Source organism: Vicia villosa, linkage group LG5 (assembly GCF_029867415.1).
Source record: "Vicia villosa cultivar HV-30 ecotype Madison, WI linkage group LG5, Vvil1.0, whole genome shotgun sequence".
NCBI lineage: Eukaryota > Viridiplantae > Streptophyta > Magnoliopsida > Fabales > Fabaceae > Vicia > Vicia villosa.
Window position 1 is genome coordinate 90933674 of NC_081184.1, and position 72089 is coordinate 91005762.

The following is a 72089-nucleotide window of genomic DNA, read 5'->3' on the forward strand; positions in this document are numbered from 1 at the left end:
GTGCTTCTAGCGTGATACCATGAGAACTTTAGTGCTTCTGCTTCTGATCTCAAGTTCTTCTAATGCTTCAATAGACCATGTTCTGATTCTGCTTGACCATCTTCTGATGTCTTGCGAGAGCATGTTCTGATGTTGCATACTTGAACCTTCTGAGTCAGTGCTTCTTGCGCTAATTTTGTGCATACTCTTTATATATTTCGTGAAATGGAAATTGCATAGAATTAGAGTACCACATTATCTCAAGAAAAATTCATATACATTGTTATCATCAAAACTAAGAATATTAATCAGAACAAATCTTGTTCTAACAAAAATAACATCACTCTATATTAGATGGATGTTAAGAGTGCCTTTTTAAATGGTTATATAGATGAAGAAGTTTATGTTCACCAACCTCCTGGTTTTGAAGACTCTAAGTCTCCAGAACATGTTTTTAAACTAAAGAAAACATTATACGGTTTGAAGCAAGCTCCCAGAGCTTGGTATGAAAGATTAAGTTCTTTCCTTCTGGATAATGGTTTCAGAAGAGGAAAGTAGACACAACTCTCTTCTGTAAAACCTATAAAAAGGATATGCTAATTTGTCAAATTTATGTAGATGATATTATTTTTGGAACATCTAATGCTACACTTGGAAAGAAGTTTGCTAAGTCTATGCAGGCAGAATTTGAGATGAGCATGATGGGAAAACTCAAATATTTCCTAGGCATTCAGATCAATCAAACTTCTGAAGGAACATATGTTCATCAGACGGAGTATGTCAAAGAACTGCTGAAGAAGTTCAATCTATCTGAAAGCAAAGAAGCAAAAACTCTAATGCATCCAACTTGCGTTTTAGGTAAGGATGAGGTAAGCAAGAAGGTAGATCAGAAGATCTATAGAGGTATGATAGGATCTTTTCTCTATTTGACTTCTTCTAGACCTGATATTTTATTCAGTGTATTCTTGTGTGCTAGATTCCAATCAGATCCTAGAGAATCTCACTTAACTGCTGTTAAGAGAATTCTTAGGTATCTGAAAGGTACTACTAATGTTGGTTTAGTCTACAGAAGATCTGAAGAATACAACTTAGTAGGATATTATGATGCTGATTACGCTGGAGATAGAGTTGAAAGGAAAAGTACTTCTAGAAGCTGTCAGTTTCTGGGAAGTAACCTGATCTCCTGGTACAGAAAGAAGCAAGCAACTATTGCACTCTCTACAATAGAAGCAGAATATGTAGCTGTTGCTGGATGTAGTACACAGATGCTCTGGATGAAAAGTCAGCTAGAAGACTATCATATATATGAGAGTAACATTCCCATATTATGTGATAATACTTCTGCTATTTGTTTATCTAAGAATCCTATTTTACATTGTAAAGCTAAACATATAGAGATTAAACATCACTTTATTAGAGACTATGTTCAGAAGGGTGTTCTTTCTTTAAACTTTATAGATACAAACCATCAATGGGCTGATATCTTTACAAAACCCCTTGCTGAAGATAGGTTTAAGTTCATTCTGAAGAACATTAGTATGGATTTATGCCCAGAATGAAGGTGTTTAGATGATCTGATGTGTGGATTAGTTTGAAGAATATGCTTTATGATTTATCTATCAGATGTTCTATTTATGTATGCTCATATGGATACTCTGAATATGTTATCACTAACGTTTCATGTGTCTAAGTATGATACAGAACTTCTGTTAAAGCAAAACAGTTGTCACCAGCTATTCCAGATGATGACCACGTGTTCATTATGAAGGGACAAGCATGCGTGCAGTTGATGAGACGCCGCCCTAGGTAACTGTGCAAATCTTTTCAAATCTCACGCTATCTCCACTAACGACTCTCAACATTAAATGTGATTGATTCATATTCTATAACCGTTGCATTCAGAATCTCATTGCATTTATTTTTCAAGTCCGTGTCTATATAAACTCATTCCATATTCATTTTCTCTCTTTTCACCCCTTCATCATCTTCATAGTTTATGCATTTCTGTCTTCTCTTTTTCCTCTCTAGGACCGGCCGTGGGATGCCCGCTATATAACCATACTGGCGTAGACACCTCTCAGGCAAGTGTCTAGCCACATGGCTCTCCCATCTGACATAACCTAAGTATAAGGAGGATCGATCAAAAGGATGATGCTCGCAGTGACCTGTATATGGTGTCCAGATGACATGGGTGCCTCTCTTGGAAGGGTCTGTCTGGCCTTCCACCTCATCGCACAAAGGTCAGAAGTCGCACAACGAGAAGTCCTTCGCTTACAGACCCGAGGGAAGTGCTCGTAGATCCAACACTACATAAATAAAAATAATCAAGGCCATGTAAAATATAATAAAACACAAAAAACCTGTTAAGAATATATACCTGTAACAAGCTCAGATAACCAGCAAGTTGTTTGGTGTCAGGACGAGAAGCAGCATCAAGCGTCGTGTATAGCATCGTCAGAGCAGCCACTCCCTAAGCCTAACATGGGGTATCAAGGTCGCTGAAGAGAGTCATATACGGACATCTATATAATATGCATACTTGTCTGCAAAGAGAGTACATGCCACTAGATGTAGCATGTATGCCCAAGCGGCAGCCTCATACCCCCCGCATCGACCAGCTGCTGATAAATCTTCCTCAGAAAAGACATCCTGAGGTGAAAGCCCCAAGTGTCACCAAACTCCTTGAGCACAGCCAACTCATCAAACTCTAATGCATCCGTCACCATCTGCACAGCCGTCGTCTGGTCCCTATGAATTGGTGTAAAAAATGTACCAGCTATAGGAAGGTGAAACAGGGCATGCACATCATCCAGAGTCACCGTCATCTCCCCGAATGGGAGATGGAAGGATGATGTCTTCGTGTGCCATTTCTCCACAAAAGCTGATAAGAGAGGGGCGTCCAGCATTGTCAGGGAGCATACAACAAAGTTTAACAAATGGAAGTCCCGAACGATCCTCGCCACCTCCTCAGGCATCGGTTCCTCGGGGAAGTTCTTCAACTCCGACCCGTGAGAAGTGAGCTTCAGCACTGGACGCTCCTGTAACAAAAAAAATACAATTAAAAAATTACAATTAAAACACAACAGTATAATTCAAATTGCATAATAAAAATTAAGCAATATTACATACCTCGCCCTTCCATATCCTAAAAGCGACATGGTCAACATAGGCTGTCAAAATCCACCTGTCAGAGGGTCCTCATGGATAAGCCACGTCAGTGTGTACTGATGGCTCTATAGATCCACCCGTGGTGGTGTCCGTATCATGCACCACCACCTCCTCAACAACCACAGTCACCCGCTCCTCAACCACCACCTCATCAGCAACATGTACCTCCGGCTCAATTTTAGCCTGCTCCGACTCAAAACTAGCAACCACCGACTCAACCCTAGCAACATCATCCTGAACTGTAACACCCCATATCTTCCATTTATTAATTTAATTGAGATTTAAATTAATTGTTGAGATTAATTGGCTTTTATTTAATTAATGGAGAATTTTGGAAAATAGTGTTATTGGGCTTGGTGTAGTAGTTAGTAGAAGGGAGGTGTTAAGTTGAGTAGGCCTTCCTAACTAATGGTTCTATTTTTCATAAAATAAGAAAAGAAGAAAAACTGAAAAATAGAAAGCAAAAGAGCTAGAGAAGGAGAAGAGCAAGTACGTGAAATAGCAAAAGAGGAAGAATCTCAAAAATTTTGCTAAGATAAGGGGTGAATAATCCATTTACTATCTATTATAAATTTAATAGTGGTAGAATTGAATATGTAGGTTGTTTGAATCGATTGATAGTATGTTAGATTTGAGGTTTTTGGAAAAATGTAGAACAATTGTTTGATTGTGATGAAATTGGATGAACTGGAATGATACTTGATATTAATGGACCCCTAAATATGTTAGAAATATGTTAGGATGTTTGAATTGAGACGGTATTGGTGATTTAATGATGTTGGAACGATTTGGGTTGGAATTGGAATGGAGAAGTGCTGTCAAAAATTGATAATTTTGGTTCTGTGCACGCTGTAACCGGGTAGCAGCCCGGCTGTAACCGGTTACCACGTGGAAAAATGAACAATCTGGGAAATTTTGAGTATTGTAACCGATTACCTACCATGTTGTAACCGATTACAGGCGCGTTTTGAAAATAGCGAATACATTGACGTAAAGGCGAAACCGGGTAGCGCCCATGCTGTAACCGGTTACCCATGACACATTTTGAAAAATTATTTTTAAAATTCATATCTTTCAAACCGTATATCCGTTTTAAGCGCTGTTTTGAGCGTTGTGTCACTAATTAAATATTTTATATAATCAAATGGTGTTTTGGGCTGTAGCTCAATTTTATTTTTAAAACCCGATTTTATTTTATGGTGGTGAGTTGTATGTTACATGTTTAAGTGTTAAGTGTAACAATAAAGTGGAGTTGTGGCAATGTAATTGCTTTGTGGATGTTGTATTTGGATGTTGATTATGCATAATGTAATTTCTGAATGGTTTTGATATATAAATGCATTATTTTGGTGTTGCTTCAGCGAGTGGAAATATGATAATGCTTATTCATATTAATTGGTGTTGATGATTAGCATGCTTAAGGTGGTGCATGCATTCATAATCATATTTGTGGCTGTATCCTGGTGATGTTGGATCAGCGGTAGCTAATTCCCATTGTGTGAAATTAGTGAGTGGAAGTAGCCGTATCCTGTTGGTGTTGGATCGGTGAGATGGATTAATCCCATGATTGGTACCACATGCATAAGAGTCATTGCATTTGCATATATGTTGATATAACATGATTGAGGGTTGTCCAGTGTTATATCAGTTTGTTGTGATTTATGATTGAGCTGTGTGGATAACTCTTTATGAATGATATTTTTGAAATCTAATTGTACTGCAGTTGGGTGAATGATCTATTTATGACGTTTTATCAGTATGAGCTTATAATATAGTTTAAATATGATTTGTCTCACCCTTACTGTTGACCATTTTCAGATTAAGGAGTAACGGCTTGTGCTTGGTGAGGATAGCTCGTAGAGTTATTTCGTTTAGTTCGATTGGGTCAGTATCATGCTCTGATCTTGTAATACTGAGGAACGTTTACTTAGAGTTGTTGATGAACTATTATCTCTTTTGTTGGAATAATGTTTTGGTTGGTTTTGAGTCGGTGATTTCTTAGTGTTGAATACCGATGTTTTATGTTATTCAGATTATGAAGTAATTCCGTTGTGTTAACATGTTTGCTGAATAATATGGTTTGATGTTCCTCATAAGGCATGACATGATTAAATGTTTTAAATATTTGGAGTTGTAATGCCCTTATACATGTTTTACTCTGAATTTAACTAATATTCCGCGGGGGTTTAGAAGGGTTTTACAACAGCAACCTCCCGAACAACATCCCCAACCCTAGCAACATCCTCCTGAGCAACAACCTTAACCCTAGAAGCTTGACCAACCTCATCTTGCCCGTCCATAGCAGTGGAAGCTCTACCACCCCGGCGCCGAGGTGCATGGAACCCCCTACCCGCCTGCGCCTCCTCTGCCCAACGTTCCCAGTTAGAACTGGTCGGAGCTAGAGCTATCAAAATGGGCTAGCCCATATGGGCCGGCCCGTCAGGCCCGAAAAGTTATAGGGCTTTAGCCTTAAAATTAGAGCTCATATTTTTCAGGGCCTTTTTAGCCCAGTCCTAAAAAGTCCGCTACCCATTAGGGTTAGCCCATATGGGTCGTGGGTAGCTCATTAGATCCACATAATTATAAGATTTAAAAAATATATATTAATATTTATATTGTTTACTCCAAAATATCATAGTGATTTTTCTCTCATAACTATATTTTATCTCTATTCTATTCTATTCTATTCTATTCTATTCTATTCTATCTTTCATTTTTAAATATAAAAGATTAATATAATCAACATTCTTAGATTGTATTATATTAGTTTTTGCGTTATTTTAAATATTCAAGTATTGTTTTATACAATTTAGACATATATTGTATTTAAAAACACATTATAGTATTATAAGAGATAATATAGTACTTAAAAATGTATTATAGTTTAAAATACGATAATTTTTAATTTTAGTTATAATAAATATTATGGAGTTTTTATTGTAATTTTTTTAATTAAAATAGCTCGTTTAGGGCCGGGTAGCACGAAGCCTATCTAGGACCGGGCTCGGGTAGTAATTCTCAAGCCCATATTAAACCGGGCCTTTTTGGTCCAGCCATAAAAAGCCCAGGGCACGTCAGGGCCGACCTGTTTACGGTCGGGTGTTGCACCTCAAAATTTGCCATCTAATTTTATCCTAGCTGGCTTAGATTTTTGCATTCATGTACATTTCTCCATTAGGCCATCTAACATATCATTCATCATTAATCAGTGAATATGACATGAGATCAAGGATTTTAATTAGTTCAACTCTTAGAAGTGCATTTGAGATCAAGGATTTTAATTAGTTCAACTCTTAGAAGTGCATTTGATCCGACATTTCCTATTTGGTTCTTAACCTAGGGTTTATTTCCCTAGGTATATGGTGCTCATGGACCTCAAGGGATTAAAAATTTATTCTATATCATGAGTTTCAATTACATCTTGTTCATCATCCAAAGTGGGACTTATTCGGTTATTGGTTGGCAAGTTGTCACCTTTGGATGCTTTCGAAAAGATTTGGGCATACATGGTGTTATTAGCTTATTATTGCAAAGAAAAAATTATGTCAAACTTTGACTTTTAGTCAAAGTCAATCAAGGAAGATTGATTTTTGACCAAAGGCATTCTCAAGATATGATTCATTCAAGCTGCTAATTGGAAGTTTATTAATTCCGAAGGAAATAATATTAGAAGGAAAAAAGTAATTGTTGTGAAATTTTATGACATACTTATTCCGATACATTGCCAATAATTATGCACTAAGTCAGTGAATATCTATCCAAGAAGTACATACCCTCCAGTCACATGCTACACGAAGTCACACCTTTACAATTTACAAAAATATTCCAAACATTCAAAAAGCCACCAAAGTACAAGATCTAAATTTCAAAGTACAAATCTCATTACAAATCTTTGACATTAAAAATCCTGTACAGAATATAATCATCCTATATTTATTCCTGGATCTTCATTTTTCCGTATTGTTCTCCAAGCTTTGCTCACGACTTTTCCAACATTTATTATACCATTGCACCAGTTGACATACATGGCTGCAGCCCTGCAAAACCAATCCACGCACCTTACCATTTCATTCACACCATTCAGACATAAACCTATTAACAGTGACAAAACCATTTCACAAACCAGCAGCACCCCTGCAACATACAAATCACACATCAGTTCAGACTGTTGTAAACAAGTTTCCAGAGCATACATATTCAAGGCTTCAGCATCATACAAAAATCAAAGTAGCAGAATCCCTGTTTCAGATATAAGAATAGAACCAAGTCATCAGCAAAACCACAAAAAAACAGATTTATGGCCTACACAAAAAAACCGATACAACTCAAAATAATCATCACAAGGTCAATCAAAGATACATCAAAAAGCCAGCTCAAGAATTGAGACACTTCATATAATTGCATAACATTCTGACAGTTACCAACACTAATTCTTCAAGACCAGTTTCAACTGCATCAGTCCAGAAAACGAAAGGAGGAAATTCAGAAAATACCTACAGTTACAATCCAAATTCAGTAGCAGCCATATATAAGAACTTCTCAACAGAACTTCACTACAACTGTTTCATATTTTTATAACAGTCCCAACAGTTTTTTAACTAGTTTTCCTATAACAATTTCAAGCCTATTAACCTTCTGATTTTTCTAACAGCTAACTGACCTTTTATCAGTTTGTGACTAATTAACAGAATTCATTAACTGTAAACTAACTCTTCTAACTGCATATAACAAACTTTCAGAACTAAACATCTCTAACTGCCATGTAACTAACATCATAACTAACTTCTTCTAACCTCTAACTGTCACATAACAAACTTTTAACAGAATAACAGAATCCAACAGAATGTAACAGAAAATCAGAGATTGAACTAACCTGAGAAGATCTATATAACAGGCTTCTCCACCTTCATTCAAGCCTCCTCCACCATTTTCTTCACCCTTTCTCAATCTTCACATCTCATCTTCTTCAATCTTCATCTACTCCATCGTTCTGATACCTCTATCTCTTTCACCATCATTCTTCAGAAAAATCAACAATCTTCATCTACTCCATCGTTCTGATATCTCTATCTCTCTCGCCATCATTCTTCAGAAAAAATCAACAATCTTCAATCACGGTCCAATGCTTCAATCAACTGCAACATCCTCATTCTGCAACCAATCTTATCTCTCATCGTCTTCATCAATTCGCAGCAAATTTCGTTCAAGCTCTCAATAAACTCAGAGTACAGACCAAACGAGAAGCTGAGAATTCAGAAAAGAAGAAGCAAGACGAAGTGAAAGTAATTGAAAGCGCAAGATTATCAAAGAAGCTTACCTGAATCATCGACTCCCGCATCGTGGTCTCGCATTTATTTCGCGTAGTTCATCGCCTTCAGAAGCTTATTATCTCCCCTCCGGTTTTCCTCAACGCTTTTCCCCATCTTCGTCATCCAGGAAAGTCTTTGAATCGACTCCTCCTTCTTCATCTCTTTCTGCTTTCTTGAGTTTGTAGTGTAGTAGTAAGCTCCTTGAACATTTCCCCCATGATCTCAAGCCCTAATTCATCGCCATCTTTGTTTAATTGAACTTTCTGTTAGATCTAGGGTTTCCTTGTTAGTCTGATTAGAGAGGATTGAGAGGGAATCTGAGAAATTAAGGTTAAGAATTGAAGAGAAGACATAGAGAGGAGTCTGTTGGTGTGACCATTGTGTAGTTTGGGTGAGCTTCACCGCCTTCGGCACGGCGGAGCGATTTCCGGCGAAGCTCGAGAGGGAGGTCTGAAAACGAGAGAGAGAGAGAGAGAGAGAGAGAGAGGTTTCAGTTCACGTGAAAGTTGAAACGACACATGCTAAATCCCAATTCCCCTTTCTCTGTTTTATTTAATTTGTTTTTTAATTATTAGAATTAATGGATTAATTGATGATTAATTCTGATTAGAAGTCATAGTGTCTGAATTAATGTTGAAATCTCATAATTAAAATTTGATTGAAAATCTGAATGTGGATTATGGGTCAATCATTGGGCCTTGCCACGAATTCATTTCCTACACCTCCCTCTGAGACCCAAGCGCCATTTTTGGCATTTTACAAAGGAGAACACTCTGGGCAAAATTTGTTGGGCCCTGCGCCCAATTTACTCATTGCACCACTAATTCAATTCACACCCCCTGTTTCCATTCATTTTTAATTTAGGTTTAGTTAGATTTTTTACCATTTCTTTGAGTAAATAAAATGCTAATTTTTCCTATTCATTTTAGACTTTAATATAAATATTTTGACATAGAAAATAATCACAAAAATATTAGTTTTAGGCTAACTCCTTTTAATTCTTTTTGCTTAATTAGAATTCTTCTTCTCATGTAAAGTTCATAAAAATAATTAGTCCTTAATTCGATTTTTGCACTATATTTGGATCCTTTTATTCCATGCTTTTGTACTATAATTTTGACTTGTTATTTCATGCTTGTGTGTAATTTTGTATCATTGCTTACTTGTGATTTTTACTTGTAACTTCACTTGTATGTTCCCATAGATTTAGGACCTGTAATCTTCACATAACCCTTAGGTTAGTCTTTCCCCTTGAAAAACCTATAATTTTAGGTAGAATTTAATTTGACAATTTAGGACTTAGAATAATCTTTTAGTTCATATTAGATTAGGTTCCCTTTTCTTTTTCTTTTCAACTTTAAAACATCTAAAAAAAGGACGACGCGAATCATGCTAATACTATTTTTTCATAGTGGGAAAGAAATGATTGGGGCGTAGGCCCCGATGTATGTTCTTTTCTACTTAGTGGGAGAAATGACTGAGGCGTAGGCCTCGATGTATGTTCTTACCCGCTATTTAGAGAAATGATTGAGGCGTAGGCCCCGATGTATGTTCTTTTCTACTTAGTGGGAGAAATGACTGAGGCGTAGGCCTCGATGTATGTTCTTACCCGCTATTTAGAGAAATGATTGAGGCGTAGGCTTTGATGTATTTCTCTAATTCTCTAAACACTTAAACTTTTAAGGCATGATTCAAGTCACAAATTAATTTCCCTTAAAAGACACCCAACCAAAAACATTTCAAAACACTTAATAAAGGCTCAGACCTAAACAAAGTGAGGAAGTGATGCGAAGCCTTGTAGTGGGTTTTGTCCATCATGGAATTACACCTAAAAAACACAAACCAATCTTCTCTCTTCTCTCTCTTGCCTTCAGGGCTTTCTTTCCCTTTAATCGGACATGTTGCTTCCTTTCGATCGCAGACTGGTAACGCATAAGACTCCACTCAACGAGCTGCTATCATGACGCTAGATTGCGAATGTAACTCCGTCCACTAAAAAACACAAAAACAAACAAAAACATGTGAGCCAAACTACGACGCTCTGATTCCTGAAAAGGATAAGTAGGCATTAGGTCGCGGGGCCTAAGCGAGCACAACTATTTATAAACCTTATTTTCCCCGTGTTTCTTTTTCTTTTATTTGCATGCATTCCCTTAGCATTAAGCTTTAGATTTATACACCCTTAGAATAGAACAAACATAAGTGGATCCTGTGGAGTACCACAGACGTGAGGGGTGCTAATACCTTCCCCTTGCGTAACCAACTTCTTACCCGATCTTTGGTCGCAAGACCTTTTCTTATCCTTTCTTTGTTCTAGGTTTTCTGATATTCCTTTCCCTCGATGGGATAAATATATTAGTGGCACTCTATTCATATTTCGCGAGCGTGCGACACCGGGTAGCCCATTTTGACAGCTCTAGTCGGAGCAACGCGTCCAGCCCGTAAGACTGACGTACCAGCCTCATCGGCATCAACCCTAGCACGAGCCTCTGCTCTATCGGTTGCCCGACCCGCAACTGTACCATCCCTGCCTCTAGTCCTCAATGAAAAAAAAGAAAAGAAAATGTAATTTAAAAAAAAAATACAAAGTACCGGAAATTTCAAATATCTCAAAATTTCCGGTACTTGACAATATACTGGAATTTTTGAAATTTCTGGTACTTGACAATATATTGGAATTTTTGAAATTTCTGATAGTTTTCAAAATTTCATAAATATATCGAAAATTTTGAAATTTCCGGTACAAAATAAGGTAAATTTCAAAATTGCTGGTAAGAAATACCGGAAATTTCACAATTTCCGGTAGAAAGTATCAGAAATATTGAAAAAAATATCGAAAACTAGTTTTCTAGAATTTCCAGTACGCAGCTCAAATTTCCGATATCGCCCTAAAATTTGAAAAATCCAGTGCTCTCCGTAAATTTCAAAAAATTTGATAAATAATTTTGGTTGGATATATTATTCTTTTCAATATTTTTGGAGGGTGCCAGGGATAATTTGGGAGTTGGTAAGATGATTTCTCTTTAAAGAGCCACATGTTGGGAGAAACATCAATTGGTGATGCATGATATCGGCAAAGAGCAAATGATCAAGTAGTAAAGCTTGACCACATTGGATTTGAATACGAAATTCCAATAAAACGTGTAGATTTTTTTTACTTCTCCACTTTTACATTGTAAATTGAAAAGCATTTCCTTGAATAAATGGGTATTTGCAGCCCCCCGTGAGAATTTGCTACGTAACTTTGTAAAAATCTTGTAATGTAGAATTAACATAGCTTATATAAAATTGTCCTTGGTATCTTTGAAAAGCTTGGAAATGGAGAAGTTGCTATGTAGTACTGATGGTGAAACAATGAATGAGATGCTGCATATAATCCTTAGCCAAAAATCACATTATATTTGAATCAAAATTGAAATTAACTCCAAGTTCCAATTCAAAATTAGCAAAATCTCAATTTTAATAGCAAGATGTAATATCCCATGATCATAAAGTGATGCTAGTGATTGGGAAATTCAGTTTGGTTCCAATTATTTTGAAATAAAATGATATTAAGGATGGAATATTGACAAAAATTGAAAGAATCAGTGACATAGAATTTTCTGATCTGTCCTGTATGCATTGATCTGGAAATATTTATACAAAGAGGCTCATAAATCTCTCTCCTAAAATTAAGCTATACAAATTGATATTTTTGGAAATATCCTATGTTTACAGCAAAACCATAATGGAGAGCAATTATATGGTATTAATATGGGACAACTAGCACACTAACAGCTATTCATTTTCTTCTAAAAATATTGCTTTTGTAATAATTACATTACCCCCCCCCCCCCCCCCTCAAGTTAGAGCATGTAAATTACATATGCCCAACTTGCTTAACAAGGAAGTGAATTGAGTGGTCCCAATAGCCTTAGTAAGGACATCTGCTAGTTGTGTTTGAGTAGAAACATAAGTTGGTGCAATATTCCCAGTAAGATATTCGTCACGAATGTAGTGGCAGTCCACTTCAATGTGTTTAATTCGCTCTTGAAAAACCGGGTTCTTGACGATATGAAGCGCCGCTTGACTGTTACAGTGAATTTTCATAGATTGAGGATGTGAAATACCAAGAGTTAAAAGAAGACCTTTTAACCATTTCAGTTCTCCTGTTATAGCTGCCATAGAACGATACTCAGCCTCAACCGAGGAACGAGATACAGTTTGCTGTTTTTTAGTCTTCCAGGAAATTGGAGAAGAGCCAAGGAAAACAAACCATCCGGTAAGAGATCTACGAGTTAAAGGACAGCCGGCCCAATCGGAATCACACCAACCAGACAGTTGCATGTCACAGTCCCTTCATAATAAAACACCTTGACCTGGGTCCCCTTTCAAGTACCGAACTACTCTGAGAGCAGCCTCCCAATGATCTACTTTAGGTTCCTGCATAAATTGGGAGAGAACATGCACACAATATAAAAGCTCAGGTCTGGTAAAGCACAAGTAAATCAGGCGTCCTACTAATCGCCTATACTGTTCTGGATGAGGAAACGACACACTTGTAGTGAGTGCCAATCGATGATTTTGTTCAATTGGCACATTTGATGGCTTAGCTCCCATAAGCCCAATTTCGGCTATAATATCTAGAGTATATTTACGTTGACAAAGAAATATACCAGCTGAGGATCGTGCCACTTCAACGCCTAAAAAATATTTAAGGATCCCCAAGTCTTTCATATGAAAACAATCATGTAAGTAGGCTTTAAAATCAGTGATAGCATCATGATTATCACCTCCAATAATGAGATCATCAACATACACCAACACTACAATGTATACCCCAGGTTTTTGTAGGACAAAAAGTGAATAATCAGAGCGAGATTGCAGAAAACCATAGTGTTTCAGAGCAGCTGACAACTTTGCAAACCAACAACGAGGCGCTTGCTTAAGTCCGTATAGGGACTTATTAAGTTTACATACTGTGTCGGAACTTTGTGGACGAAATCCGGGGGGAGGCTTCATGTACACAACTTCTTCAAGGTCTCCATGTAAAAATGAATTATGCACATCCATTTGATGTAATTCCCAATCTCGTGAGGCTGCTACGGCTAACACTGTACGAACCGTAACAATTTTCACCACGGGTGCAAACGTCTCTGTATAATCAATCCCTTCCTTTTGATGGTTTCCAAGGATTACTAGTCGTGCTTTGAACCGTTCTACACTTCCATCTGATTTATGCTTTATTTTGTACACCGATTTGCAGCCGAGTGCTTTCTTCCCGGGTGGCAGTTCTGTTACTGTCCAAGTTCCATTGGTTTCAAGTGCATGTATTTCACTTTGCATAGCCTCCCTCCACCGATTATCTTTCATTGCTTCAGTGTAATTGATAGGCTCCTTTTCCTGTGAAATAGATGAAAGAAAAGCACGATGTGCAATGGAAAAACGGTCATAATTCACATAATTAGTTATGGGATAGGGTGCACCTGAGGTTGCCTTTGGAGAGAGTGAACAATTGGATGGGCTCAATCTTCTAGCAGTATTCGTCACATAGTGCTGTAAGCGAGTAGAAGGCTGTTTGATTTTGTGTCCTCTACCTAACATTGGCTCGGTTATTGACATAGATGTATCTGTTGTATTTTCCTTGTCCATGTTTTGCGGATCAGCATCTTGGTCATTAACCTTCTCATTTGCTGATGTGGTGCATGTAGTGGATGAGAGTATTGTTTCATCAATGTTTGTATACTGTGAAGTACCCGCTTCAATCCCCACATCCAACTCACTCCTTCTATTGTCCACTCCCATATCATTACTTCTTTGGATGCTAAGTGTGTGTTCTGTTTCATCTACATCATCAATTGCATCATGAATAGATTCTACAAAATTCCAATTATTAGGAAGAGCATCATTTCGTGAAGTGGCAGCTACGGCAAAAGGGAATTCTGTTTCAATGAATTCAACATCTCGGGACACAAAAATGTTTTCTGTTTCTAAATCAAATAGCTTCCATCCTTTCTTTCCATATGGGTATCCAATAAACACACACTTCTTACTTCTACTTGCAAATTTATCACCATTTCTTCTTTGATTGTGAGCATAACATAGGGAGCCTATTATTCTCAAATGTTCATATTCAGGTTGTTGTCCATGAAGCATTTCATAAGGGGTTTTTCCGTTCAGAATAGTGGAAGGAGTTCGGTTAATTAGATATCCTGCGGTTAGAATGCATTCTCCCCAAAACTTAATAGGGAGATTACCTTGAAACCGCAGTGCTCGTGCCACATTTAAAATATGTCTATGTTTTCGTTCTACTCTCCCATTTTGTTTGGGTGTTCCGGTACAAGATGTTTGAAAAATTATACCGTGATCAAGAAAATACTTTCTCATGCATGTGAATTCCGTCTCATTATCACTTCTAAATATTTTTACTTGTTTATTGAACTGCCTCTCAACTAAAGCCAAAAAATTGTGAAGCATTGTCGAGACTTCTCGTTTATCAGTCAACAAATATACCCATACAGCACGTGAATAATCATCGATTATTGTTAAAAAATAAAAAGCACCACAAGTAGAAGGAGTCCGATATGCTCCCCATAAATCACAGTGAATTAATTCAAATGCACTACTAGCTTTATTTTGACTCAAAGGAAACTTCTCTCTAGTTTGTTTTGCTCTAAAACAAACTTCACATGCTTTATTCACTATATTGCTATCTCTGTGTCTACTAACTTGAGGAATTAACTATGAAATTTTCAAGGAAGGATGTCCCAACCGTTTGTGCCAAAGATCCATTGGATGGAGTCCATCAGTCTTGCAAGCTCTCTCTCTTCGAACTCCTCTAAAAAAATAAAACCCATCTCTTCGTTCACCCGCTTCAATCAGCGTCCTCGAAGTACGGTCCTGCACAACACATAACTTATCAGTGAATTGAATGACACATTTTAATTCATCCATCATTTGTGAAACAGATATCAAGTTGCATTTCAATTTTGGCACAAAGGGAACATTAGCAAGTTTTAACCCTCCTTCCAACACTATACTTCCTTCTTTGATTGCAGAAGCATGTTCTCCATTAGGTAGGCCAACCGAACAACTTTGAATATCTCTTATCTCTCGCATATGATTCAAGTTTCCAGTCATGTGGTTAGAACAACCTGTGTCAATTATCCATGTATTCATATCACACTCACCTGTCATCTTGTCATTGGAGTTTTCTTTATGAGCATTCAGAAATCCTACCAACGATTGTAATTGTTCTGCACTGATTCCAGCCAAGCCAGAGTCATCTCCGTGTGAAACCCCAGTTTCTGCACTTGTTCCTCTTGTGTGTACAGCATTTGCAGTTGCACGCACAATTTCTCCTCTTCCTTGTCCAGTTCCTGCTAGCTGCAGTGACTTGCCTCGTCCACCACTTTTCCCTTCATTTTTTGGTTTGTCTCCCCACCACTCGGGATAACCAACAAGTTGAAAACAGCTTCCTGCGTCATGTCCTGCTCGATGACAATGTGTACAAGACATAAACTTGTCTTTTCCATCCCCTCTTCCTTTGACTGTACGTCTGTTTGTTTGAACGGCTAAGCTCATCACTTCTCTTCTTTCTTCTGTGGTTCTGGTCATCATTCTCACCCTTTCTTCTTGAATCATTGTTGAGTATACCCTATTGAGATTGGGCAGCGGATCTGTTTCCAGAAGATTGGATCGAACAGTCCCGTAAATGGCATCATCCAATCCCATAAGGAATTGATGGACTCTTTATTCCTCTCTTCTCTTTTCTATTTTTGATGATATATCACACTTGCATCCACCACAACTGCATGTCGGGATTTGATCGTAATTGGCCAACTCATCCCACAACAGTTTCAACTTTCCGTAGTATGTCGCAACTGACATACCGTCTTGTTTGCACCTTGCTAGATCGGATTTCAGCTGTTGAATTCTGGGACCATTCGCCGTAGAGAATCTTTCTTTGATGTCCATCCACAAATCTTTTGCATTTTCAGCATAAGACATGGTGGAACGAAGATCTGCTTCAACGGTATTTAGAATCCATGACACCAACATAGATTGAACAGTCCACCAATCTTCAATTTGATCAGAGTTTTCCTTTGGTGTTTCAATGGTGCCTTTTATAAAACCCCATTTTCTGCGAGCACGCAGCGATATTTTCACTGCACGCGCCCATTCTTCATAGTTCTCCCCTCGAAGTCGTACTTGAGTTATCAAGTTTCCTGGATTATCATTGGAATTCAAATCATACGGTGATGGAGTTTTCTTCACCGTTTTGTGGATCCTCTTTGTAGGAGAATTCCTTTCATGATCCATTATATCTTCATGAGATATATCTTCATGATCAGACATTGTCTCAGAATTTTGAGTGAAACCTGTCGTGCTCTGATACCATGAAAGAATCAGTGACAGAGAATTTTCTGATCTGTCCTGTATGCATTGGTCTGGAAATATTTATACAAAGAGGCTCATAAATCTCTCTCCTAAAATTAAGCTATATAAATTGATATTTTTGAAAATATCCTATGTTTACAGCTAGACCATAATGGAGAGCAATTATATGGTATTAATATGGGACAACTAGCACACTAACAGCTATTCATTTTCTTCTAAAAATATTGCTTCTGTAATAATTACATTAAAAATTAATTATGACCAACAAATCCAATGCTATGTCAAACTCAAATGATCTTGAATTAGTATAGTTTAAATCCATGATACAAAATAAGAGGACTAATCCAAGTTCTACTTAAGAGAGTGGCTTAATTGAAGATGATATGTCATGTGAATGTATGAAGAAAGAATATAATGAAATGCACAAGGGCAAAATGCCCTTGGACCAAATGACCGAATCAAAACACTGGCCTAAAAGGTATATCTATTTCAACTAATGAATACGAAAACTTTACCTAATACCCCTATTATTATTCTTTTATCCCTATATTTTTCTATAATATTTCAATTCTACCTTTTTAACTTATCAAATAATTATATTATTTAATATTTATCATTTCACGCCCCTACCAAATTGCACCAGTTTTTAGTTTGTAACAAATTCAGCATCAATCACCACTGAACCAACTAACGATTGGTAACTTGCCTTTTATTATTTCCTTTTATTATTTCAATAAATTAGTATTTAAAATCATAATGTTCAAAATTCGATAATAATGCTAATAAATAAAATATTTATTTAATCAATATTATATGATCTAATTAATAAAATAAAATCAATCATTACATATTTAATTATATGTGTATTATATAGATTTATTACATGTAAATGTTTTGTATATAGAATAACATGAATTACTAGAATATAATTTTATAATTGTGCTTTTGAAATTTTAATAGCTGCATATTTTTCAGTAAAATAGTGGAAAAAAAATTTCTCAAATTCAATATTTATAATATATTTACTTTATTTTTTGACAGAATTTATAGTATAATTACTATGAATATGAGATTATTGTTGACATAAACACATTTATTTTTTTTTTTGAACGCAAAACATAAACACATTTATTGTAATCCTAATATTTTGTTTTCTACTACATTACTATTGTTACTGTATATTCATTTTTACTAAAATTAATTTAAATTATAAATTAAATGTTAAACTAAATATAGTTCAAGTAGTAATATTTATATTCATGAAAGTAACTTAGTATTTTAATATATAAATAGAAGCATAATAGATCTTGTGTAGTTTAATTTCTAATAGTATAGAATAAAAATTTAAATAAGGATTTAATTAATAATTTAAATAAGGATTTAATGGAAATAAACCTAATTTATACCGTGTGAATTGAAGCTAAGGTTATTCTAGGTTTCGGCAATTGGAGCATAGCAGGTGCTCAATCTTTTGCAGGTTTTTCTTATTTTACTATTTTTTAACTATCGTAATTTCATGAATGGCAGACAACTCTCTCTTTGTAATTCTCCAAGTTAAAATATTATAATATTCATTGTTAGCAGCCGTTATCGCGAGGCAACAAGTTGCTGCAACAACTTGTGTTATCATAATACTCTAAATTTGTGTGGGCGGAGAATATGTAATTTGTTTTAGCTTATATTATAATCCACAACAACTTAGTGTTTTAATTTGTTTTATTACTTTATCTGTATGTATTAGTTTCACAAGCAATGGAACCATGCACAAAAGACTGTGTTAAATCCGAAGAAGATGTTACTCGTGAGGATAACTCCGTTTCTGTTATTATTTCCAACCCAAAAGTTCTCGATTGCTGCAACTGTTCTAAACCCTTAACTATTCCAGTCTTTCAGGTATGCTTTTTATTTTAAGATAATTTATTGTAAATGCAGTTTGTATGTTTCTTTTGATTAAAGGTAGATTCTAACACATTTTGGTGATTTTTTTTATGTTGCGATTCAGTGTGATAATGGTCATACTATTTGCTCTACCTGTTTTCCTGAACTTATGAACAAGTGTATCAAGTGTTCATTACCCATTTGCTCAAAACGATGCAAAGTCATAGAGAATATTCTGCAATCTATGGAAATGCCATGTCCAAATGAAGAATATGGTTGTAAGGAGACAATAAGTTATAGTGGAAAGAGAGAGCATGAAGAAAGATGCAGCTATGCACCATGTTACTGTCCCCTTTTAGGTTGTGACTTTGTTGCTTCATCCCGAGTGTTGTCCAACCATTTCAGCCACAAACACGGGGACTCTCTCATCAAATTTTCTTATAGTCAATCCTTCACTGTATCCTTGAAGTCCAATGTTGAAACCATTGTTCTTCTAGAAAAAAAATCTGGCAAATTATTTGTTCTCAATAATAGTGCTATGCTTTTGGGAAATTCAGTCAATATTAGCCGCATTGGCCCTAACTCTTTTGTGGCATGTTATGGTTATGATATATTGGCTAGGTCCAAGAAATGCAGTCTAAAATTGCATTCTTCGGCGGAGAATGTCCAGAAGGTTACTTTAGCAAGTAATTCATCGGAGTTCCTCGTGATTCCATCTTGTTATTTTGGCTCTTCTAAATCTGTCAAACTAGAAATTTGCATAACCCGCAAGGTATCTTCTATTTTTCTTTGCTATGGTTTTTTTTCTTTTCAATTTTGTTGTATTTTGTTATCAATTTTGTTGACAATTGTAATGCAGATGCAAATCTTTCTAAAAGATCTGACTGGAAAGACGATCACGCTGATTGTTGAGAGTTCCGACACCATAGCCAATGTGAAGGAGGTGATTTCTGATAAGGTTGGGGGGATCCCAGTCGACCAGCAACGCCTGATCTGTTATGGTAAACAACTAGATGACCTCCACACCATCGCAGATTACAACATCCAAGAGAATTCAACCCTCCACCTCCTACTCCGTCTCCTTGGAGGATCCTTACCTTGAAGAAAATCATCTTATAAGTAGAGAAATCATACTCTATTGATAATAAAAAGGCTTTGACTTCTGCTCTTTCTTATTTTATTTCTTTCTCAAATGTTCTATAATGATGTTTTGTTGGGCATAATTTTCTGAAATTGAAGAAATGGATTTAGTTCTCAATATTATCTGAATTTGTAGAGTAATTCTCACTTGGAATCACAATATAATTCCTGCCGTAGAATCAGATTTAAGCATTGTTTAAACATAGGTGGTTGTATGCATGTTTAAAATTTTCATTCATTAGTGCAGCAATACTAGAATGTAGCGTGTTTTTTGTAGTGCAACTACGTTTTTTTTTTGGAAAGCCAAATAATAGTATCATAGAATACTCTGAGGCATAAGCCATGCCTACAAAATTACAACACAGGTCCGCCAGAACGAATAACAGCTCCCATCCAAACCCATACATCAGCAGCAGAAAAAAACAAAAAAACTAAAAAACTAGCACAGCCCAGAAACAGAAGCACCCCATTACAACAGAAAAAAGATCCAATGCAGAATTATAAATACATCTAAGAGTATAAATACCGCAGTGGCTTTTGCTTAGCTGTACCATTGGCTGGCAGTGTAGCAAGGATAATTGAAGACAAAAGGTGTGGTATTTATTAGCTCCGTATCCAAAATAAGACCCGTATCATTCAATTAATATATTATTTTGAAACTGCTTTCATTGAATTACAAATTTCAAATTAATTTGTTACCGTTAAAAAAAAAACCGTTGCATCTCATTCAATTTTTTTTACAAGTTTTAATTTACTATAAAAAAGTAGTTTGGTCAATCTACCATAATTTTTCATTTAGATTTAATCAATCATTTCTTTCATCTTTTTTTTTAATTTTTCTTCTTCTACAATGAACCCCAACCACCATAATTCTTGGTCCAATTTCATGCAAAATTGTGGCATTCCACCAATTATCCCAAATCAACAAAATGCATCCAATAATCCAAACTCACATCATAACTCAAAATTTCAAAATCCTACTTTTATCCCAAATCAACAAAATTATCCACACTTTGGAAATTACCCATTTTATTATCAACACTTTCCATCTCAATCAAATAGTCCCACTATGTTTCATGGAGTTCAAATGGATAATAGTCATGTGGAAGCAAATGATCAAGAGCCTGAAACACCACAACTTTGTACTCAAGCTCAAGATGGGTTGGAAACAATCAACCTTGATGAAGAAGTCAAAACTACACCGGTTACGAATATGTTGAAAATAAGATTTCAACCAAAGGAGGATGAACTTCTCATTCAATCATGGCTCAATATTTCAAGGGATCCAATTGTTGGGATTGATCAAAAAGGAGATAGTTTCTGGAAGAGGATTGGTGAAGCTTATAACAACCACCGCCACAAGAATTGTCCAGAGAGGAATCCGATGGCACTAAAAGTTCGATGGCATAAAAAGATTAATCCTTGTGTACAAAAGTTTGTTGGGTGCTACAAACAAGCTGTCGCTGTAAAGAAAAGCGGTAGCTCTGAGAGTGACATCGTTTCGGCAGCATGCGATATTTATTATCAAGACGGTCATGAAAAGTTCACATTTCAGAGTGCATGGAAATTATTGAGAGATGAACCCAAATGGCTTGGAGGTTCATCAGAACCTTCTGCAAAAAGAACAAAGAGTTCGGATTCTGGAGCATATTCAACATCTTCTAACCCACCAACGCCAACAAGCGAATACAATCCACCATCGCCGACTTTGTTACATCGTCCAATCGGTAATAAGGCGGCCAAAAGGAAGCAAAAAGAAAAGTTTGTGGAAAAGCCTACTCCTAAATTTGATGCTATGAAAGAGGACTTAAAGAAAAAAATTGAATTAATGTCGGGGTTTGCACGTGATTATGCACGTATTGAGAGTGAAAAAATGGAGATAGAGAGGAAAAGGATTGATGCTGAGTTGCACGCGGCAAAGATTAATGATTTGCAAATACTCACGAAAGATACAACAAATATGACACAAAGACAACTACAAGATCATGAATTTTTGTGTGGCGTAATTAGAGATAGATATGGAATTAATTGATATTATTATGTAGTTTGGATTTAATTATTATGTATGTTGGATTTAATTATTATTTATGTTGGATTTAATTATTATGTATGTTGGATTTAATATCTATATATAAATTTAGTTTATGAAGACTAGTCGTTGTTCAAACTAACCGTTATTCAAACTAGCCGTTATTCAAACTCAATTTTAGTCAAACTAGCCGTTATTCAAACTCAAATTTAGTCAAACTAGCCGTTATTCAAACTCAAATTTAGTCAAACTAGCCTTTATTCAAACTCAATTTTAGTTAAACTAGCCGTTATCCATATCCCTATAAATATTATATGCATAACAAACTTCAAAAGCATTCCTAACTTCATGCCCTTAAAAAAATCAATCACAACTTCTCCCTTTTCATTCAATATCAAACTTCTCTTCACATGGATCCTTCCAATCCTTCCCATCTTGGAAAAATGTTCATGGATTTTATGAATGACGGCATGGACGAAGAACTTGTGAAGCTCTACTTTGAAAGCCATGCGCAAGAAGAATCTGAGAGCTCAAGTAGGCCTAGACGCCGAAGAAGGAATATAGAGAGGAATCGTGAAGAAGGACATGAGCGGCTATTCAATGATTATTTCTCAGAAACTCCAGTGTACACGGATGAGCAATTTCGTAGAAGGTATCGAATGCATAAACATGTATTCCTTCGCATCGTTGAAGCTCTTGGTCAACATAATGAGTATTTTCAATTGAAGACTGATGCAACTGGTAGATCAGGTCTTTCACCGCTACAAAAATGCACTGCTGTTATTCGTATGTTGGCATATGGAACATGTGCTGATAGTGTGGATGACTATTTGAGAATCGGTGAAACCACAACATTAAAATGTGTTGATAAGTTTACAAGGGGTGTGATTAGTTTATTTGGGCCACAATATTTACGAAAGCCAACAACCGAGGACATTGAACGCTTGCTACAGATGGGGGAGGCACGTGGCTTTCCAGGTATGTTAGGGAGTATTGATTGTATGCATTGGGAATGGAAAAATTGCCCAGTTGCATTGAAAGGGCAGTATGTTCGAGGTGATCATGGTAAACCAACGGTTATGCTTGAAGTCGTTGCTTCACAAGACTTATGGATTTGGCATGCTTTCTTTGGGGTAGCGGGTTCAAACAATGATATCAATGTGCTGAACCAATCTGATGTCTTCAACGATGTTATGCAAGGGAGAACTCCTGAGATCCATTATTCAGTCAATCGACATGAATACAACATGGGCTATTATCTATCAGATGGCATTTATCCTGAATGGGCTACATTTGTGAAAAGCATCCCAATGCCACAAGGGGATAAGAGAAAATTGTTTGCTCAACATCAAGAAGGTGCAAGAAAGGATATTGAACGAGCATTCGGAGTTCTCCAATCCCGTTTTGCGATCATACGTAACCCGGCTCGATCTTGGCACTTGGATGCACTGAAACGTATAATGAACACGTGCATCATATTGCACAACATGATTGTTGAAGATGAACGTGCAACATATGGTGGCAATTTTGATTATTCTTATGATCATTTGAGCAATGACCCAATTGCACCACCGGACGATTCTAATAATGATTTTCAAGAGTTCTTACGTAGAAGACATCATGTTCGCGATAAGCAAATTCATCGACACCTTCAACAGGACTTGATAGAACACATATGGGAACGTTTTGGACATGAGAATAATCAGGATTAGAAGTTATTTTAAACGTTTATTATTTTTTATGGTAATAGTTTATTTTAATATTTATGACTTTTTTTTTTATTTTGGTATAACTTATGTGTCATGTAGTATGTTACTTAATATATTTTCATATTTTTTTAATTTTTTATTATTTAATATAAAATATAAATTTGAAATATAATGTAAATTTTGTGGGACCCATATTAGAGTTTTAGGTGAGTAGTATGGATATTTAGAAAATATAGATAGATGGTTTAAATAATTGAGAAGTGTGAAGTAATATATTATATTAGATGGGACCCACTTATACCACCAACATAAGTAAGTATGAGGAAATGGAATTTTGGTCCATCATGGACCAGTAACAAGTAATTTTCTAATTAAATTAATTAAATAATATTTATATTTTTTTGGTACAATTATATAATTTTAATCAATGTTATTAAATATAATATAATTTTTTTTCTTTTTAATTCATGTTCATTAAAATTGTAAAGAGTGGTTATATTCTTATGCTATCATTTCACAATGAAGTGACCAACCATGAATTTGTTTTTTTTTAATAGACAATGATATCATTCAACAGAGAATAAGGGATACTCCACCCGAAACAACCGAAAATCCTCTACGTCCTAAAACAAAGGAGCGGTAGGATATTCCAAGTGTGGAAGTTACAAGAGTTTACAATCTTACATTTGAACCACTTCCAAAAATTAACAACTATTTCTGATATACAGTCATTAAAGCAAAACGGCTCGCCCTTACGCTTCAACCAAATACTCCAATAAGAATTTTTAGCTCTGGATTCACATATCTATTTTTTAAAATTCGACTCCACACCGCTTCCTTCTCCTTCAAAATCATCCATTTCCATTTATTTAGTAAGTTACATTCAAAATCTCCACATTCTTTATTCCAAGACCGCCTTTGTCACACGGTTTACAAACAATACCCAACTAACCCAATGAATTGTTCTTTTCCTCTTGCCATCGCACCAAAGAAAATTACTTTGAATACTGTGGATCTCATGAAGAACCTTTGAAGGCGCTCTGTAGAATGACAAAGAGTAAATCGAGATTGCATTTAACACCGAGTTGATCAACACCACTCGACCAGCTAAATTAAGGTTTTTACCTTTCTACACGGCCAACCTCCTTTTCAAATGATTAGTTAAGTCCCTCCACATAGATAGTTTCCGAGGACTATCTCCCACTTTGACACAAAGAAACTTAAAAGGAAGGCTATCAACTTTGCAAGAAAGAAAATTCGATGCCGCATCTAAGTACCAATCTCCCAAATTTATACCATATATCTTACTTTTATGATAGTTCATCTTCAAACTCAACATCATCTCCAAGCGCCTAAGAATAACTTTCATGCACCAAAGATTCTCACAATCCCCCCCCCCCCCCCGCCATGATAATTGTGTCATCCGCAAATTGGAACATGTTCATTTCCTCCTCTTCGCTTATCTTGAAACCACGGAACTCGCCTAACTCAATAGCCTTCCTAATTAGCTCCGTTAGAACCTCCATTACTAACACGAAACCCTTTTTTATTTCAAGCTTTATTTTCATGATTCAAATTCATAGTAGACAATTGAAGGGTAATTGCAATGTTTTTGCTTTGCCTTTGTTTGATGCTTATTCTAACTGTTTATCCTGATATGAATTTTTTTAAGCAAGTTATATATTGAAGAGAGAACTAAGGGTTCTCAAACCTGTTTACAAAACCACACGAGAGTGAATCTCGGCAAAAGAGAAATTACAAACCAAATGAACCTACGATAAATAAAACAAAGGGTCTTTGCAAAACTCGTAGAGATTTCATTTGGAATAGGTAATATCACCGTTAAAAGACCATTTCCAAATCGTAGTCTTAATATTCCAAACGATATCCAGAACATTTCACTTAGTGCCACCACATAAAACTCCCTTTTAATCCTTCACCTGAAAACTTCGAAAGGTCAATCCATTCCAACAACTCCATCCATTTCAACCTAACTACGCAACAATTTAATAAAATGTGATACAAAGATTCTTTAGTTCTCCTACACGTAACACAATTTTGGTAGGTGGGAGGGTTATTGTTGGAGTTTTGATCTTAGGTGGCGGAGACATTTTCTTTTTGTTTACGAGGAGGCTCTTTTTAGTGATATTTAATATGTGATTAGTGGTTTTAGACCATCGTTGGTGAGTGATGTGTGGAGGTGGCGTGTTTCGAGTGGTAGCGATTATTTTGTGTCTTCTGCTTACTCTAGTCTTCTCTCTCGTCAGTTGCCCTTGATAAAAAGGTCGCCCATGTTGACTTAGTCCTCCCGTCTATTTGATTTACCTGGTTTCCCTCTAAAGTTATTGTTTTCTCTTGGCAGTTTCTTAGGGATCATATCCCTGCCGGAGATAGCTTGATTAAGAGGGAAATCCAGTTGACCTCGGGGACTCTTACATGCCCCTTTTGTTCTTTATTTATTTAGTCATCCTCTTATTTCTTTGTGACTTGCGAGGTTTTGTCTTCTATTTGGTATATGATTTTTAGGTGGTTGGGTTGGTGTTTTGTTTTGCCTAGGGATATCATGACCATTTTCTAGTTGTTTTTTCCATTGAGTGGTAGGCATAGGACTAGAGGGGGTTGTTGATTATCTGGCATGTTGTGATCTGGTCCATTTGAAAATATAGGAATGATATCATTTTCTCTAGTTCTGAGGTGATAACAAAAGATGTGAAAGATATGAGTATTTTATTGGCGGTTAATTGGTAGGTCTCTTTGGAACTCTTTTCTTTTTCTGGCTTGAGAATCCTTTCTTGTATCTGAGCTAATAGTGGGGTGAGTGGCTTCAGCCTCCCTCTGGGTGCTTTCTTGTCTGTTTTTGTGGTTTTTGTTTTTGTAGGTTTTCTTGGTTAGAGAGATCTAGCTTTGTCTGAATTCTGTGTTAATGTTTTTTTTTCCGGAGTGGTCTTTCCCTAGTTTGGTGGGTGGTTAGACTTGTACTTGAGGTTTTTTCTTTTCAGTCTTATGTTGATTTTGTTGTTTTATCAATTTTTTTCTTTTTTGACACATACTGTTCTTTTTGTCGGTCTGACCGTTAATGCCTCTCTCTTTTTTTAAATATTATATTTGCCTTTCAAAACAAAAAAACAACTCATGCACACACATCACTAATCATGTCAAAATAAATCATAGAAATAGACATATTAACATATTAATTGAGTCATTTTACTAATATATGCAAACTACTCCTATAAAATTAATTTTATTTTATTGTCACATGTTTTTTTTAAAGAAAGTCTTATATATATTTATTTTATTCTACAAATTAATAAATGTCATGTTAACTTCTTTTTTAGATATATTTTCTTATTTTCACATTATCTTTTTGAATAATTCACTAAAAATCATTATACTACTTATTCCTTTTTATTGTCACTTATCATTTAATTAAATTTATATTTTTTAATATTTTAAAATAAATAATTTAAATATATTATATGAATTTAATTAATATAAATATATAAAGATAAAGTTTTGTGATTAAAAAATTACTTAAAGTATTTCTAGACAAAAAAGAATTATTTAAAGTTAGAATTTTTTAAATATCTTCAAGAAAATAAAAGATATTGGTTATGTCTCGAGGATGCTGCTTCTGCGATTATTGATGCCATACCGATTAGCAATATTATTGTTGATGGCAGTTGGGATTTTTCTTTATCCTCCACCGTCATTCCACCCTCTATTCAAGCCCGAATTACCTCTTGTCACATTCCTTGTGATGCTCGGCCAGATATTCGAATTTAGCACCATTCTATTAGAGGCGATTTATCTCTTAATTCGGCTTATGACTTTAAACGTCATAAAGGTACTACTTTGGATTCTTGGCGGTGTATTTGGAATTAAGTTCATTCCCCCGGCTAAGTTTTTCTTAGTTTGGCGGCTGATTCATAATAAGCTCCCGACTAATGACATTTTGAAAAAGCGCAATTTCTCTTTCCCTTTCAAATGTAACCTCTGTGGGTTAGATGAGGAATCGATTTCTCACATTTTTTTCGCGTGCCCTTTTGCCTCTAAGATTTGGTTATGGATTAAGGGCATGCTTAACACCAATCGTGTTTTTTTGGGCTAGGCCGGACCATAGTAAGGTAATCTCCAAAGTCGCCATCATTTTTACTTTCAACTCTATTTGGAAGGCTCGCAATTCGGTAAGATTTAATGATACCCCTTACTCTTTCTCTTCTTCTATTTCTTTTATTATGGCGGCGGTCTCCATTACCGGGAATGCTATTGCGATTGATTCGCATCTGTCTATGCATGATTTTGAGATTCTTAAAAGGTTTAAAATTATCATTCGTCCACCACGTGCTCCGAATATTTGGGAGGTGTTGTGGCAGCCCCCTCCGGGGACTTGGACTAATTTAAACTATGACGGTGCCTCCTTATCTTCGGGTGTCTCTGCTTGTGGGGTTATTTCTAAAGATAATCAAGGTTCGTTTTTGGGTGCTATTGCTTCTCCTTTAGTTCATTCTAACTCTCTCATTGTCGAACTCTCGGGTGCAATATTTGCCGTTGAGTTCGCTCATGAGAGGAATTGGAATTTTGTTTGGCTGGAATTGGACTCAAAGGCGGTTGTTAGAGCTTTCAGTCCTCCATATAGTGTGCCTTGGTTGATTAGAAACCGTTGGCTTGATTGCATCAACTTTGTGTCGAAGATGAATTTTTGTTGTTTCTCATATTTATAGAGAAAGGGATAGTTGTGCAGATGCCCTTGCTAACTTAGGTTTAGCTTTAATCAATACTACTCACTTTTCCTCTATACCTTTGTGTATTAGAGCAGATTTTGTAAAGAATAGGCTAGGTTTGTCTTTTTTTAGGTTCTCTTATTCTTGAGAGGGTTTTGGTATAGTCTCCCTCTTTTTTTGTACTCCATTTTCTTTTTATATATAATCTTATTAAAAAAAAAATACAACACAAACAATACTTTTTTGTACATTTTATTTTTATTCACATTATTTTTATTTTAAAACAAATCATTTTAAAATCTGTTGAAATGTACAATTCAACCCTAAAACAAATTCCTATCATTATTCAGTGATAGTTAATTAAATTTAAATTTTTTTATATCTTATAAATAAAAATTTAATATTTATAATATACTATCATTAGTCAGTATTAGTTAATTAAATTAACTTTTTTATATTTTATAAATAAAAATGAGATAAATATTGAAAATAATATAACATCAAGAAAAAAAATGTCACATAATTTATGACATAATCCTTTTTACATTATTTTTAAATTGTGACATTTATCCTATGTATGCACATTTAAGATATTGTACTACTCTAAAGTACATATTTTAGTTTACCACTCATTAATTAATTTAACATTATAAGCCGTCATTGAGCTATGTTTTTTTCTAATTAAAATTGAGTATATTTTACGCGCAGCTACGAACAATGATCTATCGAGTCGGAGACGATCACGATAATCAATAGAATGTTTCCTTAAAAAAATTTAACACTACTGTATACTTAAGATTGGGTTTGAACCAATAATCATTGATTAAACGGTAAAAGATCTCTTATTATCTCATTCAAGTGATCTTGAATATCGCTAGACTATATTAAATTTATTAAAACAAAATAAAAAAATTTATTATTGATTATTACAAAAGAGATAGAACAAATATTTATAACTAATAATTATAAAAATAATATATTTTATAAAAAATACGTGATAAATATATGCTCATTGATTATTATAAAAATATGACAAATAATTATAACTAATAATTATTAAAATAAATACTTAAAAAATATTTGTAACTAATATAAAAAAAAAAACACAAGACACGAGACATTTGTTTCCATTGATAAGTATAAAAAAAAAAAAAATTCTTGCCATTGACTATTATAAAAAAAAGTTTAAGTATCATTTTAGTCTATATCAAATCATCAAATTTTGTTTTTGGTTCCTATTAAAAAAATGACATGTTTTGGTCTCCCTAAAATTATTATGCATGTAGTATCTTATGTGAGAATATGAGAATGAATATATATATATATATATATATATATATATATATATATATATATATATATATATATATATATATATATATATATCAAGTGAGAACATTTTATAATAAGAAATGAGAGAAACAAATATCAGCCTCTGGATTCATCAAGAGAGAGAAATTAATAGCCACATTAATGTATTAACATTTTCTCTCTCGATTAATCCAATGATTAATATTTATTTCTCTCATCTTTCATTATAAAATGAGCATATCAAGTGAGAGCATTTTATAATGAGAGATGAGAGGAATAAATATCAATCATTGAATTCATCAAGAGAGAGCATGTTAATACATTAATGTGACTATTAATTTCTCTTGATATGCTCTCATCTCTCATTATAAATTGCTTTCACTTGATATGCTCCACATATATATATATATATATATATATATATATATATATATATATATATATATATATATATATATATATATATATATATATATATATATATATATATATATATATATAGGACGTATCAAGAATGATATTTTTATGTGAGAACATGAGAATGAATCTGAACCATCAGATTTTAAAATAAATGGTGAAGATTATCCGTCAATCTTTTTTCTCTCCTCCATCATTTTATATATATATATATATATATATATATATATATATATATATATATATATATATATATATATATATATATATATATATATGACGTATCATATAAGAATGACATTTTTATGTAAGAACATGAGAATGAATCTGAACCATCAGATTTTAAAATAAATGGTGAAGATTATCTGTCAATCTTTTTTTTCTCTTCTCCATCATTTATTTTAACAATGGAGGAGAGAGAGAAAAAAAAAGATTGACAGATAATCTCCACCATATAAGAACTTTTATGGTTCTAGAAAATACCAAAATGTCCTTGTTGCTTCCACATTATGCCACGTTTACATTATTCAAAATGTTTCAATTTCCAACTTTTACTTACTACTTATTTTTCTGACTCGTATTTATTTTCTATTTCTCTCTCTTGCACATCCTTCTTCCTTCTTTCTTTCTTCTTCATTCTTCCTCTTTTTCTTCTGTCTTCTACATCTTATTCCTCTTCTTCTTCTTCTTCACTCTTTCTCTTTTTCTTCTGTCTTCTACGACATTGTTTTTTGGTTTCAAAAACAAAATCTAAATTTGCTATTAACAATATCGCTAACGAAGCCCTAGTCGAAGCCAATAAAAGATATCGAAGTCTTACTACAGATGTCGGGTTGCTCTCATCGCATTTGTGAACCGACATCCACCATTTTGGGTCTGAATAATCCACACCTACTGATTCAATGGTAGGTTTGATAGTTATTGAGATTTTAATTTTAGGGTTTTCTTTCTTTTGGTATCTTTGTTGGAAAAATTCAATATTTTTTGGATTTTGAATCATGGGCTTTCTTTGTTTTGTTATATTCATATGAAAAATGTAATCTTTATGGGTATTGAATCTTGGGTTATTTGTAGGTTATTGCGGAGAGGCTGTCCAAGGAAGACATTGGTGGTTTGAAAGAGTAAGTTCCTCACTATGTTGGTGTTGGTTCGCGGCGGACGACGATTACTATTTCGAAACATATTCGGTTTCAATTTTATCTTTTTTTCTTTTGATATTGTTTATGTGTGCATATTTCAAACTTGGAGTGACATGTCCTTTTGATTGATATAGGTAATAGTTAGTTTGGAGTGACTTTGTAAGTTTTAATTTTAAACTATATTTGATTTTTATAGATGAACACATTATTGGATATGTACTGTTATTAAGAATTTATAAGATATGTAAATAGAACTCGCTATTTTTTTATGCGACATATCAATTAAATATGTGTTCCATATTCTGTTTCTTACAACGAACTGGTTGTAAATAGAACTCACTATTTTTTCATTGATGTGTTGCTTCAGCTGCTATTCAACGAATTGGTTGGAAATTCCATGTATGTGTGGAGGATTTCAAGTTGACGGAGAACATTGTTATGCGGGCGTGGTCGAATTGAGTGATGAGCTTGGGTGTAGACAATTAGCCTCGGAGATTCACTTGCGTGTAAATGATTATTTCCCATCGATGTAGCTAGATATTAAGATATTGAACGAATATGAGGTAATTTTCCATGTCGGCTGCTGAACTGATGCATTGGGTCCTTATCGGCTCAAACACTTTTTCATGATATTAATTATTTATTCAATTTATACCTTTTTCAGTATCTATAGACTACATATCAAAGAGGTTAAGCGATTTCGTGTTCGAAATCTACATCAATGAGCTGAAGCGATTCTGTTTTCAAAAGCTACATCAATGAGCTGAAGTGATTTCGTGTTCGACACTACACCAACTTAGATCGTTCATGTTTTTAATGCCAAATCTGTTTTATGAAAAGGTAGTATTCCAATACATGTTGCAATTGCATATGTTTCTGGTTTATATTTGATGCAGTACTTCATAAGTGTTCTTTTAAGACAATTGCATTTGACGCGTTACAATTTTAATATTACGTTAAACTAAATACGATTTACTAACTGAGGCTATGTTCTTATTGGATCATATTTGCATAGGCTTTGGGTTTGAAGGCACTGAGTAAGAATGATAATCTTGAGAGCAAGGTGAAGTTTCCAAATACGCTACACAACACATTTCGAAAATTTTAGGTTAGAGCTTTGGGTTTATCTTTTTTAATATTTTGAAGTTGAGCTACATCAAAATGTCGTGGTTTTCCCAGTTGAAGAGAAGTTGTTTTTGCTTGGTGGTGATTTTTTGCTTGATTTTGTAGTTTAATCTTTTTCCCTTTTATTGTAGAGGAAATCCTCTGAAATTGAAAAGGCATCATATTGGTTTAGTCATTGTTGCAGTTGGTTTTTTTGGAGTCATGTTCTTATCAATATTTTGGTTGGTCTGGTGCAGGTGAATGATTTGGAGCACAGAGTTGTTAACAGTAGTCACAGAGCATGTTCTTCACAAAGGTACCGATGTTACATTTGATTCCAAAAACAAAATTCTCAAAATCAATAAACATGTAGTAACAGTTAGTTTTGACTATGGAGTAAGAGTATAAGCTTTTCTTTTTTCAAAAGTCGGCCACAGTTTTGTATGATAACTTGAATGCCTATGATGGTGATCATATTGAGCTTTCTAAATAAGGTAGGTTTCTCTTAAAAAAAAAAAGCCATGCACAAAAAATGGAAGAAGGTCCAATGATCCTTTATATGACAGGACAACACTTCATATTGATCTAATGTCCAATCTCTCTCACTCTCTATGAACTATCCATTATATATAACTCTGCACATCAAACAAGAAACTATTGTCCTATAAATCTTGCCCATCCTGAATCAAATTGAACGTGCATGATTTGACGAACAAATATGTTGGAAAGATGAACCCGGTTTTTTAATTTAACTTAACATTCCTGATTCTATAATTTCTTACACGACTGTATTTTTTTGCATATGTAACAGTTTATTTTGTACAAGCTGTAATTTATGGATTAATGATTTATGCAATGATTGGTTTTGAATGGTCTGTGGTAAAAATTTTGTGGTACCTATTCTTCATGTATTTTACCTTCCTCTACTGCATTCTATTCTCTATGGAATCTCTTCTCAGGATTCATAGTCCCAAGACCAGAAAGTTTTCAATTTCCTCAAATTCTTAACACTTTTTTACTTTTTAGCATAGAGGAATATAGCTAGATTACTACATTCTTTTTTAATGGCTTGGACTAACAGAAAATTCAAGTGTGGTGGAGATGGCAGTGTTGGGTAAATTCAGTGGCTTGGAGCTTGTATGGATGGTTGGTATCACAATATGGTGATATAAAACACAAGAGTGAATCAAGTGATGGAGAAGTAACAACAGTGGAAGAGTTTTTTAGAGATTACGTTGGTTTCAAACATGATTTTCTAGGAGTTGTTGATGTTGTTAGTGTTGCATTTCCAATAGCTTTTTCTTTGACCTTTGCCATATCAATCAAGGTGTTTAATTTCCAAAAGCGTTAAAAACATACGAATTTCATCTAATGAATAAAAGATCCCACAACCATTATCGTATAGAAATTTCAATCTTTATGTTGTTTCTTTACTCTGTATCTTGTCATTTGGTTTTCTGTCAAAGAATATTATTCTAACATTAGTACTTCTGTAGAAAGTAGAATATATTATATAAATTTTGTTTCTTTGATTTTTTTATGGCACAATGATGCACTTAAGACAACATCTTTGTAAATGCTTTTGTTATGTCTTACTAACAAATCCTGCACATAGTTATCTTTTCATCACTTTGATGTTATACATGTTCAATCTAATATAAAATTTCGAGTTAGTTTTAATCTATGTTGCGTTTGATACTGAACAAGTTATGCAAGTTTTGTTTCTTTGATTTTTGGAAGTGCATAATTTTATCTTAATGTTGGACTATTACATAATTCTCATTCGTTGTAATATTTCTCATTCATTAAATTCGGGTTGTTAGTTCTCATAACAAAAATTACATGAAGAATGAGAAAGATAGTAAAATGAGATTTAAAAAAGAGAGAGGATAAAGAAATAGAAGAAAAAGATAATTACATAATTTAGTTGTATTAATTAACAACATACAACTAAAAATGAATTGACTATTGTAAATTTTTTAATAGATTCTTTGATTATGTGTGAGAAAATAAATTTGAAACACCTTTTCAACTATATTATAACTAAGAATAAAAATTAACTTACTTTTTGAATTGTATAAAAAAATTGAATATTTTTAGTTCCAGGCCAACAAATTGTCTTTCCTTTTTTTAGTTTATTTTATTAAAATTTATCAATATTAAACATTTCTGGTAACAATGTGTGTAACACATCACTAACCGTGTGAATGCACGGGTAACACACTAATATTGTGTGAACACACGGATAATCAGGCCAAATTTCATATAAACGCACGGGTATTACAAACTGGTGACATATCTGCGATCGAAACTGGAACTCGTGCGGACGCACAAGTAACCAGGCCAAAATCCATATGAACACACTGGTATTACACTAGTACAGTGTGAATCCACGGGAAACCATACCAAAATTCGTGTTAACGCATAGATAATCCATCGGTACCGTTCGAACGCACGAGTAGCCAGATCAAAATCTTTATGAATGCACGGGTTAATACATTTTTTGTACAATTAAATAAAATAAAAAATATATATTTAAAATAATGTATGAGTTCAAACACAATAAAAATGTGTTGTTTTTTAATTATTTAAGTATCTAATATTTTTATTTTGTAATTATTTTTAATTTAAAATATAGTTTTTTTAAAGATAATACATGAATAATTGAAATATATATTCTTGATGTTTTACTTAGAAATTAAAAAATTGATACAATTTTATTTTTATTTTAAGAATGACATTTTAATGTGAGAACATGAGAATGGATCGGAACCATCAGATTTTAAAATAAATGGTGAAGATTATATGTCAATTATTTTTCTCTATCCTCCATCCTTTATTTTAACAATGGAGGAGAGAGAAAAAAATACTAATAGAAAATCTCCACTATTTATTTTAAAATCTAATTGTTCAGATTTATTCTAATGTTTTCACATGAAAATGTTATTCTCATATGATACGTCATATATATATATATATATATATATATATATATATATATATATATATATATATATATATATATATATATATATATATATATATATATATATGGCATATCATATGAGAATGTATTTTTTATATGAGAATGTGAGAATGAATCTGAACCATTGAATTTTAAAATAAATGGTGGAGATTATGAGTGAATCTTTTTTTTCTCTCTCCTACATTTTGAAATAAATGATGTAGGAGAGAAAAAAAATTCACCCATAATCTCCACCATTTATTTTAAAATTCAATGGATCAGATTCATTCTCACATTCTCATATAAAAAATGCATTCTCATATGATATGCCATATATATATAACACAAATATTTATTTGTAATGAATATAAAGAAAAAATACCGAAAACATATTTGTTATCCATACATAAAATAATGTAACAAATATGGTTTAGATGATATGGACCAAAAAGAATTAATGGCTCAAATATGGTTTGGACCAAAAAAGACGATGGGAGCTTGAATTGCAAATGGACCTGCCTTTCTTGTTATATGCACCTTTATCTAATAAAACAAAAATAACAAAATAATTGATTCTAAATTTAGATTAAAGTTGTAAGATTGCAAAAGGTTAGAAAAAATGAACAAGAAACACATTAACTATAAAATTGAATAAAATATGTATAAAAACATAAATATGATTTTTTTTTTGATTATTTTGAATAAAATAAATATAAAAAATACCAAATGTAATTGATGCATATGAAAAGTCAGGGAAAATTTAGGGTGCAACAAAGTAAAACTTTCTTATTTAAAATTTTGTTTTAAAAATGTTTGGTTATGGCTAACGGAAACAATCCCGGATCGACAATCGTCTATCTCGAACCGTTATAAAAAAGATTAGGTATGCGTTAAACCTTATCGAATGTATACGTTAGATGAGAAACTACAATCAATATTTTTTAACACACACATTCGAATAAAATGATTCAATAGTAATCGATTTCCAATGAAATAACAAACAAAAATTGACTTAAGCAATTTGTCGAACACTTGGTGTGCAATATATTTTAATAAGATTTTTCTTTGATTTTAATGATATCAGAAATGTTGTACCCCAAAATTTTCCCTTCATATTTCAAGACAATTTGTTTCAAGAGGTCTCCTCATGCTCATAGGGTTCTCAATTGCTCAAGGGTACTCAAGGTTTCATCAGACAAAGCCTCCTCTTAAACAATGGACCTCTAACTAGGATTTTGATTTCTTCAAAGGAAATTGAACTTCCAAGGCCTCAAGCGGACTTCATGGTGTCTCATATGTCTCAAAGTATCTCCATGTTAGGTTTCAAGACTTACAGCTCAAGATTGTTCAGTCAATTGCTCAGATGATCAATAGTCGATTGTATTAGGTAAAAAGTCAACTATGGTCAACATACAGTCAAACTTCAAGATTTTTGGCCAACGTCAAGGTCTTGAAGTCACATTCATCATTTGATCAAGGGTTGATCATGATTCAAAGAAATCTCAAATTCATCAAAAGGCAAAAGTTACTAAATTTGGATTTTCTTAAGGAGAAGTCAACTGAACTTTGACTAATCATAACTTTCACATACCTCATCATAAATTCCTCAACCAAAGCTTATTTTGAAGAAAATTCAATTCTCTAAAACTTTTTTCTCTTATAGTTTTTTCGAAAAAAAGTGCTTCATTTAAGAGATATGAGCTCGTACATTACATGTCATTTTGAAAGTCAACAAAAACACACATTTTGTCAAAAATGTTTACAAAATGATAAAGGCTTCAAATAAAAGGATGACTAACAAGAAAGTATTAGGAGACATCTTGAGGTTTCCAAAAAGTCCAAGATCATCCTCATATGATAAAAATTGAGCAAGTTATGAGATGCACAAATTGGGCAATTTTGAGAAAATTCATGAAAGTCAAAATGACAAAACTTAAATGTTTGAATCAAGTGACCTATCTTTTAAGGTCTAAACATGATTTTGACCTAATCAAGAACCCCTAATTATATTCATATATTTTTGGTTATTTTATTTCTTTTTATTATGATTTTATTCAATTAAAATCAAAATAAATCAAATAAAATACCAATTAATATAGTTTAGGTATGTAGATATGATTTTCAAATAAAATCATGAGTCCAAAATCATATCTTTATGATGGAGAAATCATGTGACAATTGTTGGTACAAGATTGAGCAAATATGGAAGCTTTTCATACAAATTCCCAATCAAATTCCCAATCAAATCAAATCTCCAATCATCCAATCTCATGATTTCTTTGCAAACAAGTTTACCTAATTCAATCTACTATAAGTAGACAACAATTCCAGACCAGGAGAAGAGGAGGGGAGGACGAAAAATTCTTGCTTCAACAAGGGCGAATTCTAGCTCCATCAACATTATTCCAAATCGCAAAAAAAGCTTCAAAAACAGGACAGACCGGTTTCAATCTTGCAGCCATCTCCAAGCTTTCTTAAGGATCAAACAAGCATCCAAAAGTTGTTTTGAAGCTAATTCAATCATCACCAACATTCAAAACATCGTGAAGCACTTCTACCAAGTGCCACTGTTTGTTTATTTTTTTAATTCGATTACATTAATCACGCATCATAAACATGTTTTGATCATATATTATTGTTTGTATGAATGCATATAATGTTTATGAATTATTTGTTTTGAGAATTAGTGTAGGTGTCATGAATTACCATGGCTAGGGTTTGTTCTTCGTGAATTTGGGGAACCCTGGCTAAAAGTTTGATGGATGCGTAAAAGTCTTTCATCAAAATGAAGACGAACAATGTTTAGCGTGTGTTTAATTAGTTTGAATTTTTGTGGTTTTGTTTTATTATGTTATTTTTTATTTTTCATGTTTATGAACAGGTTTCCTATGAATTGAGTTTAAGTCATTCCTTAGCGCACCAATGTGATTGGCCAAGTGGATGAAGCTTTATCCTGTGACTTCAAGGGGGCGGGTTCAATTCCCACCCCACACAATTTTTTTGGCTTCTTATTTTTCTTTGCTTATTTCACATTCTTTTCTACTTTATTAACCAATAATTAACATAATCATAAACCTTCACTGACCATGAGTCATTTGTTAAAAACCTTAGTAATAAGGGTTTGGCCAAATAATTAGGGTTAGTCTTAATTTTAGGTTTAGGATGATTAATTTAAATTAGGTTTTCAACCAAATAATTAATTAATTTAATTTAGTTAATTAGATAATTAGGTTTTCTTGGCCAAATAATTTAATTAATTAACTTAGTTAATTAGGTTTAATAACTTTAGGATTTAGATTACTTTAGTTAATTAGGATTTATTAAAATTAATTTCAACTTAGGTTTTAATTAATTAGGTTTAATTTCAATTAATTAAAATTAAGTTTCTATTACCCCTAAAACTTTTTTCAAACATTGAACTTCTTTTTCCTGATTATTTATTTTCTTGCTATTTTTAACTGTGACTGTTACCAATGATAATAGCGTAGATTCAAATCCCGCATTCTTTATAATTATGTAACTGCTCACAGGTTGTAATAGCGTAGGAATTTTATTTTTTTCGCACTTTAAATTCCTGTAATATTAACTGTTAGTAACTAGGATTTGTATGACAAGACTAAAATGAATTCTAGAAAACCCTAATCCAAGATTAAATAAATGAAAGCAAACACTCCTCACACTTGCACCTCTAGGATAACCCTCTCTTCGTTGCCTTATAAATGGTCATGTTCTCGAACATAGGGGTATCTTAGCAAAAGACGCTTACAAGTAAATCATCATAGTCCCTTCGGTACAAAAGATCATAGTCCCTTGATGACCCTTCGAGTTGCCTTCGAAAAAGATGATCTTGTCCCTCTGTGACTCTACAAAAAATGATGATAGTCCCTTCAAAATTGCCAAGGTATCCTTACAAATGTTGCCTTCGATGACCATTTGATGACTCTACGCCTGTCCCTTCACATCCAAAAGAAAAGTCTACTTACCAACTAATGGTAAGGACAGTCCTATCCCAAAGGGAGAAGGAAAATAATAAGAACGACCTTGAGTGGGTGAGATAATCTTAAATGCTTGCTCACAAATCAATTACTTTTCACACCTTACTCCTTCACAATGTTTTCAAAAAATAAACACTTTGTATACATTCATACGAGAATTATTACAAAGTTAAACTTTTACGAAATATTTCTATACACACACCACTTTTCAAAAAGGCAAGTAAAGTGAGCTAAGCATTTAAGAGCTCGTGGATAATCATGGATACAAAGGGTGTTAATACATTCCTTTTGTATAACTTACCCCCCGAACTCAAAATCTATCAAGGTCTTTCCTATTCTTTTTAGCCTTTCCTTATTGGATAAAAGAAAAGTCGGTGGCGACTCTAGCTATCCGCACATTTGGATAAAAACCAAAAAAGTCAGTTCTCCCACCGTATTACAAGAAATCAATTACAATCACATAGATTGCAATTGACTCAACAAAAACAGTTTGAAGTATTAGACAAAGAAATTATCTCTATGTATCAATAGCACAATCAATGGTTTCATAATTCACAAGTAAACGTAAGAGAGAGTGTGAGAGAGAGATAGAAGGTTTTGTTTCGGCAGATCCCCAATCGGCCTTGTTGTGGGTACGTCTGCCCCAAAATCCAAAGGAATTGAGTTAATGAAAATTAACCTTTGCAAAGGTAGTTTACAATAGAAAAAGTAGCAATCCAACCCTCCAAACCCTATGTTTGATGTTGATCCTAGCTTATTATGTTCCCTTGATCTCGAGCTCGATCAAGTAACCCAAAACTTCCAATTTGATCCTCTAGTTATCACTACTCTTTTGATCGAACCCTTTTCTTCTAAGCTTTCACTTGGCTGAATCCAAATTGCGAACTATTGTGACCCAAGATTACCAAAATTATTTCCGGTTACTGCTACTCCTTTGATAGAAACATCTTTCTTCAAAGCTTTCACTCGGCTTAATCTAAATTGTGCAATCTCGTCCCAAGTCTTTCAATTGATCCTCAGTTTATTGTTACTCCTTCGACAGAAACCTGTTCTTCAAAGCTTTCACTCGGCTGAATCCAAATTGCAAAGACTTGTGCAAAACCCCCAAATCAATCCTTGACCTTGGAGGAGAACCCCAAATGGATTTATCTTGAAACTCCCAAAATATTTCCAACCAAATGGGTTACAACAAACTTACTTGGACCTTATCAAACTATCTCTTGTTCACATAACAAAAAAGATTATGTATAGTTGTTGTATATATGCAACGAAAGAGGATGAATATGACGAACGATTCTTTGTATATTTTTGGTTTCAATCACTTCGAAATGATGTATGAATGTGTGTGTGTGTGTGTATATATATATATATATATATATATATATATATATATATATATATATATATATATATATATATATATATATATATATATGCGTGTGTGTGTGTGTAGTGTTAGAAAGTAATAACATAAACAATTGGACAGACAAATTTATAAAATTGGACAATTTTAAGTCAAGGGAGTTGACCCATTCGAGTTAGGAGTCGACTCTAATAAGCTAGAAAAGATTTGATGAAAAAATGCATCAGTAGGAGTCGACACATTTAAAGAGGGAATCGTCTCCTAGGAGTGGGGACTCGACTCATGTTGTCTGGGAGTCGGCTCTAAATGGACATAAACAAAAGAATGAAAAATGCTACAGAGGGAGTCAACTCACAACTCGGGGGAGTTGACCCATTTGTATTGTGTGTCGACTCCTATAGTCTATGAGTGGACTCATACTTGGAAAAAAGTTTTGTTTCATTTTTTCTTCAGAGGGAGTCGACTCCAAACATGGATGTGTCAATTCCAAACATAGTTTTTCATTAAAAAATTCATATTTTTGACTTGATCAATTGCTTTTGACTTGTTTTATAAGTGTCTTAAGATGAAAATGCAACCTAGACATAGTAAGATAAGATCCAATGTACAAATACTACATATTCCTAGTTTTGACATCATTCAAAATATTTAAGAGAGGATATTGCACTCAGAGGTTCAATATTGGGCCCTTAGACATTAATCTTATTATGCGGGATGAGAAAATTCCATCTAGGTCACTCAAGTTCCTTAGCATGCTTTGTTGAGTACCTATCAACTGTCTTTATGATCATTCAATTAAGGACTACATTTGATCAGCAATAAAGTACTCGACTCTACATCTAGGGTCCATATAGTGCTTTTAGGTCGAATGTTGATATACACCACTATCACCATGAGAATAACTTATGACATTTTTCATAATATTCTATGTAGTATTCTCATGGCAGATTAATTCAGTATAAATATCACTCATAATATTCACACCTATGTTAAGACTTGATAACTCTTTAACCATGATCCATGAGATGTGATCATTAGTTTATCCACATAATAGTCTAAATGTTTTAATGTTACTTTACATAATAGTCTCAATGCATTAACATAACATGAGTAGTGATGTTTGACGTATCAAATCTATGAACAGGAAGTGAAAGGAATGCTTTGGATCTTTCATTCGGACAAGTATCGAACGAGAGTCCTAAACACATATGTGTTTAGAGCTCTCGTTGTTTAGAACTCTTCGTTAGGATTCTGTCTATATTGTTTTTAGACAAGTGAAACAGAATGCTACAATATAAATATATATATATATATATATATATATATATATATATATATATATATATATATATATATATATATATATATATATATATATATATATATATTAGTGAAAACAAAATTGACCTCGGTTGGAAAATAAAACCGGGGTTAAAAATGACTTATTTTTAGATTAAAAATAAAATATTTAGGAATGCGTCGTTTTTAATGAAATAAAAACATAAAAAACGAAGCTGTTGAGATTCGAAACATGTATTCTGAACTAGTTTATTTTTCGAATTTTAACTAAAACCAACGGAATAGATTTTATATTTTTAAAATAAAAAAAAATATGGCGCGTCAATGAATTAAACTTCGATTTTTCAATAGATGAGATAAAATCATTGTCAAAAAAATATATTATTTATAGTAATAACTATGTCAGCAGCATAAAGAAAAATTGATGGGGAATATGGCAAAAATGGAAAGAATATTCCATTAAAAGGTTGTGATGAATAGACTTACAGAATTGGGCCAGAGGGAGAAAGCAAACACCCTCAATCTATGGAAAATGTGTAGGAAGTCAAGATAGTGGAGCACAAAAATTTGTAAACATTTCCACTCAGTTCAAACATCAATGAACAGCTCAGACTTATATTCTTAGATCACAGCCGACATGTCTAGCATCCATCCAAATAGCATCTCGTTATCCATTGACCATAGTGTCTAAAACCAATGATTCCAAAGAAGAGAAAGTTGGATAACGAGAAGCAATAAAATATCTATCATAACAAATACATTTCAACCCAAAACAAAAAGTCCTCTACACAAAAATGTTGCTAACATATATTTCAAAATTGACAATATACTTGTTATATGCTATTTTCCTCTTTTCAATCAATAAATGTGATTTACATAAAGTCTAACATTAATTCTCCTAAAAAATTAACCAACAATAAACATATTGGATTATGACCATGTAACATTACAAATCAAGATACAGATATTGATGATCTAGGTTTATATGAAGTATCTTCTTCTCCAAGTAACAGTGCCTTCAAAATTGCCTCACCTAAGCCACTATAATGTACAATCAAATGGCCACCGTCTATAACTTCATGATATTGTATCCATGGTAGCTTTTCTGAAATGAATCTTTGAATTTGAGAGGGAACTACTTTGTCTTCATAGCCTTGCCAAATGTGAACCGGAGTTCGGTTTTTGTCAGGGAATGGATTACTAAGCTTCATTGGATCGAATTCCCACTTTCCAAAGGCAATCATCCAATCACCCCTTAGAGTGTCAAAAACAACTTGGTGCCTCAGCATATCCTGTAAATATGAACATACATACAATCATCACATTTACCTTACCAATGTTTTAAGAATCGGACTGGACCAGCCGCTTCAATCGGGAACCAACTGATCAGCTAATTGGTTTAACTAGAGTCGGTTCTCAGTCTCTTAGAATCAAATGGAACTGGGTCGGACCTAGGTTGGTTAAGCCCTTTTTTTATTAGAACTTATTAATTTATTTATCAGTTGTCTGGTTCAATAAGTTAAACTGCAAACGAAGGTCTCACTAGTTCAATCTCCGGTCCGATTTTAAAATATTAGTCAGAGTCGTCTCAAGTTTTTGGAGGTGCAGTGTAGGTTAGCCACGGTTTAAGAATAAAAAAATATATAAAGACTCTATTTAACTACGATTTAACTGTGACAATATTTTATGAGGCCCTATTTATCCAAGGTTTAACTGTAATAAATTTTGGGCCATGTGCGGTAGTCCGCCTTACACGCCCTCAAAACGACCTTAATATTATTTATAATACAAGTTTCAAAATAATGTGACCGCAATTTAATCTGCAACATTAATATTTGTTATGGCACTGCAACTGTGATTGAAGTAGTATCAACCACATTTCACTACGATTTAAGAACTGTGACGCGACCACGATTTAAAACTCTACTACGAAACTTTAAACTAGTTGAAGGAAAGATGTAATTTACCTTAGTAAGCATCGGAAACCCGGGAATTCTCTCTAAAATTTCAATATCTCTTTTGTTGAAGAATGCTGGGTTTTTCTCTATGACAGAATTGGAAGGGAGCCATGTTTGAGTCACCCACCAGTGTAACAGTCGAGGGGAATACCTTGCAAGCCACATAGCTATCTTGATAAGTTTCCTTCTATAATCATCCTTTACAAGACTCTTTGGAAGGGAAGGCCATTCATAGTTGATGGTTGGTGCTATCATCACCACACCAGCTAGCCTTCACAAATGTTGAATTTGTCGTCAAATTAATATCGCATTTTTAACATAAACAGAACATAGAATTATATAAAAATATGGTCTCAAAATCGAAATTGCATTTAAGCCACATAATTTGAAACTTGAGATTGCAATTTACCTGTTAGGGATATAGTTGAGACAACTCCAAGTAGCATGCGATCCCATTGAAACTCCAATCACATAAAACTTTGATCCTATTTGTAACTGATCAGCAAGTTCTTCAATGTCAAGTGCTTCACTTTTCAGTGTGCGTTTCGGGTTTGGATCACTTTGTCCATAACCAGCTCGATCATAATGCAGAATATATACTCCTAGTTCATCTATTAGTTCCTGTAGATTCAGTGTCAATGTCATCTTAATCAGCATATTTAATGGATGCAGTGCAAAGATGCATCAAAATTACATTGACCTTCCCTACAAAAACCAAAATTATCTTATGTGATTTTTAATACGGTAGCGCACACGATTTAAAATCACACAGCAATTGCGATCCGATGCAGTTGCAGAGACTACTGCAACAACATTACTCCAGCCCCAATTACAGATACTCAATTTCAAACCATCATTTGTGCATATTGCATAGTATCCCAAACATTTTTCCTCAATTTCCACTCCCTCCCCAAAATTAAGATCTAAACCCATTAATTCAGCATTTCATATAAATAAACAATCTCAGATCAAATCAAATCAAATCAAGGGTAAAATACCTGGGATGCTGGAAAGTTCATATCTTTAGAGCTTCCAAATCCATGAACAACAACAATACTATGCTTAGCTTTGTCCTTTGCAACACCCATTTCTCTATAAGCAAGGTACCTTCCATCACTAAGCCTAATCCTTGATGAAACCACATCACAATTCCCACCACCATTAACAGAATCATCACTGTTTGGTGGAGGAAGTTGAGTTCCTTGATAAACCATTCCCAATAAACCTATGAACAACACTATAGCTGCTTTTGAAACCATCTCTGAAAAATTCACAATAAAAGATATATAGATAGATCTATCTATGACAATTTTTTCTTTTTTCCTTTTTTAAATATTTATTTTCAGTATAATAATAAATAATCAAATCATATAATTATTATGCAGATGAATATGAATGAAACTGTATAAGGTAAATTTTTACCTGTCAAAATTTGAATCAAAGATGCTTTGAATTTGATTGTTGAGTAATTTGACTGGTTGGTTATATGTATTTTGACTTTGTGAGATTATTTTAATTTTGGTTTTATTTAATTAGGAAGCAGCATCATTAAGTTAGCATAAAGAAAAGATTTCAGCATCTTGTTCATGTTAGTTTTTGCAGAAAATGGGCCATAGAGTGTGTCAGAATGTTGAGAAAAGTTTTCTTAGTCTAATATAATCCACGCTTATTAATATCTTTGACCCTACACTAAGTATTTTCGTGGCTTACATTTTTTCAGTAAACAGATTAAATTTCTGAGTTGGAATATTACCCATTTTAAATATAAGATTCTTTTGATAAAAAAAATAAATAAATACGATTTTTATGTAAATGACAGAAAACAAAAAATCAATGTTTATGCTTTGTATGTAATTATTATTTATAATAATAACATATTTTCAATTTGATGGATAACGCTTCAATGTTTAAATTTGTGAGGGAATAAAAAATAATGTTTGAGTGATAATGAATTTGAATGCTAAAGAATGACACACTTTCTATCTTTTATAGTTGGAGCAGTTTAAATTGAAATTGGAAAGTACGATGTGGATCATAAATAGCTATCTAGTTTAGCTAGAAGGTTGGTAATGCTTCTGAAGTGGAATTGTTTGCTTTAGGCAAGAATAGAGGAACACTTATTTCTCACATTTGCTTCCTTGCTTCGCCTCTAGGCCTTTCGTCTTTGGCCTTATGAGTGCCCCATAACAGTTTCCCTTTAAGCCCTTGTCCCTGCTTCAAAGGACAAGGACTTGTCGTGTATGCCATAGTTTGACGGATTGGTTTAAGGAGACAAAGATCTTTGACATGATGTCATTATCATTGAGAACAATTGCATTTAAATGTCTTTCTTACAATAAGTAATGTTTTCGAAGGAACAAGACGTGGATCTCTATACTAGTTGGTAATGATGTTTCCTCTTTCTTAGGGTACTTGAGTATTTTGTACAACCTTTGACAAAATCTCGACCGTGGATGGTGCGTAGTGGATAGTAAGATTTTCAGTGGTTGAGGCACATGTAAAAGATCTATGAAGTATCATTTTTTTCTCTTTTCTTCCATTCACCGCTTGTAAAAGATATTTTTCCTGTCTTGTCAACTTTGTTCTTTCTCGTGAGCTATTTTATTCCAACTTCTTGGGTAAGTTCATATGTGATATTCATTTGGAGGCCTTTGACACAAATAACCAACCTATTTCTTTTAAGGTAAAGCCAACTTCTTATTCTTGCTTTCACTCCCTTTTTAGGATTTTTTGGATAGTGAACTTTTTGATCTCTTTGTCATTCAAATTCTTGTTGTTGGTGTAATCGATGAGACTTCTGAATCTCCATATTTCCCATTTGTGTGTTGGAAGTGTTCTTTAGATTGGATATTCCACCTACCATGCATCACAAGGGAAATGGTGACATTTCTTCAGAGTTAGTGGATCATAAGACATTGGATACAACTTCTACTTTCGCCTATGAGAGTGGTTTGGTTCGAACCTTTACTGAGGTGAGGCCCTAGTATATCTGGGGAATCATTATCCTTGAGAACGATAAGAGTGTGTGTAATAAGTATGATGGGTATGTTATCCCTTTTCATGAGTGTATGTTCTCTATGATAGCTTTTCGTCTCCTTTTCAACACGTTTTAAATAAATTTTGGAAAGCTCGAATTTCCTTAATGTGAGTATCTAAGCTTTTCTTCTTTTTATTCTGCATCCAAGAAAATATATCAGTTATATGTTGAAGGAGAGTCGAAGAATCCACAACAACACGTCTGTAGTTGGCAGACTACCAATCTTCAAATTCCTTGGTGCAGTAAAAGAATTTTTGAATTCAAAAGGACTCAAATTGATTACTTATTTAGCGTGAAAGTCCAAACACTCCTTATAATATGCCTCAATTCACTTATCAGTAGCCAGACAAATTTTGGCCTCTTTGATAAAAAAGGATCTTGGCAGGAATTGACTGAAGTTGAATTATCTTTCTACCAAATTGGGTTGGTATGCGATAAGCCCAAATCCAATTTCCATCCAAATGTCGAGAACATCAATTTGGCTTCCTGGTGAAGAAGCTGGAAATATTCTTCTAAACCACTATGGCCTATAGCTTTGACTGGAAAATGGTGCTATAGTAAAGACAAATGTTATACATTTCAGAAACATAAAGAAATATTTTTCGAAAGCCTCTATGGTCGAAGAATTACTATCATTTAGGGTCAGGGAATCAAGCTTTATACCTTCGACTTATCTTTCAAAAGTAGTCTATACACCAATATTTAGAAAGGGTTCAAAAGTGGCACTAAGCCAAAGCTATAAGAGCCTGATAGGACCACAGACCAAGAAGTTCTCCTCAGGGCTAGTTTGTTTTTTGAGGTCACGAAAAGAAATTCCTAATGACTCATAAAAGGCATCCTAAGATCCGTTTACTAAGACATGCGTCCTTTTGTAAGAGATATAAATTTCTTGGTTACTTGGAGGGAGCTAACAAAAAAAATGAAATAGGATAGTCAAAGGGTGAGGAAAGCAATGTGCTCATAGTCGGAGACTTCCTCCTCAATTTCGTCACGATGTTCTTTGATGTAGTTGCTGAAGTTAGGATGATCAAAAGTAAAATTAGGTTTGGTTTTGTGCTTAAGAGTGGGATAAAAATTTTCCCTAGTTGGTCGAAGACCAATAATAGCAACAATATCGAAAAAGAGTGGGAGTGACCATCCTACATGGTAATAAGTGTTAGGGATTATAACTGGGTCTAATTTCTTATAGTTGGATCAAATCAAAAAATACTTTGATCTTTCTTAGTATGTTCTTTCTTTTTTTTATTTAGTGTAACCAACTAAGATTAAGATCATTGATGGTGGAAAGAGAATAGAGGAACAAACTATTGGGATATTCCGTGAAGCCCAACTCAAAACTCCTATTTATAAATATACGAGGTTTGGATGATGGTGATAAGAGGAAAAACTTGTCCACTCTGGTTGATTTCATAGAGGATCTGGGTAAAGGACCTAAAAATGCATGGACAATTCTTGTAAGAGAAAAGGAGATTAATGTTAGAACAAGATTTGTTCTGATCAATATTCTTAGTTTTGATGATAACAATATATATGAATTTTGTATGAGATAATGTGGTACTCTAATCCTATGCAATTTCCATTTCAGGAATCATATAAAGAGTATGCACAAAATCAGCGCAAGAAGCACTGACTCAGAAGGTTCAGCATGCAACATCAAAACATGCTCTGGCAAGACATCAGAAGATGTTCAAGCAGAATCAAAACATGGTCTAGTGAAGCATCAGAAGAACTTGAGATCAGAAGCACAAGCACTGAAGTTCTCATGGTATCACGCTAGAAGCACTTCAAGGTCAGAAGACAAGAAGATCCTCTGCACCAAGATGTTTGTACTCTGATGATATTCAAACGTTGTATCTCCAAACATCAAATCAGAAGCAAGTACAAGATGGCAGGCTACGCTGACTGACAAAAGGAACGTTAGAAGTTATTAACGGCAACGTCAGTAGACACAGCAAAAGCAAGGCTCAAGGTAGTTTACAAAAGAGTGAAACATTAAATGCAATGTTGTATGGATTACGTAAAGCATTAAATGCTCTCAATGGTCATCTTCTCAAACGCCTATAAATAGAAGTTCTGATGAGAAGCTCAATACAACACTTTGCGCAAACATACTGAAACGCTGTTCAAATCAAAAGCTCTCAGAACTTCATCATCAACCTCACTTCATTACTATTGTAATATCTTAGTGAGATTAAGCTTAAACTTTAAGATATATATCACAGTTGTGATTATAGCTTTATAAGAAGCATTGTAATACTCTTGTAAGAATTTACATTCATTTGTAAAGAACTAGAGGAGATCAAGTTGTGATCAGATTCTCTAGAAAGTCTTAGAGGTTATCTAAGCATTGTGTTCCTAGAGTGATCAAGGTGTGATCAGAATACTCTAGAAGACTTAGAGGTTATCTAAGTGGAAAACCATTGAAATGTTGTGTGATTAGTGGATTAAATCCTCAGTTGAGGTAAATCACCTTGTCAAGGGTGGACTGGAGTAGTTTAGTTAACAATGAACCAGGATAAAAATAATTGTGCAAGTTGTTTTTATCTTAAGAGTTTTGAAACTACACTTATTCAAACCCCCCCCCCCCCTTTCTAAGTGTTTTTCTTTCCTTCAATTAATACCTAGGAAGCCCAAATGACAGTTTTCTCCTTCTCCATTGGAGGTTCTGGAACGTAGTTATGGTTGTTAAAGAGGATGGGTCCTTGAAGATCAGTAGGGGAATAAATCGGGAGTTGCTTCATTCTATAAGAATAATTCATTTTTATTAGACCTTGGGTAGAAGAAAGTATGGTAAAAATGAAGTTGCAAAGGTGGTGAAATGGAAGAAATTAGATAAGAGGAAGTTATATAGGGTTTGAAATATGACGCTTTGTTTCCCACCTGAAACCAAAACAAGTGGCATTTTGATTTTGATTTTGAATTTGTTAATTAATGATTTTCTTTGTAATTTAATGCGGTTAATTCTTGGCCCACAATGGCCTTGGAAGTTGGAATCATGATGATGGATACACGTGTGTAAACTGATGTGGAGGCTAGGTGGTAGTGGTCATGATGAAAATAATGTATGCATACTACTGTGAACAGTGTCGAGAGTTTATTAAAAACGACACTTTCTTTAAATTTGTAAACATGATCGAAAATGACATTTTTGGGGGCATTTGTCAGCCAATGATTTTTGACTCAAACATATTCTACAAGAGTGGGGATATGAGATAAATACACAGGCTGAGCACATGTAGCTAAACCATGTCTTTCGATGCCAAAAATTAGAAAGCTTCGATAAAAAGAAAAGTTGATTCTCGACAAAAGCAGTTATAAGACCTGAAGATGTTTTTCAACATAAGTAATGGTTTTTGCAGCATTTCAAGAACTGAAAGACACGTGTAAGCAAAGATGGGGACAAAAATCCACGTAATAGTATATGTGTCGAGTGTTGGAGAGTTGATCATTATTGACGGTTATTAATGTATATAGGATATAAGTAGTTCTGGTCTATGTGACAAGGGTTCACATTTTCATTTTACTCTCTTTAGAATTCACACATCCAAGTCATAAAGATTAGAAATTTGTGAGAAATGTATGAATTATGTCCCATTTTTTATTTAAGTATTTTGTTTAGTTATTTTACAAGCTTTTTACATTTATTTTATCCTTTCAAGCAATTATGCACTTTACTTCTTAAAATTTATACCCAACTATTCTACATTCAAACACTAATTTATCAAGCATGAATACTTTTTCTCAAACCTTTTTTGTACAAAATTTTATTACGATTTCTTTTTTTAAGTTTAATCCTTTAAGTGAGTTAAAATTGTGATTTGTTCATTAAAAATACCAGTAAACATATACACAACGTTTCCTTTTTTGTGTGACCCCATTAAGTATGGCCATGTTTGTAGGTTGCCACTTTCGGGCAGTGAATTAGGCAGTGAAGGAGTCACACATACCCTTATATGAATTTGTACTCACGCCTAAAAGGGTTTTAAACCACGTCATCATGGCTTTCCCTAGGGTCACTGCAAATAACTTTCACTTCAAGACCCCTTATGAATGATAGTAACCAAGCATGTTATCTACATGTTCAGTATATTTATTCAGATCTCTAGTTTCGTCGTAAGTTTTTAACTTTGGAGATTTCTCCAAAAACCTTAGAATTTTGCTGTCGAGGATGTAGACAAATAACATATTCTTCTTTTGCTATAGAGGTAGAGCATTTGTGTCATTTCATTCCCTTCTCTGAGATTGGTATGTCGGTGAATAGTGAGGATGGAGAACCTTAGGAAGTTATGGCTACCATTCCTTCTTTCTGAATTAGACAGAGGGGTCCTATGCCCTCGAAGTTGGTTGTGAGCCAGTGTTCTCGGGGCATCTCCCTATGACACAACTATACCATTAGAGACCTACTCATGTATGGAAACTTAGTTGCCCAGGGAGATTGCCTCCTGTATAATGTTATCCCTCGGTGGAGCATATTGCAGGTTCTCTTTAATTCTAAGTATCCTATTAGCCAATAATTGTGATTTTTGTTGGTGTACTAGGTTGTAGATGTTGTTTTGTAATTCAATTTCTTCCTACACTCCAAGATTCGCTTGCTGCAGCTGAAGGCTTGAGAGCATTTCTTGTTCAAGTACAACAGGTTGAAAAGGAGGTTAATGTGATGGTTTGCATTGGTAAGATTTTTGTGTAGGTCTGAATAACGAGAGAGCTTGGAACACTCGTTGACCAACTCTTGGAGGAACGTAATCTTGTTGCTTATGGCTAGATGGAGATGCCACCAAAATTGGATTATCTTCCACAGGATAAAGTGGAGGAAGAGGTGGAAGCTTTGGTAGCTTCGGAAGATGCAATAACATCATGTCGTTGGGTGGCAGACCGAGAGACTTTTGATGTTAACATACTCGATAAGTTTGATAATAGATCTGTTTGAGGAGGAGATTGAAGTTTAAGGAAAAGGGATCAATGATCTGGATCTTTGGTGGAGAACAAAGTTTTTCATGAAAAATCGTGGGTATCTAAAAGTTAATTCTCACACGTGGCATTATTGTTCGGTTGATAACTAGAAACATTAGATGAGGTAGTGAAGTTGCGTCTCACTACGATGGAGCAATAGTTTCGATGCGACATAATAGGGTGGATCTGTAAGATTAACACTCTAACGCCTAAGTCAGTTAGAGAATCAAAAGTAATGTGAGAGTGAGAAAATGATGTGTTTCCCTCTTATATATCAAGAGCGATTGAAATTGTTTGGGCGTGATGCAAGATGTCATGCAGACAACCGTCTAATTAAATTGAACAATGATTAATACTTTGGAGGGTGGAATTGTGTGCTTCTGGTCAGAGTCGAGGTCCACCTTTTTCGTGCACCGTTTTATTTAAAATATTCTTTTAGACCTTTTGTCAATGACTTTACGGATAACCTACAACAATAGTCATTAATATATAAAACATAAAAATTAAATTATTTCTATAAAATAGAAAAAAGAATATGCACTGACAGTGTAAAATATTTTTAGACCATATACCAATAACGTACGTGTATTCCACCAAATCACACTTTTAATTTTAAAATATTTACATGACATGGCTGAATGTTTTGATCCTAATGAATGAAGATGTAAAATTATTTTACATGGATAGTGCACTACTTTTAATCTTTATAAAATTATAATAGGATTAAAGATAATTAAAATAATAAATAAAAAGGAGAATAATAAATACTTAATAGAATTGTATATTAATTTATAATTTAATATAATTTTTTCAATGATTAATAATAAATAGAGTCAAGACCATTTTGCCCTCTCACAAAAACTACATAACCCAAGTTAATCCCCCACAAAAAAAGACTCAATTTAATCTCTTACAAAATTAAACCAGGACATATAAATTTGAAAAGATCAAAAAAAGCCAAAACTTGTTCCTAGAAGGAATAAAAAAAATTAAATAATATTTATTTGAAATAAAATAATACATAAATAAGTATTTACTTATTTCAAATTAATTCAAATTAAATAATAATTAATTTAATAGTACTTCAATTAATTATTAAAATATATATTTAATACAAATTAAAGAATCAATAATATTTAATTAATTTTTAAAAATATTTAATAGTATTTAAAAATATTTATTTAATACAAATTAATTTAATAGTAATTCAATTAATTTTTAAAAATATTAAATTAACTCAAATAAAATAATAATTAATTTAATATTAAATCAATTAAATGTTTATTTATTTATTTATATGTGATTAATTATATTTAAGATTTACATTTTATTAATTTTATTTTTAAATATGTGTATTATTTGAAATAAGTAAATAAGTAATTGTTTATTCTGAATTATTAAGTTAAATTTTCATAATTAGAAATATTAACAATAAAAATTTGATTGGTCTAATTATTAAGAGACTATCATTTAACTTGAATACTATTTGTTCAATTTTTTATAGGAATAATTTTTTGGTTTTTTTAATATATTAAAAGTTGAATTGTTTAAAAATAAACTTAGAGTTAAAAATAAAAATTAAATTAATATTTAAATAATGAAAAATAAAATGGTAATCCAATCACTATTTAAAAGTAGAAAAAAAAAACTCCAAATTTTTTTTAACAAAAATACTAATATGATATGTTAAATTTTGCAATGAATTTGTTTTTGAAAAATTAATTTAAATTTGGTAGTTTTTATTAGAGGGAAAAATAAATCTTCACTCTAATAAAAATAGTAGAGTCGGAGAGAGGAAAAATACTTGTACGGATACGAACCTAAATCTATATTTTTAGGAACAACCAATAAGAAGATAGAAAATTCAAATTTATTTAAAACTTAATTTTGTTTTTAATTAAAATTATGGGATGGTGTTGATAATGGAGAAGATAGACAATTTAATTTTTATTTTTTATTAATAAAAAATTATGATTAGTTATGTGTAAATCAAAGTATTATAATTAATAAATATTTTTCCAAAAAATATTTTGTTAAGTGTTTTTTTTGGCATGCGGCTTTCCTTGACCCCAAATATTAAGAATATTCTTTTAAGCCTTATTATCGTACAATTTCATTTAAAAAACTTAATTTCGTAGAATTTTATAAAGAAAGACTTAGTATTGTACAAACAGAAACAAATTTGAACACCCCTGGTTGAGTCATTAATAAGTTTTAAATCTATAGATATAGGGTTGTTTAAAAAATCCATAGAACTGTACTGAATCATATAAACGAACAAAATTATTGTTAAATAACTGAATCGTTCTATTTAGTTTATGAATTGAATTATGGTTTTTCAAACAGTACGATAACCAAACCAAATTATTAACCGAGCTAAAATATACTGAATTGAACCACAATAATCATATTGAACCACACTAACCATATTTATGACATGGTATTAGTTGGTTTATATTAAAACTTTGGTTAGTGATATTAACTATTGATATTTATAATATAAGAAAATTTGATGTTGTGGAAAACACAAATTTAACTTTTTGTTTTTGCCCCCCACCTCATCAATTTGGGGACATTTTGTATTCAAATTTACTTTTTGCAACCAACATGTACTATTAGTTTGAACTCAATTATACTTACCTTCATTTGTGTATAATTTTTAAAAACATGTTATCTTATAGTTCATGTAGAACAATTTGTTAACTGAAAAAGTACATTTTTTTTAACTCCAAATATTGTTTGCGTGAACATTATATCCCTGCCCCCCCAAAACTTACTTTTTTGCTGTAGAAACACAGCAAATGGGAGGGGATTTGCTGCCTTTACTATTGTGTGCCTTTGACGCCTTTAGTTCATTTAGGAGACAATTAAATAATCAAAAGAATTGTTTTGATGATAGAGAAAGAATGGTTTAGAAATAGATAGAGAGAAAGTCATGAAAGGCACCGCAACTGAAAGGTAGCAGATCCTTGTCCCACAACAAATACAAACACACAAAACCTCTATTATCTCTCATCTGAATCACCTCTCTCTTCTCATTCCTCATTATTCAACTTAACCCTTAACTTTCTTCTTCTACTTTTGATTCTCAAACACCTTAAATATTTTCGGTTTCTACCATTCCAAAATCCTCTCAATTTTATGAACTGCAACTCTGTTTTTCATTCTTCTTTTTTATATTAGACTCCACGTGTTTGATTTTAATGAATCATACTTTTGTTTTTAGGTTGTTCAAGTGCATATGTTGCTTTCTAGTTGGGTTCTTCATCAACTAAAGATATGAAGGTTTCTAGAAACCTTGATGGAGATAAGTTTATGGGTTTCAATCTTTCGTTGAAAAATGGGGAAAAAAAAGGTATGAATCTTGATGAATGTAAGACAATGGGTTCAAGAACGGGGTTGTTTTGAATGTAAGACAATGGGTTCAAGAACGGGAAAGTTAGGGTTTTGATTTTCTTGGTGTTGATAATGAAAAGGGGATAATTTGGGGTCAGGGATTTTAGAATAGAAAATTGGTTTGATGAATTTGAGTAATGATATATGATTTTCTAGGTATTATGTTTATATTGATTTTATATCTAAAAGTATGTAATGGTTTTAAATGGAAGACTTAGATGTTTTTTCAATAATTCTCTAATTGAGATTGATGTTGTACCTATTTAGGTTGAATATTTATTGGATTGTTTCTATTGTTTTCAGGTTCAATCATTTGGTCCTAGTTTGAACTCAAATTTTATGTGTATAAGCACTAGAGTTTATAGACTTTGGTCCTGGTATGCAGGTTTCTATTATGCAGGTTTCTAATGTACACTGTTAGATTTGTTTTCCTACAAAAACTTTTCTGATTTGTGTTGAATGGTTATTCCTTTTTTTCCAGGTTCAATATTGTTGGTCACGTATTCTTATGACGATAAATATTATAGACTATCAGCATCCTTCAGTTTTCACTGCAAGGTCAAACTCGTGTGGAATTTAGGTTTCTGATAACTCAATTTGGTGGAGACATGAACTAAGGGCTTTAGATTCATGATGATGTTTATAATAGAGGTTTGTGCAAGTGAATTCATGATTATGACTGTAGTTTTGTGAATCACTGCTCTTGATTGACTTGTCTCTTATGTGTTTACTACTTTACTTCTGTCCAGGATCGAGTATCAACCGATTTTGCCATTGATTTGATTTTGTTACTAGCTTATAGTTCAATGCCTTCTGTAACCTCACCTCAGTGGCAGGATAAGGCTTCTGGTTTCTTTTCTTCCTCAGGTACCTTTCACTGAATTTGTGTACTTTTTCCTTTCCTTTCTTATTGTATGGTTTTTGTTTATGTTTGTATTTGCTGAGATATAAATTTATTGTATAGGTCAAGCTTAAGGAAGCCAGGGAGTCAGCAAGATACAAAGAGTAATGTTGCTGAAGTGGCGGGACGAGTTGGAACGATAGTTAAAAGTTGATGGGCACTTCTTCAACATCCATCCACAAGACATGTTGTACAGGATTGAATGATATCAGCTGCTGCTACAGTTGGTGTGTTCTTGAGGAGAGGTTTGTCAGGGACAAAAGAAAAGGTAGTTGTGGGAAAATCCAAGGTTGAAGAGGTAATGTGATTGTGTAAATGATTAGAGATTGAGATGCATGCTTCTATATTAGGACTGAAATGCATAATGATTAGGTTTCGTTTTTTTCACCATTTTGATAGTAAAATCTTGAATACGTAGAATATAATGAAAACAATGTGGCCATTTTGGTTAATGTTAATGCAAGGTCAATCCTTTTTTTAGAAATTTTATTTGAAGGACTGAAGTTACTAATCGATTTAGACTGAAATTTTCTGTATTTTCAGACAGAGCAAACAAAGGACGGTGATATAAATGGACCAAAAGGAATTATCAGTGTTGTTGGGATATTGTTATTGTTGGATGGGGGGTTACATACTCGGAATAACCTTTGCTGTTACCGACACTCCTTACCTTTTGAACGAAAATAACGAGGTTGGTGGATATGTCATTGCTGAAGTATTTTATCTTGCATTTAAGAGAAGATTTGGCCATGGAATTGGTGGCATTATTTGCTTGGGAATCGACGTTGTTACTATATTGATCCCTTTATTATGGGACTAAAAGTGTATGGACTTTGATCTCTTTAGCTTGTATTTTAAAGACACTAAAGAGCATGCTTGAATTAGTTTTGGTTTTTAGTTTTCAAACAATGTTTTACAAATCAATTTTTAAAAATCATTTTAAAAAATAAATAAAAAACAAAACATGTTTGGGAATCAAAATTTTGAAAACTATTTTAAGGTTGAGAAACTAAAAATTGTTTGATAAATGTATTTTTAATTTTTTTTAATAAAAGTGAATTAAATAAAACTTAATTATTGCATATTAAGAGTTATAATAAAAGGTCAATTAAAATATTTAATACAATCATTTATAAAATTTAAAAATTAAACTTTATATAATTTTTCTAATTAATTAAGAATAAATAAATCTATACTTTATTACTCATAATCGGTATTTATGTAAAAGAATATAAAAAAATATTAAAGGTGTGTTTGGTTCGAGATAGATAGAGGGGAGGGAATATTTTTAATTAAATGTGGTTGGTTCAATTTTTATGAGGGGAGGGGAGGGGAGGGAAGGGGAGGGGGGCAAAACCTTCCAAAATTATTCATTTTAATATTTTAAAAATTATTATAATTACTATAATATCCTCAGTTTAATTTTAATATTTTAAAATTATTCATTTTCTTTTATATTATTGCTCTCTTTTGTGTGATTTTTCATTTTAATTAGTTAATTTATTTTATTAAAAAATTTAAACATTTATATTTAATAATAAATTATTTTATGTATTTTATGTGTTAAATAATTCATTACGATTTTAAAGTTGTTATCAACATATTGTTTAATTTGTTTTTGAACATTTTATTCAAATTAAGTGAACTCAATTTTTTAACGTTATGTAAAAAATTATAACTTTTTAGTCACTCAATATTAGAAATTTTACTTACAAAAAAATATGTATAGATTTTTTATATTTGAATATCATATTGTATCACTTATATAAGATAATAAGGATAAAAATATAAAGTATTAATAAAATTCCTCCCCTCCCCTCCTGAACCAAACATATTTTTAATTAAAATCCCCTCTCCCCCCTCGTTTGAACCAAACACCCATTTGATTAAAAAAAAGATTTTTTCTTTACCCACCTCCCTATGGGGGTCACCCCCAGCGAAAACCCCATTTTACCCTGCTTCGGAAATGCATTTACGAAATATTTTTTTTTCTAAATTTTTCCAGACTTCGGAAGTGCATTTCCGAAAAAATCCCAAAAATTGGGATTTTGATTAATTCGGAGATGCATCTCCGAAACAACAAAAAAATCTAAAAAAATCCCAAAAATTAATTTTAGGATATTAATTAATTCACATATCATAAATTTGATATAATTTATGAGTAATGAATAATAATAATTATATATTTTGATATAATTTATGAGTTATGAATAATAGCTATTATATATTTCTATCCTGATTCATATTTTAAAATTTAAAATAATTTTAATTAAAAAAATTAAAATAATTTCACTTATAAAATAGGTTATAATTTTTTATTTATATATTTATAATAATTGTTATATATTTATAAAAAAAATGAGTGTTTTAATTTATATATTTATATAATAATTATAATAATTATTATATATTTATAAAAATTATTATATATTTATATATTTATATAATAATTATTATATATTAATTATAAATATATTTATATATTTATATAATAATTATAAAAATTATAAAAATGAGTGTTTTAATTTATAATAATTATTATATATTTATATATTTATATATTAATTATTATATATTTATATATTATATATTTATATAAGTTAAAAATTATTTTTAACTTTAAAATTGTTTAGGAAATTTTGATTCACCTTGATTTTATTGATTAACCTTGATTTTATTGATTCACCTTGATGTTAAACCTATTAATTGTATTGATTCACCTTGATTTTAATTTTTTAATAATTATTGAATTCTTTCGGAAGTGTATATCCGAAACATTCCAAGACCAATTTGGTCTTGGAATATTTCGGATATGCATCTCCGAAGATACCCCTCCCAAAAAAAACAGTGTTTTCGGAAATGCATCTCCGAAGACACCCCCTCCCAAAAAAAAAGGTGTTTTCGGAAATGCATCTCCGAAAACCCAAAAAAGGGGTGTTTTCGAAAATGCATCTCCGAAAACACATTTTTTTCGTGTTTTCGGAAGTGCATTTCCGAAATAAGACAAATTTTGAAAAAAAAAAAAAACGTTTCGGAAATGCATTTCCGAAGTGAGGGTATTTTGGGTTTTTGATCTAGAAAAGAGGGAGGTAGGGAAAGAAATTTCCAAAAAAAATCCCCTCCCCTTTCCTCCCCTTCTCTCCCCTTCATTAAAATTCCTCCTCCCCCCATTTGAACCAAAAGTATGCTATATGACTAATGGATACTTTATCATATAATAATCAATGAAATATTAATATTAATTTCATTAAAAAACATTATAAATAGTATACATTTTTTTCTCGATAAATAATTTAATTAACAGAGTATTGTTTATACGATAAAAGTTCTATTGTTACCTAAAATTGATATTTCTTTTTAAATTAAAAATTAAAAAACAATAATTACATAATAATAACAGCTGATTTATATAATATTGATTTTAATAAAAAAACTTAAAAGTATATAATTGATTTTGTTTTAAAATAGATATGTGTGTGGTACAATAAATAGAGGGTGGTGTTTCAGGAACCATTTGGGAAGGCTAAATAGGTCGGCCTATATATGCATATATAGGACGATTTATAAGGTATCTTAAATAATATGGATTATTTGAAAACCATAATGAAAAATAGGCTTTCAGGCCAGACCAGACTCTTAAAAACGTCAGACCAAGTCAAAAAAGAGAGTCTATAATAGGCCACAGGCCAGACTTAGACCTTTCAAGTTTATCGTAGGCAAGACTCTGGCCTTATAAAGCCTAGCTTAGCCTAGCCTATTTCTATCCCTAATTACAACCGATTCATATGGAATCAGGTACAATCTAGACTAGCCAAACTATAATTGATCTAAATAAAATCTTTAAATATTTTTTATGATATTTTTTATTCAAAAATGGTATACAGAAAAAAATTTATAGTTGATCTAAATATTTTTATATACAAAAATTTACTATTGATTCAGATATTTTTTATCAATTGGTTGAATTTAAAAAATTATTCTATCTAAACAATATTAAATTTAATAATATTTAATTTTTAATAAATTTGTGATTTTAATTTAAAGTGATTTAAATTTAAATATTTTACATTAAATATTAATGATAAAAAATAAGATTAGAGATAAATGTCTCAACATCACCAAGTACCCACAAATAAAAGATATATGCATAAGGAACTCAAACATGGTTTTAAAATAAAGTTTTAAAGTTAAGATAAAGTTTAATTGTATATTAGGTTGTATTAGAGTATAACTCTGGTTTGGGCTTTTGATTAATTGGGCTGTAGCTATGTAATGGGCTTATGCCTCTATCCGTTTTATGTTGTGTACAATAGAATAGTATATAGCTTTAGTGATTAACCAATGCAGTGTTATCACTTGTAACAGAATACAAAAGCTTAGCTTATCAATGAAATCAGTAATGTGCAGAGCACAGTTTTACTTCTAACATGGTATCAATCGCCTAAAAACGATCCTCATCATCTTCCGCAAATCCGTTCACGCATTTCAGTGAACACCTGTTATCAAAGAACTTCGTGCAAGCTTCAAAGAAGCTCCATCAATGGCCGAGTCACCTGAAAACTCAGCAACGCTGCACATCGGATCACAGTCTTCTCCGTTTGGCAATACCTCCAACCACACAGTGTTTGGGCCAAAGCTCTCCATCAAACTTCAGGAGAAAAACTTCTTGCTATGGAATCAACAAGTGGAAGGTATCATTCTTGCACACAAACTTCACCGTTTCGTTGTGAATCCTCAGATACCACCAATGTTCAAGACTGAAGAAGACAGAATCGCCAAGGTTTACTCAGAGGAGTATGAATCTTGGATAGTTCAAGATCAAGCTCTCTTCACCTGGCTTCTCTCGACCATCTCTGAATCAGTGCTTCCAAGAGTCCTTTCTTGCAAGCACTCATATCAAATCTGGGACCAGATCCATAAGTACTTCACAGCGGTTATGAGAGCTAGGGTTCATCAGCTCAGAGCTGAACTAAAGGTCACCAAGAAATCAAATCGCTCAATCTCTGAGTTCGTGCTTAGGATTCGTGCAATTTCAGATGCTCTTCTTGCAGTTGGTGAACCAATCTCAGAAAGAGATCAAATCGATGCAATCTTGCAAGGACTCCCTGAGGAGTACAACCCATTTATCATGATGGTATACGGTAAAATCGAACCTCCCACGCTATATGAAATTGAGGCTCTGCTATATGTACAAGAAGCTCAATTAGATAAGTATCGCCAAGAATTGTCCCTAACCAATGCCACAACAAACTTGGCGCAATCGGATGATAGCTGCAATGGCAGAACCACCAGAGGTGGTGTGCATACAATCAAGGGAAGAAGCGGCTTCAGAGGCCGAAGTCGTGGCAGAGGACGCGCACAAGGAACTTATACCACTGGGAACAGACCCACATGTCATCTTTGTGGCAAATATGGACATCCAGTCATGGAGTGCTGGCATCGATTTGATGAAAACTTTGACCCTGCAACAACAAAGAACCAGTCTACCACACAAAATGCTCAAGCTAAGGATGAACAGAAACAGCAGGACAACAATTCCACCCAAGCCTCAGCACTGCTAGCTCATCAAGGTGATTTGCAAATTCCATCATCCTTGGAATCTCAGGCATGGTTCGCTGATTCAGGTGCTTCCCATCACCTTACTCCTATTAGTTCTAATTTGCACCACACACAAAACTATACAGGGTCTAATACAGTGGTAATAGGCAATGGTCATGGTCTTAATATTAAGTCTATAGGATCTGCTAGCATCAAGTCCCCTATGGCACCTGAAACCACTTTGGCCTTGAATCATTTGCTTCATGTTCCTAGCATAACCAGAAATTTACTGTCTGTGTCTAAGTTTGCCAAAGACAACAATGTTTTCTTTGAATTCCACTCTAATCATTGTTTTTTCAAATCTCAGGAATCTAAAGAAGTTGTTCTAAAAGGATTCCTGGATAGTAGTGGACTCTATTGTTTCTCAACTCAGTCAGTGGATTCATGCTCCCAGCCAGCTGCTAATACAGTCAGTGTGTCACCTAAAATCATCTCTTCACAAGACTCAAGCACTAGCTTTAATAAGTTTTCTCTTTGGCATAATAGATTAGGACACACAAATGCTATGTCTCTTAAATCTGTACTGAAATTGTGTAATATCTCTTTTCCTAATAAAGATTGTATTGAATTCTGCAATTCTTGTAGCATTGGTAAATCACACAGACTACATGCTCCTATTTCTCAGACTGTCTATACAACTCCTTTTGAGTTAGTTCATATTGATCTATGGGGACCATCCCCCAACATATCTAGCCAAGGCTACTCTTATTATCTAGCCATAGTTGACACGTTTACCAAATATACTTGGCTGTATTTTCTAAAACAAAAATCTGATGCCTTAGGCATCTTTAAACAATTTCTCACATATGTCCAAACACAGTTCCAAATCACCATCAAAGCTGTGCAGTCTGACTTTGGAGGTGAATTCAGACCATTCACCACATATCTCAATGACATAGGCATTGTGCACAGAATCACTTGCCCTCACACATCCCATCAGAATGGGACTGTGGAACGAAAGCACAGAAGTATTGTAGAAATGGGGCTCACTCTATTAGCTCATGCCCATATGCCAATGCAATTTTGGGACCATAGCTTCTCTTCAGCATTTTATCTGTTAAACAGACTCCCAACCTCCAATTATCCTCAATTCAAATCACCCTTTCAAGCCCTTTTCAACAAAATACCTGACTACCAAAGCATTAGAACCTTTGGATGCTCTTGTTTTCCTCACCTCAGGCCCTATAACAGAAACAAACTTCAACTTAGAAGTTCTGAGTGCACATACCTAGGCATTTCTCCTCATCATAAAGGCCACAAATGCTTAAGCAGTGATGGGAGAATCTATGTATCCAAGGATGTTGTATTCAATGAATACAGATTCCCCTTTTCTAAAGTTGAAAACAAAAGTGCCAATACTGATGTGGTAGATACCTCAGGGTCCTCTACTTTACCCCAAATACTACAACTCCAAGTGCCCACAGGACAAAGTTCTAATAGGACACATCAACATAACAGCCGTACTGAAAATAGTCAGCCTGCACACTCCAGTCCACAGTCTGTCAGTCCTCAAGATCAAATCACAGTCAACAACCATTCACCACCTCTAATTATCCAACAGATATTGTCTGAACCTGAACAAATAGAGCTGGTATCACAAACTGTACCCTCCCAATCAAATCACTCACTCACCAATACTACAGTACCAGATACACCAGAACAAGTACTTGTATCTGAGTCTGCTATAAGTACTACAGAGAGACCTATTTCAGATAACTCTCTCTCATCCTCTATACATAACAATACCCCTGCAGCTACCACAGTGACAAATGCCCATCCAATGATCACTAGAGGCAAAACAGGCAGCCTAAAACCTAAGGTTTTCTTGGCACATACTGAACCAACCACAGTCAAACAAGCATTAGCTCAACCACATTGGTTTGAAGCTATGAAACAGGAATACAATGCCCTCTTATCTAAAAACACATGGTCCCTCACTTCACTTCCCTCTCATAGAAAAGCCATAGGCTGCAAGTGGGTGTTTAAAGTCAAAGAAAACTCTGATGGATCACTGAATAAATATAAGGCTAGACTAGTTGCCAAGGGGTTCAACCAACAATATGGATTTGATTATCATGAGACCTTTTCACCTGTTGTCAAACCAGCCACTATCAAAGTTCTTCTAACATTAGCCTTAACTTACAAGTGGGAAGTGCAGCAAATTGACATCAATAATGCCTTTTTAAATGGCAGCCTCACAGAAGAAGTATACATGATGCAACCCCCTGGTTTTGAATGTGACAACAAAGCCCTAGTATGCAAACTAAACAAGGCAATTTATGGTCTGAAACAGGCACCCAGGTCTTGGTATGAGAAGCTTCACAAAACACTGTTTCACTTTGGCTTTCAAGCTAGCAGGTGTGATCATTCCTTATTCATCTATAATCATCAAGGCATAACTCTATATGTCTTAGTCTATGTGGACGACATTCTGATTACAGGTTCATCTCCTATGTTAATTCACAAGCTAATATCCAAGCTACATGATCTGTTTGCACTCAAAAAGCTTGGCACACCTGAGTATTTCCTTGGTGTTGAAATCAAGTATCAACATGATGGCTCTGTCATTCTTACTCAAACAAAATACATCAAAGATCTTCTTAGCAAAGTTCATATGGAGACCTCAAATGGAGTTGCAGCCCCCATGTTCAGCCACTGCAAACTCAGCAAGTATGGCACAGATACTATGCAGGACCCTATGCTATACAGGTCAGTGGTAGGTGCATTACAATATATTACATTAACCAGACCTGATGTAGCCTACTGTGTCAATAAAGCTTGCCAATTCATGGCAAATCCTTTGGACAGTCACTGGTCTGCAGTGAAAAGAATTCTTCGATACTTAAGTGGTACTGCAAATTATGGTCTCAAATTAGCACCTGCAGATCCTACTCGAGCTCTATCCATGAGAGCCTACAGTGACTCAGATTGGGCAAATGACCCAGATGATAGGAGGTCTACTTCAGGCACTTGCATTTTCATAGGTCCAAATTTGATATCTTGGAGTTCAAAGAAGCAAACTCTTGTAGCAAGGTCAAGTGCAGAGGCTGAATATAGAGCCTTAGCACACACCACCACTGATCTACTATGGCTGCAGTCTCTTATAGCTGAGCTCAGAATAAAGGTTCTACCCCCTGTGCTGCTATGTGATAATCTCAGTGCTGTACTCTTATCTCATAATCCTATTCTTCACGCGAGGACCAAGCATATTGAACTGGACCTGCACTTTGTTAGGGAAAGAGTTATGGCCAACAAGCTCAAAATACAACATGTCCCTGCCTGTGCTCAACTTGCAGACATAATGACCAAACCTCTCCCAAGTACAGCCTTCCAAGACTTAAGGAGAAAACTCAAGGTTGTTCTTCTGCCACAACAATGAGCTTGAGGGGGAGTATTAGAGTATAACTTTGGTTTGGGCTTTTGATTAATTGGGCTGTAGCTATGTAATGGGCTTATGCCTCTATCCGTTTTATGTTGTGTACAATAGAATAGTATATAGCTTTAGTGATTAACCAATGCAGTGTTATCACTTGTAACAGAATACAAAAGCTTAGCTTATCAATGAAATCAGTAATGTGCAGAGCACAGTTTTACTTCAAACAGGTTGAAATCAGAAATGTTTTAGTTTTGGTTTTATCAATGAAAAATCTGTTTTTGTTTTCATTTTTATAATGTAAAAGAAGAGGCTTGTAAGTTTATGTTTGTGTTAGCTTTTTTAACCAATACAGCTGGATTAAGTATTTGTTTATGTTAATGTTGTCAAAATAGCGGCACGATAGTCAACATGATCATAGAATGTAAACCAATCGTTATTGTTTCGTGTTATGTCGCGATAATCAACATTATACTGGAATTTAAATCAATTGTTGTTGTTTCGTGTTATGTCGCGATAGTCAACATAATACTGGAATTTAAACCAATCCTTTATTTTGTGTTATGTTGTTTAGTACAAAGTGTTGTAAAAAATAGTTGTTATTGCACCACTTTAATGTTGCGTAGCAGAATTTGAACTAATTGCATTTGTTCTGTGTTATGTTGTTTAATACAAAGTGTTGTTAAACAATTGATATTGCGGCATTATAGTGTTTTAGCATAGCTAAGTCTGAACAAATTACTATTTTCCACGATTAATAAGATTATAATGTTGACAATTGGTTAGACATTGTGGTCCTAGAGTAATACTAAGACTATGTTTGGGAGTTTTATGTTTGGGAGTTTGAAGGGGAAGGGAGGGGAGGGTTTTGAAAAATAGGAGAAATTGAGTGAAAAGGATAAAAAGATTTTGGGTAGGAGGGTTTTGGAGGGTTTAAGTTTATTCATAACACTAAAAACCCCATAAAATGGGGGAACTCAAAAAATTGAATTGAAGGAGGGTTTTGGAAGATTTTGAAGGGTTTACATAAATTTTCCAAATATCTTTTAGGTTGTTATACTATTTTGAAAATTAAAAATTTAGTAATGATAATAACTCTTTTTTTATTCTAAACAAATTAATTTTTTCAAAAAAGTCAAATATTTTTCTATATATTTTTTAAATTTTATTTTTTGAAGCCTTTCCCTCCCCTCCCCTCCCCTCTAAACTTCCAAACATAGCCTAAGGAGGAAATTGGAAATTTTCAAACTTAGACGTATTAGGAAGGAAAACTTGAGTCCAATATTGACTTGGGACATCTAAAATTTAGAAAATTTCTTTACACACCTCCCTATGAGGCTGACCCCTAGCGAAAACCCCAATTTGCCCCTGCTTCAGACATGTATCTCCGAAGTAATTTTTTTAAAAGATTTTTTCAGACTTCGGAAGTGCATCTCCGAAAACACCAATTTTTTGGTGTTTTGAGAGATGCATCTCTGAAATGCATGAAAATTCAAAAGATACATTGTTTTTTACATTCAGGTATTATTTCGGAAGTTCATTTCCGAAATATAGTGTTCATATACCATTTTCCCTCCTTCACTATTTCATCATTTTTCTCCAAAACAAACTCAAACCCTCTCCATAACTTCCATCAAAATCAAACTATTTTTCGTCTCAAAATCAAGTTTCAAACCGTTGATCACGTTAGAGGAAGCATAGATAGCTACAATTTGAGGTAAACATCACTCATTTCATTCCCTATTTCACTAAATTGTTTGATGAAATCTGTGATGAAAATTGCGATGGTTCGGAAGTTCATTTTCGAAATAAGTTACCTAACAAATTTCGGAAATGTACTTCCGAAATCATGCCTGGCAGTAAAAAAAAAATAGTTTTGGCCAATTTTGGTAATTTTTGCATATGTTAGGTATGGTGCATCCGGACAACATTGTCGACGATGACGTAGTAGTTCAGGAAGATGTCAACGTTAATAACGATCCGATTATCGACGTTAAATCCATGATCGATGCGGTAGATGTACGACAACAATTTACAAATGATCGGAGCTTCGCTTGTCATGAACAATTGCTTGATTGGGTTCGTAGCGAAGCTAGTAAACTTGGATTTGGCATTGTTATTTTAAGGCCCGACAATGGAAATAGTAGACAGAAAGATTTTGTCATTTTGAATTGCGAGAGGGGTGGGAGGTATGTACCAACAAACCGGGTGTTAAAACACGAAGACACGAGATCGAGAAAGTGTGGGTGTCTGTTTAAGTTGAGCTTGACTCGGAGGGTTGATGGTTTGTGGCGTTTAAGCGTCATTTGTGGAATTCATAATCATGCCTTGGATGCCAAGTTACACGGGCATCCAACGGCGTGTCGTTTGTCCCGCGAAGAGAATAATGTTATTTCGGATTTATCGATAGTCAAAGTGGCGCCGAGAAACATACTTGCCGATTTGAAGCGAAAAAACCGAATAGCGTTTCAAATATCAAGCAAGTTTACAATGAACGACACAGTCTTAAGTCTTGAAAATGGGCCCTCGGTCGGAAATGCAACAACTTTTGAAACTATTAGGCGATAACCAATATGTGTCAAGCTTCTGAACGTCCGAGGACAAAGTTACGGTGCATGATATTTTTTGAACTCATCCCGAAAATATCAAATTGTTCAACACATTTCCAACCGTTCTTGTGATGGATTTGACGTACAAGACCAACAAGTATAGGCTTCCGCTTCTATATATTGTCGGTGTGACCTCGACGGACAAGAAAACTTTGAGAAACTTCATGATTCACTTGTTCCATCACTTAGCGGTATCGCCCCAGTTTCGAAGTGGATGTCATTCCTCGATATGGGCCATCTAATAGCAAGTGCGTATGATCGGGTGTGTGTCGATTTGACGAGATTTGGACTATGTGAGACATTCTTTCCACTTCATAGCCGACCGCCATTGGACGCGTCGAGCCGCATCATATGTATCATGTATTTAAGATCGTGCCACTTCGTGCAAGTTTTTTTGAAACCGGGGTGTCCTATACCGGCTACTTCTTATCAGTGGAACACACATCATACAAATAAGGCGGAGACTTGGCCGGATCCGTTCGTTTCAAGAATGACGGAGTTTGAAGAAATTATGAGCCAAGATCCTGAGGAAAATAGAGAGCGGTCGAAGAACATACCGATTTTAGATTTAAGCGCCACCGATTGGTTCGGCGAATTTTAGTTTTTACCGGACCGTTTTTTTTTTGTAATGACCGGTGCGTGTCATTTTTTGTATGTATTATCGTTTACCATGTAAAATCAAACCGATTCAATACATATATAATATAAGTATGTTTAATGTGGTCATTGCCTATTTTGTGTCTATTTTATATGCATTTGGTATTGTTATCCCAAAACATAATGCAATGTACAAAATGTGATTTTTCACCTCTGTTTCTGCATAATTCGGAAGTTCATTTCCGAAATATACTTTTTTTCAGCCTAATTTCGTAAGTTCATTTCCGAAACATCCACTGAATGCAAGATAAAGTTTGTTGGGCTATTATTACTCCAATAAGTCTATAAATACAACACACTCTTTTTCATCATCTTCACACCACAAAACACAAATGACACAAACCTACCCCCACATAGCATTCGTCTACTTCACCAGTGGCTACCCAATGCCGTTCCAATTATGCTTCTCGCGCGACACGCCGTTTGCGGAATTGATAACGTCGCTCAACATGCTATTGCAATATTCAGAAAATCGGAAGGTTGTCAAGCTTGAGTACCGCTCGCCATCGCTTAACGGCGACGAAGACGTTGAGTTCACCCCATTCGAGGTCAAGAACGACGAAGATTTAGCGGTATTGTGGATAATTTTCGACCGATTTTCTTCGAAGGGTCCGATTGAGTTGGATGCGAAACTTCAAAGATCGGGGGCCGACGTTATCAAAATGTTGACTCATCCTCACCTACCCGTGTTTAACAATATGTAACTTTAATTTTATGTAATGTGATCGATGTAATATTCATCATTTAAATAAATCGTATCGTTGTTGTTGGTTATTTTTCTTCTGTCCCAGAGCTTATTTCGAAAGTGCATTTCTGAATTCTTCAAAAGGGGGGGGGGGTGAATTCGGAGATGCACTTCCGAATTCACCTATTTTCTGGAAAAAACAATGTTTCGGATGTACATTTCCGAAATCAGTGTTTTTTATAAAAAAAAAAACATGTTTTCAGAAGTACATTTTCGAAATCACCATTTTTCTAATAAAATAAGTGAGTTCGGAAATGCATTTCCAAAACAAGGGGACATTTTGAAGATTTTGCTAGGGGTGACCAAGAAAGTAGGGAGGTGGGTAAAGAAATTTCCAAAATTTAAGCCGAGTTTATTATGCTTAGGCAGTTCTAACCTTGCAAGTTTGTTTTACGGTGTTGCGATCGACTCAAAATCAAAATCTAAGAAGATGTAGTTATGTCGTTTCTATTTTTCTTTACAATATGATACTAGTTAATAGTAGTTAGTTAACAACCATAGCCGAGTGGTAACCAGTCCGTATACGGCTTTTCTTGAGCATAAACCCAAAATCTATGAACACCATCAATGAAGCTATACCTTTATTTAACTGTTATGCTGTACGGTTTCTGCACCTCAAAATTTGCTTCTGTCAATGGGACATAGGTAAAACCATAAGCACATACTTGATTTTTTCCTTCAATTTCTCACACACACTTGCCGTTGCATAATCAATGCAGAATATAATGATGATCTTCATGTTTATCTACCGTGTTTCAACTTTTAACTTGAATCTCCAATGCTGTCATGGGTGGCTCCTGATTTGACAGTTCTGGAAGTGGCCGAAGGTTGATCAATTTTCATGAAGTAGTGAATATTACACTAGTAAAAAGTTTAATTTACACCTATTTTTTATTAAATTTACACTCATTATTTTTAATAAAAATTGAGTGTATATCCACCGGATGAGAAATGTCTAACGAATTTAAACCCGTTTAAAACAGGTGTAAATGTTCTAGTTTACACATTATTTTAATTAAAATCGGGTGTAAATACATTCTTAATTACACCCTATTTTAATAAAAATCGGATGTAAATACATTCTACGTTACACACTATTTTAATAAAAATCGGGTGTAATTACGTTCTTAATTACACCCTGTTTTAATAAAAATCGGGTGTAATTACGTTCTCAATTACACCTTGTTTTAATAAAAATCGGGTGTAATTATGTTCTTAATTACACCCTATTTTAATAAAAATCGAGTGTAATTACGTTTTTAATTACACCCTATTTTAATAAAAATCAGGTATGAATATGCTCTTAATTACACCCTATCTTAATAAAAATCGAGTGTAAATATATTTTTAACTACACCCTTTTAGATAAAAATCTGGTGTAAATACGTTCTTAGTTACATCCTTTTTAAATATAATTTATACCCTTTATAAATGAACAAATTATATTATATTTAATTTCATTTATACTCTATTTCATATTCTACATTACACCCTATTTTAATTATCAAATTTCTTCATATTTCTTGTACTAAGAATAATATTTCAAATACTAGAAAATCATACACATGAAAATAAGGGAGAATTATGTATTAATCAAGAAAAGCATATCAACATACAACCCAAAAATGTATTCACTAGTTGACAACAACTAACAAAACTGATTAGATAACTGAAGCAAAGAACAACTAACAAAATCGTATTTTTTACATGAAGTCCAAACAAATTCACAAAAACCATCTAACTCAAAAGCCTGAAATCAAGAAGAGGCCGAACAAAAATTTCCATTTTCCATTCAACTATGAATGTGACATCAGAAAGTACTGGATTGTGTACATATTGCTCATCCAAGTAAATCTATATTACATCCAACACAAACAAATATCTCATTTTTCATTCTCATGATAATCACCATAATATATACAGTAGAATATGAACAAAACAACTAAGGTGTAAAGGCCGAACAAATATCTTATTCCTTTGGTAGCCATTGTGTGAAGCGCTGTAGAGGCTTCACGCTTCTGCTTTTTGTTTGTAGATTCAAGATGATCCAATAGCAACTCTAATCCTGAAGATATAGCAGCATATTGATTGAGAATACTTTCAAATTACATCCAGAGAAAGGGGACAAAAGTATAATGCATACATCGCAGTTTGCAACTGATGAATAAACAAATAATTTAACGAGAGTCTGATTATACCGTTGGAATTAGATTCCTCTTTCGGATAGAAAGCAGTTAGTGATTTAAACCCAACAGATTCTCCTGTTCCTATTTTCCACTCTGATCCAAACCAGTAATACAAAAAAACAATACATAACTAATTTAATTTAAGTCTCTAAAATAAACTTGAAGGTATCTATAATTTCTTCCAAACTTGCACTTCAATTCAATTCACCTTGAGGAATCTCTATCTTGAACTTGTTCTCATCATCGGTGTAAACGCTAAATTCCTCAGACACATCTATGACGCAAGAAAGAAAAACAAAATACCATGATACTAACTATTATCAATGCAGTAATAATACAAATTTTAAGGTGTAGCAATTAATATCACCATTGAGTGCCAATGCATTTGAGACAGTATAGTTTACTACAAGCTAGAACAAAGAAGATCGGTGAATGGTCGCTCTAGTATAGTTTACTACTATACTACTTATAGATAAAGTATATAGACATCCTGACTAACTTTTTTCAAACAATGAAAAAATACCTTAATTAGGATAATATGCTAAAGCTCAACTTATTAGATTACCCATTACATAGACAGAACATTACTTAATAGTATGTCCTAAGTTATTTATGATACCACCTCTATTTCCAAAAGAAGCTGAATAATTCTCAACCCATACTAGGAAATGGCATGGGAATATTTCTTTAACCAGTTACCAAGATGATTAACGAGCAAAGGAACACACCTGCACCACTTATTACTGGATAGTAATAAACTACATATTTATTACT

At 33.6% G+C, this 72089-nt stretch overlaps 5 protein-coding genes and 2 long non-coding RNA genes across 9 annotated transcripts; 5 read left to right on the plus strand and 2 right to left on the minus strand.

Annotated features, from left to right (window-relative positions):
• Positions 1–6813: 6813 nt before the first annotated feature.
• LOC131606852 (uncharacterized) lies at positions 6814–8999 on the minus strand. The gene is made up of 2 exons (XR_009285077.1): positions 8021–8999; positions 6814–7281 (listed from the first exon to the last, which is right to left on the minus strand). It is a non-coding gene; the product is annotated as an uncharacterized LOC131606852 (long non-coding RNA).
• A 9581-nt stretch (positions 9000–18580) lies between these two features.
• On the plus strand, positions 18581–19815 carry LOC131604996 (E3 ubiquitin-protein ligase SINA-like 10). The gene is made up of 3 exons (XM_058877405.1): positions 18581–18728; positions 18838–19485; positions 19573–19815. Exons 1-3 carry the CDS (start codon positions 18588–18590, stop codon positions 19813–19815), a joined length of 1032 nt encoding a protein of 343 aa, XP_058733388.1. The 5' UTR covers positions 18581–18587.
• An 888-nt stretch (positions 19816–20703) lies between these two features.
• LOC131606853 (uncharacterized) lies at positions 20704–21885 on the plus strand. The gene has a single exon (XM_058878957.1). The coding sequence runs from the start codon at positions 20704–20706 to the stop codon at positions 21883–21885; it is 1182 nt and encodes a 393-aa protein (XP_058734940.1).
• Positions 21886–22292: 407 nt separating this feature from the next.
• Positions 22293–23594, plus strand: LOC131606854 (uncharacterized). The gene has a single exon (XM_058878958.1). The coding sequence runs from the start codon at positions 22293–22295 to the stop codon at positions 23592–23594; it is 1302 nt and encodes a 433-aa protein (XP_058734941.1).
• Positions 23595–27826: 4232 nt separating this feature from the next.
• Positions 27827–28312, plus strand: LOC131604997 (uncharacterized). Its single transcript, XM_058877406.1, has one exon. It carries the CDS (start codon positions 27827–27829, stop codon positions 28310–28312), a length of 486 nt encoding a protein of 161 aa, XP_058733389.1.
• Positions 28313–30656: 2344 nt separating this feature from the next.
• LOC131606855 (uncharacterized) lies at positions 30657–33678 on the plus strand. 2 transcript variants are annotated; one of them, XR_009285078.1, is made up of 6 exons: positions 30657–30945; positions 31115–31161; positions 31547–31742; positions 31844–32019; positions 32195–32287; positions 32541–33678. It is a non-coding gene; the product is annotated as an uncharacterized LOC131606855 (long non-coding RNA). The 2 variants fall into 2 exon arrangements; XR_009285079.1 differs by having other exon boundaries at positions 32195–32242.
• A 9057-nt stretch (positions 33679–42735) lies between these two features.
• On the minus strand, positions 42736–45477 carry LOC131606856 (uncharacterized). Of its 2 annotated transcripts, none has more exons than XM_058878960.1 (5): positions 45286–45477; positions 44862–45088; positions 44273–44484; positions 43873–44134; positions 42736–43197 (listed from the first exon to the last, which is right to left on the minus strand). In XM_058878960.1, exons 2-5 carry the CDS (start codon positions 45075–45077, stop codon positions 42859–42861), a joined length of 1029 nt encoding a protein of 342 aa, XP_058734943.1. In that variant the 5' UTR covers positions 45078–45088; positions 45286–45477; the 3' UTR covers positions 42736–42858. The 2 variants fall into 2 exon arrangements, with proteins under 2 accessions (XP_058734943.1, XP_058734942.1); XM_058878959.1 differs by having other exon boundaries at positions 44862–45124.
• Positions 45478–72089: the final 26612 nt, after the last annotated feature.

Excerpts from the sequence above, each read along its gene's own strand:
- LOC131604996 (XM_058877405.1), top strand. The coding sequence starts at position 18,588 with ATGGAACCATGCACAAAAGACTGTGTTAAATCCGAAGAAGATGTTACT. Across the intron at positions 18,729-18,837 it reads TAACTATTCCAGTCTTTCAG|TGTGATAATGGTCATACTAT; the intron begins GTATGCTTTTTA and ends GTTGCGATTCAG. Across the intron at positions 19,486-19,572 it reads AAATTTGCATAACCCGCAAG|ATGCAAATCTTTCTAAAAGA; the intron begins GTATCTTCTATT and ends ATTGTAATGCAG.
- LOC131606853 (XM_058878957.1), top strand. The coding sequence starts at position 20,704 with ATGAACCCCAACCACCATAATTCTTGGTCCAATTTCATGCAAAATTGT.
- LOC131606854 (XM_058878958.1), top strand. The coding sequence starts at position 22,293 with ATGGATCCTTCCAATCCTTCCCATCTTGGAAAAATGTTCATGGATTTT.
- LOC131604997 (XM_058877406.1), top strand. The coding sequence starts at position 27,827 with ATGGCGGCGGTCTCCATTACCGGGAATGCTATTGCGATTGATTCGCAT.
- LOC131606856 (XM_058878959.1), bottom strand. The coding sequence starts at position 45,122 with ATGGTTTCAAAAGCAGCTATAGTGTTGTTCATAGGTTTATTGGGAATG. Across the intron at positions 44,135-44,272 it reads CTCAACTATATCCCTAACAG|GCTAGCTGGTGTGGTGATGA; the intron begins GTAAATTGCAAT and ends ACATTTGTGAAG. Across the intron at positions 43,198-43,872 it reads GGTTTCCGATGCTTACTAAG|GATATGCTGAGGCACCAAGT; the intron begins GTAAATTACATC and ends TCATATTTACAG.